The following is a 56,692-nucleotide window of genomic DNA, read 5'->3' as shown; positions in this document are numbered from 1 at the left end:
CTGACTTAAAAAAATCGGATCCCTATCACTAGTAATTGTATTAGGCATGCCATGCAATTTAAACACATTGTCTAAGAAAACTTGAGCCACATCCGCAGCGGTATAAGGATGAGCAAGTGACATAAAGTGAGCATATTTGCTTAGGCGATCCACCACCACAAAAATAACTTGCTTACCAGCGGACATTGGTAAGCCTTCAATAAAATCCATACTGATATCTACCCAAATGAGAGAGGGAATGGGTAATGGTTGCAATGACCCTGGTGATGTAGCTTGATCATACTTGCAGGTTTGACAAATGGAACAATTTCTGATAAAATTTTGAATGTCTTTCATCATCCCCTTCCAAAAAAATAGAGATTTAATTCGAGCACCAGTTGAATCCCTGCCAGAGTGTCCACCTGCTGCCGAACTGTGCAACCACCCAAGAATGGTATTCTTTAGAGATACATCAGCACCAATCACTAGTTTGCCCTTCCGTCTGAGTTCATTTCGGATCCAGGTGAATTTTGGGTGAGAGGAAGTATTGGATTTCAAGTCAGTCACAATCCTAGCTAATGTTGGATCCTTAGACCAAGAGTCCCTAATTTTTGTCATTAAATCAGGTGAGGCAGCATCAATTGCCAATAGTAATAACTCAGCTCCTTCCTTTCGAGAGAGTGCATCAGCAGCCAAGTTTGTTGTCCCCTCTTTGTATTGAATCTCAAATTCAAATCCCATGAGTTTGGATACCCAAGCTTGTTGGAATGGTGTGTTCAATTTCTGCTCAAGTATGTGTTTGATGCTCTTTTGGTCCGTTTTGATAATAAAAGGAGCATGTGACAGGTAAGCTCCCCATTTCTGCACAGCATATATTATTGCAAGCAACTCCCTCTCATATACCGACATGGCTTGCTGCCTTGGTCCTAAAGACTTGCTTATAAATGCAATGGGGTGTTTGTTTTGCATCAAAACAGCCCCAATACCCTTTCCAGATGCATCAGTTTCCACAATGAATTTTTTTGTAAAATCTGGAAGTTGCAAGACAGGGGCAGTAATGAGTGATTGTTTCAAGTTGCTGAATGCATGTTTTGCCAAATCATTCCAATGGAAATTATCTTTTTTCAACATATCTGTCAAGGGTTGAGAGATTTTTCCAAAGTCCTTCACGAAACGTCGGTAGTAACCTGCAAGTCCAAGAAATCCTCTTAATTGCTTCAAATTCTTGGGCAGTGGCCAATCTTTAACAGCAGAAATTTTGGCAGGGTCAGTGGAAACGCCTTGCGCCGACAAAAAATGTCCTAAGTATTCAACCTTTGTGGCAGCAAATTGACACTTGGTTTTGTTTAAGTACAACATGTGTTCTCTAATAGTAAGAAAGACTTGAGCCAAATGAGAAACATGTTGATCCATAGAGCTGCTATATATCAAAATGTCATCAAAAAAGACGATAACAAACTTCCTAAGAAACGGCTTGAAAATATGATTCATGAGAGCTTGAAATGAAGCAGGGGCATTCGTTAATCCGAACGGCATTACCAAGTACTCAAAATGGCCGTTATGAGTTTTAAAGGCCGTTTTGTGTTCGTCCCCTTTTGCCATCCTCAATTGGTGATAACCGGATCTCATATCTAACTTGGAAAAAATAGAAGCACCCCCAAGTTCATCCATAAGATCTTCAATCAAGGGGATAGGGAACCTATCTTTGATTGTGCAGCTGTTGAGACGACGAAAATCCACACATAGACGCCAAGAACCATCTTTTTTCCTTACTAACACAGTAGGAGAAGCATAAGGACTGTTACTGTGTTGAATGATTCCTTGAGTGAACATGTCCTCAACCAATTTGTCAATGATATTCTTTTGGACTGTAGAATATCTATAAGGCCTAAGGTTGAATGCATCAGTACCCTCTTTGATGGGAATTTTATGATCAAACCCATGTCTAAGAGGTGGTAAAGTGGTAGGCTCCGCAAAGATGTCATCAAACTGTTGGAGTAAGTGCTCCAAACGAGAAGCAAGAGGCGTTGCAGGATCAGAAGTTTCAAACAAATTACAAGTAGGCATAAATAAGTGAGCCGCATTTTCAGCCAAAGACAAGAAACACATTTCAACACCAGTTTTCACTACTTGAGAGAAAGACTTGTTGTTAACCTCTTTCAAAGATGATGTTTTAGCCCCACGTAGCACAAATTTTCTACCCTGTTGAGAAAATTCCATTTGTAATTTCTCGAAATCTCACACAATAGGACCAAGTGTTTTCAACCATTGAATACCTAAGATAAGGTCACAACAGACCAAAGGTAACACAATTACATCCGCTTGGAATTTTGTTTGCTGCATAACCCAACTGAAGGACTTACAAATGAACGGTGCCTCCAATGTGTGGCCACCACCGTCGGTGATCTGAAGTGGTGGAATAGGTTCAAGCTTACAACCGAGTTTCTTTGCCATTTCAAGGTCAAGGAAATTATGGGTACTTCCACTGTCAATGAGGATTTGTAAGATGTTTTTATTGTGAAGGGCAGAAATTCTCATGGTTTGATAATTTGTCATGCCAGATAAAGCTTGTAAGGACATTTGGGGCTTGTCAATGGTGTGGGACACAATGGTGCTAGAATCCGGAATGTCTTGTGTGACGACATGTGTAAGCTCGTCTAGCACAGGTTCGTCATCCTCCAACTCCATGACTAAGAGCTGGGATCGACGGTGTTTGAGTTGATGGCCAGGGGTGAAGGGTTCATCACAAAACATGCATAAGCCCTTAGCACGACGGTCTGCCATTTCCTCAGCCGAATAAGAGCGTGTGTTACGCATGGTCTGGAAACGGTTTGTGGTGTTAGGCTTATGTGGAGAGGATGGTGTTTGTGTGTTTGAAGGGGGAGTATTTTGAGGAGTGATGGGTTTAGGTAAGATTGGTGGTGTTTTAGGGTAGGTATATGAGTATTTAGAGGAGGGTTTGGCCATAGTTTCATTACCGGATTCATGTAATTTGGCTAGGTTAGCAGCATGAGCAATAGAAGTTGGATTAAACATTCTAACATGCATTTGGGTGTTATGATTCAAGCCAGCTAAAAACATGCTCAAGGAATGCTCGGGTATTAAGTTTACCTGTGTTAAAGCCAACTCAAACTGGTCGATGTAATCCTTCACTTTACCGGTGTGTTGGATTTGTAGCAGTGTTGCCAAGGGATCCTCAAAAGCATCTCCGAATCGCATTGTAACATCGGTGACATATTGAGTCCAAGAAGGGTAAATATCAAACTTTTGTCGCATATAGTTCAGATGCCATTGTAGGGCTAACCCATCAAGATGAATGGAAGCCAATCTGACCATGGAAGTAGCTGGGGTTTCATCAAGAAGAAAAAACTGGTCACATTTATAGAGCCAGTCCCGAACATTCTTGCCGTCGAACCGAGGAAATTCAACCTTAGATATACGAGTAGCGTAGGTATTTGAAGTTCCATTGCGAGCAGCGGCGCCATGACGGCCGTTGGAATTTTGAGCGATCTGTTCAACTTGAGCGCGCAGCAGGGAACGAATTTCATCCATGTCAGTAGTGCGTTGGAGGTTGATTTGTTGAAGCTGCTCATTCAACCTTTTTTCCAGATACTCTAGGGTTTGCGATGGACTAGACATGGCCCAGGTCAAGGATGATACCAATTGTAACAGGGAATTTGGATATTAGGGAAAAACTGTTAATATCAATTCTAAACCCAGGAATTCCAATTGTTGAATGGAACTCGGTGGAGTAAAGGATTCAAATAAAATAGTGTGAAAGTATAGATAAGAAGAAGATAATGTTGTTGAAAGTTATATTATTCATTAGCCATAAAGGCTTGTATAGGCAAGGTGATCACAAAGATTAATCACTCAATACCGTTAGATTGAAACAAGGAATCATATGGTTGTCAACAAACAAAAAAGGATCCAAAGATGATAAGGTGACAGCTCATGGTATCTAGAAGCATCCACTACAATTAGATAATTACTAGCAAAATAGTAAAACAGTAAAAATAATTTATTTTACTAGGTTGGATATGCTGTCACAACTTCTTGCTCAAGAAAAGAAAAAAATACCTCGACTAACACCGTGTTTGGTTAACAAAAGAGTACAAGGGAAGAGAGTATTGAAAATAATAAGATGATTATTTTTATTTTTTTTATGAATGTTTATATTTTTTTTTATGAATATAAGATGTTTATTAGGTATAGAGAAATTAAGATGATTATTGAGAAAAAAATTGATCATGCATTCTGTTGGGGTAAATTTGAGAGGAATCCGCGATAACAATGCTTACGAAAGAATTAAGTAATCAATCAAAGTATGTGGATGCCAATATTATTTTGAAGTTGTTTAGTGACTAAATTTTTTTCTTGTTGAATAATCAATCGTTAGTTGGTTCGGTGGTGATTGACACTGAACATGGTAGGGAGGAATGTGATTCGATCCCCAGCAACTGCGATCGGAAGGGGGCTGGAAGTCTGAAACCACTTGATGCCATAACTGACCCCCGAATCAGTATGAATGAACAGATTCGGAGAATTCGCGAGGACGGTTGCGCCTTCCTCGATCCCCTCTCAAAGTATCCGTGGGAGAATTTTTGCCTCCACCCCCGTCCCCACGAGAAAAAATCCTTGTTTTCAGAGCTCCAAACGGGTACAAATTGACATCCCTACTCATACTTATACGTGATTCTAATATGACTACAAAATCAATTTAGCACCAATGGCTTGTCTAGGAGCTACTCAAGTTTCCTTTTTTTTTTATTTTGGATTAATTTAATCAAAGCCACGTAGACTAATTAATTACATGTTCATTTTTTATAAGAAAAATAAATTGAAAATAAAAAACATATTGAAAACCTAGAAAATCAAAGTTCAACTTCATCCGTATCTTCATCATTCAAAACCTAGAAAGATAAAATCTTCATCTTCCAAAATTCAAACCAAGAACAAATTAAAAACGGGGCAATCCTCATGGATATCCGCTCTGACGGATGCAAATTGACATCCCTACTCATACTTATATGTGATTCTAATATGACTACGAAATCAATTTAGCACCAATGACTTGTATAGGAGCGACTCAAGCTTCTTTTTTTCATCAAAAATAAAATAAATAATATTAAAAAAGAAACAAAACAATAACTATATTAAAAAAAAGAAACAAAACAATATTTTTCATCAAAAATAAAATAAATAATATTACTACCAAGTGTACTACTAACTATTAATAATAATAAAATATTGGGTCATGCTAACCAGTGCCCCGGGGCACTAGTTAAGGATACCAAAAGGAGTAATTTTTTCATTGAAAAAAAAACATTTTTTATACTTATAAAAAGTAGATTACACAATATCCAATACATTCATACCTTATTTAGCTACTTAACTAGTGCCCCTGGGGCACTAGTTAGCATTTCCCATAAATATTTTACAAAAAAATATATACGGGACCATCAAATATATACGAGACCTAATAAAAATTCTAATTTTCGATTAAAAAATATATACGGACCAATATTTGTCATTGAAACATAAACAATTGGATAAATAAGTTTTACAAAAAATAACACAATAATTTCACTTATATTTAACAATATTTTATTCTAAATAAATTTTTTACGTTAAGATAATGATAAACTTAAATATCGAAGTAAACTCAATAGACCCGTGCATTCGCACGGGTCTTTGAACTAGTTAGGAAAGGAAATAAATAAAAGTAGTGTCATTATATATATATATATAGGGGTTTTCTAACTTAGACCCTAGTTAGGTCTAAGTTAGCAAGGTGCACCTTTTCAATTGGACCAAAATACCCATTCTTTTTAATTAATTAACCAAATTACCATCAATGGACGCGGATCCAGTGTCGCGCGCGTACCGCAGTACCATGGTTACAGGCCGTTAATTTCCATCAGACAGCCAAGATCTGATCTCATCAAGACTGTCTGATCAATCAGACAGCCCAGATCATCCGAATCCATCAGATTCCAGCGCGTGCACCACACTGGATTACAGCCTGGAGAGAAGAATCTACTTTTTAAAAGCAGGACACGTGTCGCTGTCTGATTGGCTGGGCGTGATTTTTTTCCATTTAATACTTTGAACTCAATTATTTCGTTGTAAATTAATTTTTTTTTTTTTTTTATACCAAAATTCATAATTTTTTTTTCTCTACAAATAGAGACTTGGTTCGTTTGATTTGGACACAGAAAAAAAAACCCAATTTTTCACTACCTTAATCTCATTTTTCACTACCTTACATCAACTCACTGAAACCATCCTACCAGCAAAATGGTTTCAGATTACAACTCTCTGAAACCATTGTACCAGATAAATGGTTTCAGAAGCAAACACAATTAATAAGTTACTCACTGAAACCATTCTACCAGTAAAATGGTTTCAGAATACAACTATGTGCAACCATTCTACAAGCTAAATGGTTTCAGAAGCAAATAACTAATAATCAACTTACTGAAACCATTCTACCAGCAAAATGGTTTCAGATTACAACTCTCTGAAACCATTGTACCAGATAAATGGTTTCAGAAGCAAACACAATTAATAAATTACTCATTGAAACCATTCTACCAGTAAAATGGTTTCAGAATACAACTATGTGCAACCATTCTACCAGTAAAATGGTTTCAGAAGCAAACATTAGTTTTTAATTACCGTTTTATCTCATTTAATTAACTAAAAATAGTTTCAGGTCTCCAAAAATTTCATAAAATATACCAAAAGTTCCAGAATATTATCTACTATTTTCCTGGTATAATGGTTTCAGTGAGTTGGTTGAGTGGTGCGTGTTAAATTGTACACACAAGTAACGTATTTAGTAGACAAAAAATGAGATTAAGGTAATGAAAAATTGCATTTTTTTTTCGGTGTCCAAATCAAACGAACCAAGTCTCTATTTGTAGACAAAAAAAAATTATGAATTTTGGTATAAAAATAAAAAAATAAAAAATTAATTTACAACGAAATAATTGAGTTCAAAGTATTAAATGAACAAAAATCACGCCCAGCCAACCATTGTGTGACACGTGTCCTACTTTTAAAAAGCAAATTTTTCTCTCTCCAGGTTGTAATCCAGTGTGGCGCAGGCGCTGGAATCTGATGGATCAGGATGATCTGGGCTGTCTGATTGATCAGACAGTCTTGATGAGATCAGATCTTGGCTGTCTGATGGAAATCAACGGTCTGTAACCATGGTCCTTCGGTACGCGCGCGACACTGGATCTGCGTCTACTAATGGGTATTTTGGTTAATTAATTAAAAAGAATGGGTATTTTGGTCCAATTGAAAAGGTGCACCTTGCTAACTTAGACCTAACTAGGGTCTAAGTTAGAAAACCCCTATATATATATATATATATATATATATATATATATATATATATATATATATATATATATATATATATATATATATATATATATATATATATATATAGTGCATAGATTTTATTAGGATAAATTCCTATTGTTCTTTTTTTTTTATATCAAATATTAAAAATGTATTATATTTGTTGTTTCTATTATTCTCCAGAGGCGGCTCGCATGCATGTGCGAAGGGCCTCAAAATTTTGAGGGCCTCAACTCAAAATTTTGAGGTCCTATAATATTACTTATATATTATTTATACCTATAAAATATCAGATGTATATTAATAGATTAATTTTTAGGCCCTAAAATAATAGTTATATATTGTTAATGTTCATAAATATCATGAGTATCAATATATTAGTTATCTATACTCGTAAATATAGTTCTAGTCCATTTTAATCTTTGCATAAAATTAAATCTTAGATTATGATGTTCCTTTTTGACGTTATATTCAAAGATAATTATTTTGTATTTCTTGTTCCATTTAATTTAATGTAAGATTTAATATTGATAATTTATATGTTTACAAGAATTTTTTTTTATATTATATGCAATTTAAATCGATAATTTTTTTATTTTTATTTTTATTAAGGGGCCACTTTTATATTTTGCACAGAGCCTCATAAAACTCGGAGACGCCCCTGTTCTCCACTAAACGAATTATAAAGTTGATGAAAAAAAATTTATGCATTGGATATATGAAAAAGACTTTGAGGTTTCATAAAAAAGTTTTGAGGTGGATATGAATTACCAAAAAAAAAAATGTTTGTAATATATGAGTATAAATATATACAATAATATAAATAACAAAAAAAAAATCTCGTATTAATAGCAAAAATATAGGTTCCCGTTAAAATTTAAAAAATAATCTCCCTATTAATATATGATTAAAAATATAGATTCCGTGAAAATTGTAAAATAAATAGCTCTTCGTATTAATATACGAGTAAAAATATAGATCTAAATAAAAATTATAAAAAAAGTCACCCCGTATTAATGCATAAGTAGAAATATATGTTCCCGTGCGAATGCACGAGTCTTTAAACTAATAAGAAAAGACGCATGCTCCGCATAAAGCGCGCCATATTATGTGGCGATTATGTAGGGGATGTATTCCAACGAGGTGTCAGTTATTAGAACGTTATGTTGATTGTGATGCTCATTGTCCATTATGTGAAGATGAGGTAGAAGATGATGTACACGCTTTTTTCACCTGCGTTTCTGCTCAATCCAGTTGGCAAGCAGCTGGACTGTCATCTGTCTTGGGTTCTGCAGCTTGTCAGCAAGGGAGTGCGGCAGAAAGAGTGTTCGCCTTGTGTCGGAATAAGGATTACGCTACTATAGGTAGAGTGGCTACGCTGTTATGGAGTATATGGCATAACCGGAATGATAAAATTTGGAATGATAATGTTAGAAGTCCAAACCAAATTGGCCGGGCTGCGTTTGATCATTGGAACGAGTGGGTTGCGGTCCATAAGTTGCGAAGTAATGATGATCCTGATGTTCCGCTTGTCAGCACCAATCGATGGGAAAAGCCTCGTATAGGATGGTTAAAGTGCAATGTAGATGCAGCATTTTTTGTCAATGCAGGTAGGACCGCGATGGGTGCTTGTTTTCGTAATAATTCTGGTGAGTTTATGGCTGGAATTACGTAGTGGAAGCAACTGACTTTATCAACAGAGGAGGGTGAAACATGGGCATTATTGCAAGCTATGAATGAAGCTAAGAGTAGAGGTTTTGAAAGCGTCCAATTTGAAAGTGACTCTCAAGTGTTGGTTGATGCTATTCGTACCAAACGGCGAGGGAACTCAGAATTTATTTCAATCGTTAATGAAATTATTCTTGTTATGTTATCATGTGTGAAATGTAACACCCAAACCCATTATTTATATATTTCTACCTTAGTAAAATCTTTTTCAAAATACGCAACGGAAAATCACATTTTATTTATTGAATATCGGTTCGAGTATTACACTCCTCTACCAAAATAATACTAATGTAATTAATTAGTAAAAATAGTGTTTATACAAAATAATCTTCTTTATCGAAAGATACAGTTTTACAAATAAATATCAAAAGTTATAAAGACTCTATAGTCTAAATACAACCCTTTTTCCCCGTGTCACAATCAGAGCAGAGCTTCACCAACGACTCGACATCGAATACCACAAAACCTGTAAATCTGGACCCCCAACGGTCCAGCACATAACACATAAAAGAGAGTTAGACAACATACTCAAAATATACAAGTGTAAGTAAATGGTACTTAAACACTTCTTCATAAAAACATGCATAATTCATACATTATACATATACATCACCATCATTCATGCATATTCATATATCATGCATATTCTTCATTTATCACATCTAATTAGGAGTTACAACCTAATTGTTCTCACACTTCATTTATAAGCATACATCATTAATCTCATTCAAATATAAGCTACGAAAGGTTATAACCAAATATCAATCATAATTCACAATATATTGAAGCCAATTACAATTAAAATCATCGGACAATCAACACATACCACAAGTCTAACATGTAACACCCTTAATTTTTACCCTTTAATTTTATTTGTAAAATGTCTCTTTAATAAAAATGCAGCGGAAACAAACTCATAAACAAAACTAATTTGTCCGAAAGATTCAAATTACTAAGGTAAACACCACGGTTCAATTTAAAAATTCGTAAAGCAATAAATCAACTAAAATAAAATTTAGAGTTCTCCCATAGGACTTCCTAGCAGAGCGACTCAATTATTGAAAACGCAAAAGGAAGACAGCTCCTAATGCCATCTCCGGACTCTCAGCTAAGCATCATTGTTTACCTGAAAACCTACGATTGCACATCGTAGGGGCGAACCAGAAAAGGGGTGAGTAACAACGTCACACAATTAACTGAATTCTATAGTAATATAAGACGTAGCCAAACACATAGTAACAACAAGCAACATATTATCCTTTTGGACGACTGAATACTCACACAACACAACTCTTAGATACCACAACTCAACAAGCTAATACACACGCGCTACCAACGATTCATCAACTTCATTGCTACATCATTACCACACCATTGCAAATATATAATTCGATATCATTATGACATCTTCCTTTTCTTTTCCTTTTTATAAAAACTACATCACCATTATTGGACCCATTGACATATGAATGAATACGAATTAAACATCAACAAGACAGAATGCAACAACCTTTTGTCACATAGTAGCATTCAGAATCAAATAAACAAAATATTAACTACTATCGCATTAGGACCGAACAGCGAGGTAAAACAAATAAAGGCCATATTCATTCATACTACTATAAAAATTCAGAAGTCCTAAGTGAGTTGGACAAACCCCTTACCTGTCTAGTAGTGATCTCCGTGGTTTTTCTCCTCTTTCTTTCTCTCATGAATCCTCTCTTTTCTTCTCTATTTTATTTTTCTGTTTCGGTAAAATAGTGGGCAATCCTAATTTGTCACTACTTTAGCCTATTTATAAAAAAAAACTAGGTTATTTTATGTCTCCAAGTTATGAGGATTTTGTTTTATTATTTAATATTTATTATTATTTTATTACCTCCCAATTCATGCTACAAGGCCCAATTTCTCTAACTACTTCTAAATCATTTATTTTCCTACTTCATCTTATGTACTTCAAATTTCCGTCAACTAATTATTTAACATGCTAAAATAATTAGATAATCAGGCAAACACATCTAAACCATTAATTCCTAACAAAATAGACAAGGATTAACTAAATTCTAAATAAACGAATAATTCTAAAAGTCGGGGCGTTACAACTCTCCCCCACTTATAGAATTTTCGTCCTCGAAAATTAGTTACCTCATGCATCTGGCTCCGAGCCCCACAAGGCGAACACCTTCCCTTTCGCCGGAGTAGCATCTCGTGTCCTCCATGGTTTGTCACACTTGGTACTAATATGGCCTGGCTCTGAACAATTAAAACAAATCACGGGATTTTTACACTCATTTGCAAAATGTCCCGGCTTTCCACATTTATAACATTTCAGATTCTTCGCCTTGCACTCTGCGATCTTGTGTCCTGTCTCGCCACACCTATAGCAACGGCCTCCCCCACTTGTGTCATGCCCATCAGTAGTCTTCTGCTTACCTTCCTGATCTACTTTCGGCTTGTCATATGGTTTGCTGCGGTTCTGGCCCACATTCTTCTTGTCGCTCAAGGCCTTGTAGTGGTTGCTCTTAGCTTTGTTATCTTCTTCATAGATCCGACTCTTATTGACCAAGGTAGCAAACTGACGGAGCTCTTGATATTCAATACCTGCCTTGATCTCTGGTCGCAAGCCATTCTCGAATTTGACGCACTTCGACCTCTCGTTCTCAACATTGTTGTAGTGGGGACAATATCTTATCAGGTCTTCAAATTTGGCAGCATATTCGGCCACCGACATAGTACCTTGGCTCAGCCCCAAGAATTCCATCTCTTTCTTGCTCTGAACATCAGCAGGGAAGTACTTTTCCAAGAAGGCCCCTTTGAACCCGGCCCAAGTGATTAGGATGCCTGCCGCTTGCATTCTTTGTCGCGCGTTGCCCCACCAGCGGTCAGCCTCCCCCTTCAACATATGGGTTGCCAATGTCACCCTCTGTGAGTCTGTCGACGCCATAGCCCTGAATATTCTTTCAATCTCCTGAAGCCAATCCTGTGCACCCTCAGGATCATACATCCTTTTGAACGTGGGAGGGTTATTCTTCAAAAATCTATCCAGCCTCTCTTCCTCCGCATTACCCTGAATATTCCCAAAGGCCTGGGCAATATTGTTCAACGCATTTGCAATAGCAAGGTCATTACGTCCGGCCATTTCTCCACACAAAACCCTGAAAAACAAAAGTTAGAAATGATACGACTTGGTCCGATTGGACCGACCTGCTCTGATACCAATTTGTAACACCCTTAATTTTTACCCTTTAATTTTATTTGTAAAATGTCTCTTTAATAAAAATGCAGCGGAAACAAACTCATAAACAAAACTAATTTGTCCGAAAGATTCAAATTACTAAGGTAAACACCACGGTTCGATTTAAAAATTCGTAAAGCAATAAATCAACTAAAATAAAATTTAGAGTTCCCCCATAGGACTTCCTAGCAGAGCGACTCAATTATTGAAAACGCAAAAGGAAGACAGCTCCTAATGCCATCTCCGGACTCTCAGCTAAGCATCATTGTTTACCTGAAAACCTACGATTGCACATCGTAGGGGCGAACCAGAAAAGGGGTGAGTAACAACGTCACACAATTAACTGAATTCTATAGTAATATAAGACGTAGCCAAACACATAGTAACAACAAGCAACATATTATCCTTTTGGACGACTGAATACTCACACAACACAACTCTTAGATACCACAACTCAACAAGCTAATACACACGCGCTACCAACGATTCATCAACTTCATTGCTACATCATTACCACACCATTGTAAATATATAATTCGATATCATTATGACATCTTTGCTACCTCATGACTACCTCATAATAATAATAATAATAATAATAATATATACGTCATCATTTTAATATCTTTACTACCTCATGGCTACCTCATAATAATAATAATAATAATATATACGACATCATTACGACATCTTTACTACCTCATGACTACCTCATAATAATAATAGTAATAATAATAATAATAATAATAATAATAATAATAATAATAATAATAATAATAATAATAATAATAATACTTCAACAACATTATAATCATTATAATATTATAATTCAACATCGTTATTAATAATATAGCTCAACACTTATTAATAACCAACTACAACAACATGACTTAAACGACACTACTACTAATAACGAACCACGATTTAAGACAACACCAACGATAGTCCAATCTTAGTCCAACTAATTAGTTTACTCTTTTTAACAGCGACCGACCAATACCCGAAACAGCCCCGACTCAAGTAATTTAATTAAAAACTGATTTGCAATTTTAGTTAGAAAATTAACTCAATTTAATAGACAACAATTATGAAATAATTTCAAATCTAGGAACCAGAGAGAGTGAATCACACCAAAGGGTTCTAAATATTCAAAATATTGTACATAATTTTTTTGGGAAATTTTCACGAAATTATAATATTTTTAATCACATTTTTACTCTAAATAATTAATTAAAAATATCTACGAGTGTCCAAAAATTATCAAAGTGGTACCAAACTTCTCGTAAAATTATTTACTATTTTACTGTAAAAAGAAATAAAACAATTGGAGTCTCCTGGAGGTCTCACGCGCCGCCACTCTCCGGGGCTGCGACTGGGCGAAGGGAAGTGACACTGTTCACCTCCTTCTTCACCCGGTTTGCTGTAAAACGGGTCGTGCGACCCAGAATCCGACCCGGTTATTTCTCTCTCGTTTCGCAACGATATTCAACGTTCTATATATCGTTTTGATCATCGTTCGATTTTAAAGAGATACCTATAATTATTTTTAAAATTCGGCAATTGAATCGCATGTAAAAAGGAGGTCCAAGCTCTATTTAAAATTGAACAACAACCTCTTATATGGACATTCAAAGACCAACCCAACAATATCCTAGTTCTGTAAACTGATTTAGACACCCAAATCATCTTAGAAACAGGGACTTGTATGTTAATAACACAAAATCTTAGTTTACTCAACTTGTAATCGTTTAAAGTTTTCTTCCTTTTCTTTTCCTTTTTATAAAAACTACATCACCATTATTGGACCCATTGACATATGAATGAATACGAATTAAACATCAACAAGACAGAATGCAACAACCTTTAGTCACATAGTAGCATTCAGAATCAAATAAACAAAATATTAACTACTATCGCATTAGGACCGAACAGCGAGGTAAAACAAATAAAGGCCATATTCATTCATACTACTATAAAAATTCAGAAGTCCTAAGTGAGTTGGACAAACCCCTTACCTGTCTAGTAGTGATCTCCGTGGTTTTTCTCCTCTTTCTTTCTCTCATGAATCCTCTCTTTTCTTCTCTATTTTATTTTTCTGTTTCGGTAAAATAGTGGGCAATCCTAATTTGTCACTACTTTAGCCTATTTATAAAAAAAAACTAGGTTATTTTATGTCTCCAAGTTATGAGGATTTTGTTTTATTATTTAATATTTATTATTATTTTATTACCTCCCAATTCATGCTACAAGGCCCAATTTCTCTAACTACTTCTAAATCATTTATTTTCCTACTTCATCTTATGTACTTCAAATTTCCGTCAACTAATTATTTAACATGCTAAAATAATTAGATAATCAGGCAAACACATCTAAACCATTAATTCCTAACAAAATAGACAAGGATTAACTAAATTCTAAATAAACGAATAATTCTAAAAGTCGGGGCGTTACATAACACACACAGACAATTATCACAAATTCCAAACATATGTGTCACATATCAAATATCAAATAATGTACACATATCCTAATGCAATCTAATGCCACAATCTTCATGCTATGTCCCCTAGACATATCTAATGCATGTGGTACCATCTTCTTTATTAGAGTATCTCACCTCTAATATCCTTCTTTATCGGATAAATATAATCCGATATCCTTCTTTATTGGAATATCCAATATCACATATATTCATGAATGCATGTATTTCATGAATTCACTCACAATCAATAGCATTAAGCTCTTCATTTACTAATGTGGAACACTATCCAACATTACTTCTTTATTAAGATAACACTATACCTTAATATCCTTCTTTATTAGAATAACAAAATCCTAATATCCTTCTTTATTAAGTTGATTAACACCTTAATATACTTCTTCGACATTTAAACAAACATCATCAACACAATCAACAACAATTATATTCCACAAATATAATCAACAATTATCATCATAATACAATTAATCATGGTTATAAACACCTAATTGTATGTTCGAATACCCTAATCACATGTTACAAGTGTCTAATTACACTTACATCATCAACAAAAATTGTTGTCACAGAGGCCTTCGCTGAGCGAAGGCTTAGCGAGCCTCAGCGAACAACGCCAGGAAGTCACTGACTCACGGCGAGCATCGGCGAGCATCGGCGAGCATCAGCGAACTATTCGCTGAGCGAAGGCTCAGCGAGCCAAAGTGAACCACACCAGTGGATCACCTGCTCATGGCGAGCTGCAGCGAGCTGTTTGCCACACGTTCGCTGAGCGAAGGCCTAGCGAGCGCCTTCTGTCAGGACAGTTCAAAACCTGCGTTTTCTACACCAATTCACCCAAAAATCCCATTTTTCATGTTATAAATCCCAAAAGAGTTTGTATTCAAGCATAACAAACATGGATAAACACAAAAGGACAGTTCATTTCTCAGATCTACATCATAAACATCAAAAAAGTAAAGATTGAACACTTTTTCATCAAAACTCTCAAGAACACAAAGTTCTTGAGTTTAATATTTCATAAACTCGTTTTTTAACCATTAAATCCGTTCATTAATCATGTTAAAAGCATGTTAAGCATATTAAGAACCTTAGGAACGATTTCATCAAGAAAATCCATTCTAAGCTAAAACGAAAATGAGGTGGAGGAAGTTCGGGTGAGGAGAAATCAACATTCTCCCCTTCCTCGAGTCACCCACGAATATGAAATCTACTCTCTTACCTGGATTCGAAGAAAAACTCGAAGATTAATCTTGAATCTCTCCCTTTCTCTTGCCCTAGCTCCTCAAGCTCTCTTCCTTCTCTCTATCTTCAAGAACCAAAAGAGAAATAATGAATTTCTCTCCCCCTCATGGCCATATGGGCGCCCCACACTCCCACACAAGGCCCATTAGGCCTCAAGCCCAATAACTTGACCCAACTCGCGTTAACTCTCACTAACTCGCGCGTTAACTAAAACTCTCGATAAATAACTTAAAGTTACTATCTTACTTAAAAATCACGTCACCAAATGATTAAACACTTACATAGTGAATAATAAATTTGGGTCGTTACATGAACTTTGAAGTTAGGTTTATTAGGAGACAAGTGAATTCGGTTGCTCACACTTTAGCTAGGGCGGCCAATTCTTGGACTAGTTTCCATAGATTTGAGATTATTCCTTCATGTATTGAACTTTTGATAATTAATGAAATGCAGTAAGTTTGTTTGGTTCAAAAAAAAAATCTAATTAGAAAAGGAAATAAATAAAAGAAAAATATTTGCCTACGGTATAAAAATAAATAAAATGAAAACATAAAATAAAAAATAGACAAGAATGTTTCTAATTAAAGGTGAAATTTCTAGTCACTATACTACATAAAAAATAAGTGATAAACTCATGTTTTAATAAAGGGTTGATGCAAAATTGGAGTTATTTATTTATGAAATCTCATGTCTATGTATATGCATGGGGCGGGATTCGACTTCCGGTCATCCCACTTATCCGTCTTTAAGATGAAAATTATCCTTCATAAGAGATATTTACACTCTTTTTAGAATTTCTGTTAACAAATCTTTTTCACCTTTTAAAATAACAAATCTTCCTTAAATAAAAAATAATAACAAATCATGTTTTTTTCTTGGACTTTTAGACCTGATGGCGATCCCAAAATGCTATCAAGACAATTATGAATAGAGCTAATGTGAATATATGTTTATGGGTTATAATTCTGACGCTGACATTCGATACGGCGCCATCGATATCGGACTAGTGTACTAGGTCGATAGAAAACTCTACCTCTCGCTTTGGAGGCACGTCAGATATGTCATCCGGAAACACATCTGGGAATTCACAAACGATCGGTAACTCTTCTATCTTAACTCCTCCTTCGAGTTTCAATGATGCAAACATCATGAACATCTCGGCATGTTCTTTCAACGCTTCCGATACTTCCTTTCCACTCATCAAGTGCAAGTTCTCCTCCGGCTTCGGAAAAACAACGGCCTTCTCACGACAGTTGATATGAATCCGGTTGAAGATTAACCAATTCATACCAAAAATTACATCCATACCACTAAGTGAATACATACTAAATCCATACCAAAGTGCTTATCAAAAATGGTTACGGGGCAGTTACGACATACTTGTCGGGTAATCACTGAACCATTAGCAGGAGTTTCTATTTCCATCCTACCCATCATATCCGTTAAGGGAATACTAAGACGCTTCGCACAATCCAAAGAAATAAAAGAATGCGTCGCTCCCGTATCTATAATCGCAATTAAAGGAGTGTCATAGATGAAACACGTACCTCTAATGAGATTGTCCTCAAGGCTAGCATCCTCTCCACTCAAAGCAAACACCTTTCCCATCACCTTCTTGGGCTTCTTGCAGATTATACTCTTGTGGCCCTCCTCACCACAGTTGAAACAAAACACTCTTGTCCTACACACTTCAGTTTTGTGGCCTAACTTCCCACAATTCAAACACTTGTCCAATTTCTTCGGGCAATCATACGACATATGACCCCGTTCTCCACATTTGTAACAACTTCCATTCACCGGCTTCTTACCACCACTTGTATTACCCCTACCGCGGTTATCATAAGGTTTTCCGCGCTCTTGCCCTTTCCCTTTTCGGTCGTTCACAGCTTTGTAGTAGTTCACCTTAGCTCTACCATCTTCATCACAGATCCTACTCTTGTTCACAAGGGTCGCAAAATCCCTTATCTGTGAAAATCCAATCATATGCTTAATGTCTGGACGTAGACCACTTTCAAACTTCACACACTTGTCGTTCTCCGCTTCCAAAGTGTTGTAATGCGGGCTAAACGCACACAAAGTCTCAAACTTGACGGCATAGTCAGCTACCGTCATATTTCCCTGTTTCAACTCTATGAATTCCACTTCTTTCTTGTTCTTCACATCCACAGGAAAATACTTAACCAAAAATTCTCTTTTAAACATTGCCCATGGTATAGCCATACCACCGGGTCCTAGCCTCAACTTGGCATTCTTCCACCACACATTCGCTTCCTCACGCAACACATATGTCCCAAGGGTTGTCTTCCCTTCCTCGGAACAATCCATTGCTTCGAAAATTATCTCAAGCTCCTCTAGCCACTTATGAGCTCCATCCGGGTTGTAACCTCCGGTAAATGTTGGCGGTTTCTGCTTCATGAACCGTTCCAACCTCATCTCTACCTCTCTTCCAGGTTGATGATCTCTAACCACTATGTTGGTGAGTGCGGCCAAAGCCTCCGCAATCTGAGCATTCGTTCTTGCAGCAGCCATGATTCCTGAACGAATCACAACTAGACGTTAGAAAGTACTAACAGTGTTCCCTACACATGCTCATACGGGGAAAAGAAAGTCCTAATTGGTTCACACGAACCGACCTGCTCTGATACCACTATTGTAACACCCTAACCCATACTACCCTTAAAAACGTAATTTTAAAAACTTTTTAACAAGTGTAAGGGCAGAGTGCCACGCGGTAATTAAAACACAAGCATACACACAGAGCGTCATGAAGTTTAACATGAAAAGCAACAGCGGATTCAAACATACCAAGCATGCATATATATACATATATATATACATAAGCCATATTCATCCCTAAGGATGTCACTTATACAAGAACTAGCATATCAAAAGGTAACACCGATATACGATGAAATCCAAGCGTAATCCCCGACTCGATGTTACATTACCAGAGCATTTACTATTTACAAACTCTAATCAAAAGCTAGTACTAAGAGGAGTAATCTATTCTAAGTCTCCTCACCAAAAGGTACTTCAACACCACGCTAAAACCGCAGTCTAAACGTCGGCACCGTCCTCAGCCTGAATATCTGAACCCCCAAAGGTCCAGCAAATAACACAAAGCAGAGAGTTAGAAAACATAACCGCATATCATACGAGTATAAGAAAGGTCTTACACTTTCGAACTACATCATACATATTCTAACTCACGTCAAAACATCGCACCAAACAGTTATCAATTAATAAAGTTTAGCACAGTTCAACCAGATAATGTCACATACCATTTATCAAATATATGCGCATTTACCCTAATGTATCTAATGTCAATCATTCTATGTCATGCCATCCCTAGACACGACTAATGCATGTGGTACCAATTGCCTTTTACCCCTCATGGATAAGTTAAACAGTTTTACATCTTGCCGGATTGTTCGGAACTTACCAAACCTTCATATCCCTCATGGATAAGTTAAACAGTTTTATATCCTGCTGGATAGCAGCTCTAGATCTTATGGATTCATCTAATCCGATCCTCGGCTTCCTTATGGACTCAAAAATCCATTTAAATCTATTGGAACCCTAGTTTCCAATTCAACATATATATATACATGAATGCATGTATGTTTACACATATCATCAATATGATATTTCTAGCTTGAAGCTACTCATTATGAATGCGGGAACACAATCCTAACACATTCACTTAACATTACAAATTAATGTCAAAACATCACATTGCTCACTTTAAGCTACAACTTATTGCATACACGTTTATCATTCATTTAACGATTAACAATAAGCATTAACAGCATTAACATGTATCAACAAACATGTAAGGATACTCTTAAACCATGTTACAAGTGCCTAATCACACTTACAAACAATAACAGAAGTTGCAGGTTCAGTACTGTTCGCTAAGCGAATCCATAGCGAACAGGTAGCGAACTTATTCGCTAAGCGAATCTCAGTTCGCTGTAGCGAACTACATCAGAGGATTACAGGTACATGGCGAACAGGTAGCGAGCTGGTGGCGAACAGGTTCGCTGTAGCGAACTCCTGGTCGCTAAGCGAACTACACCAGAAAGAAAATCTGTTCTTGAGTTATCTAAGGCGGTTTAACCTCAAATCAACTCAAAAATTCATCCAAACATGTTATAAATTCTTATAAACAGCCATTCCAAACATATATGGTATCAAGGAACATTAATCATCCCTTCCAAACATCCAAATACCTCAAATAATCAAAATCATGCCAATTTCTTGGGTTTTAAGTAACTTTCATAAACTTTTCAAATATGATTCAAACACATACATATTTTTCATGAAATCAATCTAGTGATTAACACATATAAAGTGATGATGAAGAACATCACACACACATACAAAAGCTTAATCAAAAGTCTAAAAGAAATTGAGTGGGAGAGTTCGGGAATGGAGACATAGACAATCTCCCCTCTCCTTGCCACTCAAGAATCATGAATTCTAATCTCTTACCTTAAGCAAAGATGATGATCCAAGCCTTCTCTTGCTCAAGCTTTCTCTCTTGATCAAACCCTAGCCCTTGTTCTATGGTTTTGCTCTTGCTCTTACTCACTCAAAGTTCAAAGAAAATGAATTGTGAAACTATTCATGTGTTTGACTTGTTACTTATACTACTTTCCATGGTTATGAACCAAGCCCAATTGGCTTAGGCCCATTGCCTCTCACGCCCATAAGCCCAACACAAGTGTTCTCGCGTCTAATAACTTACGTTCGGCTAAATAATTATTCGTCGCTCACTAAAATAATAAAAGCCAATTAATAAATAAAATACATTTATTAAAATATACGAATACGAAAAATGGGTCGTTACATAAAACACTACCCAGCCCCGTACGGGCTGCGGTCTTGACGGACCGCCCATATTAAAAAAAAATTGACATTTTTTTAAAGAATAATGTAAAATAGCTTACCAAAATAAAATTTAAAATTGGTTTACAAGACTATGAAGGAAGAAACACATGAGGTGGGTGATTAAAATAAATTGTGAAAAATGCAAATGGATATGAAACTTTAGAATAAGATTTTGAATGTGAAATAAGATATTTTGAAGTTTGACGAAGAAATATAAAATAGATATAATTTAGTGTAGGGATTTAGGTGTTAACCAATGAAACTATTATATTAAGCTAAAATCAAATTAAACTAAAAATCTAATTCAACTTTCATTTAAACAAATTCTAAAAATTAAACTACACCTTTCAATTGGAAAAAAAATTATTCTACTTACCTTTCATAAACAAAAAATCTACGCTAAAAAAAAATACTAATATTCTACACATATTTGATATATTAATCCATCAATATCTATATTTTTTAGAAGGAAAATGTTTAAACTTACTAAAGTTACCATTAACGAAAGGCTAGAATACGCGCGCTCCCTTTCCTGATCAATGAAACAAGGTAGTAGTCATACTTATTACACAACATTTGATTAGATTTTTTATTTATTTTTTGGTAGGCTTGATTAGATTTTTATTTTTAGGTTAAAATGTTGGCAAAATTACCATTCAAAAATACACATTTTAGACTAAAATTATGTGCATAGATTATTTTGTAGATACCTGAATATATCACTTTTTCTATAGGGACTAAAAAATTTGATAATTTTATAGAGACCCAAACATAAATATTACTCCCTCCGATCACTATTATAAGCAAATAAAAAAAATAAAAAATTTAGGTTCATTGAAAAACTGATGTATCTGACCTATATTATAGACCAAATACATCAACATTTAATGAACTAAAAAATGATTTTTTTTGCTTATAATAATAACTAGATGAAGTATTTTTTTTCTTATGACATTAAATTATATGCAGGGGACCGGAGTTCGAATCCCGGTTATCCCACTTATTCACCTTAAAGGTGAAATTTATATTACTATACTAATTAAAAAATAAGTGATAAACTCATGTTTTGATAGAGGGTTGATGCAAAAGTGGAGTTATTTATAAAATCTCATGTCTATATATATATATATATATATATATATATATATGTAGGGGGCGTGGTTCGAATCTCGGTCATCCCACTTATCCGTCTTAAAGATGAAATTATCCTTCGTAAGAGATGTTTACACTCTTTTTAGAATTTCCATTAACAAATTTTTTTCTCTTTTTAAAAATAACAAATCTTCCTTAAAAAAAAAACAACAAATCCTTTATTCAAAAAAAAAAAAAACTACACATATAAATAACAACTCTTCCTTAAAAAAAATAAACAAATCTTTTTAAATAAAAATAAAATCTTTGGATATAATTAGGAAAAAATTTAATTGATATGTACCGACGGTGTAAAATAATTTTACACCGTCAACCAATACCAACTATATTTTCCGTCACATCACCCCACTTTCAAAATAATAGTTATTTATTGGACGATTGTGCAAAACTATTTTATACCGTCAGTACATATCAATTAAACTCTTAAAACCTCGCCAGGTACATTCAAGCAACAACAATATAATAAGTAAGTAGCCCTAACTCCTATTATTTTTTCTCATTCACTTTGATAGCTCTTTTTTTTTTCTTTTGGTACATTAAAACAATCACTAGATTCGTGAGATTTCACTTCTCAAGTCCATTGGGAACAAAAAGATCTTTTCCGGATATAAATAGCAGCAAACAGAGGGTTATTATACCTAGCACAAAGTGGGAACAAATGAAGGTGACAAACCATCAGCTATATGTCATGGTTTCTTCTTTTTTGTCTTATTCAGGCTATTTCATTAATACCAATGTCATGTTTTGCAGCTTAATCAATTTAATTTGGGGAAGAGCTAAGCTATGTCTCAGTGCTAATACTTTTGAAATTTAACATTTTGGGCTAAACTATTTTATACTCCCTCCGGTCATATATATATATATAAGGAACACTTTGGAAATAACACCTAACATTTATAAGTTTTAATAAAAAAAATAAGCCTCCTTGATATGTGTGTTTTTTTCAATGTGTTCCTTATATATAGGGTCGGAGGGAGTATAATGTTATTGAACATTTGCAATTCCTTGATTTGATCTTTTTTTTTTGTTTGAATGGCAATTTCTGTGCCATATGATACACTTGTAAATGCAACTAATCTAATCTTGATATCTCCTATTATTTCATATTATAATGCAACTGATAAACATTATACTTGCTCTCTCTGTACTCATGCAATAAAATTCAAGGATTGAACCTAACCGGGATATCATGGAACCTCGCATTATAATCTACAAATTTGAAGATAATGTAAGTCCTTTTATGTTTGAAGTTCTAGCAGTATGGTGTGTTCACTGTATTGTCATGAAATGATTTACTTTCTTTCAGTGATTTCAGTTCCAACTGCATAATGAGTGAAATAATGACGGTTTACCTCCCAATGCAACCTGAAATTCTGGTACACAGTAGACAAGTGTTGTCCACGATGTTCAGACACTTGTCGTAACACTTGTCTTAACAGAGAGAACAATAAATCAGAGCATTAAAAACAGATACTGAAAAGCATAAATAACACACATAATTGTTAACCCATTCAGCCTAACAGCCTAATCTGGGGGATACCAATCCAGGAGGAAATTCACTATCAGCAGTATTAATTCAGAGTTAAACTCCCCCGTTTACAACTCCTCACTTAATCCCTACCCAATGACACTTCTACCTAGGAACTCCTAGATATGAGACCCCGTCTCACTCCCCTCAACCTTACAACCAGTAAGGATTTCAATAACAACATAATGGAGACACTCTCCTTGACAAAGATGAAGACACACTTCAATGACATTAACACCTAGCCAACGACTAAGTTCACAATTTGGAGTTGCTTAAAAGCTTCCTCCAAGTACAATTCTCAACTCATTACCTACAGGTTTCTGAGTGAGGACATAGTGACCATCTCACAACCCGAGTGGTTCACTTTATGATACACCGGAAAATGTACTATATATTTAGTTAATTTAGCTTATGTTTTTACTATTTATTTCTACATTTTCATCGTATTACTTTGGTATTTTTATGTTTTTCAGTTACTTACACTGGAACATGCTAAAAAGGACACATTGATAAAAACAAAGAGAAATATAGCAAAAATGGATTAAAAAAGGACAAAAAGGACCACACAAGTGCAGCCCATATGGACCACACCTGCGTGACCCATCACAAACACCATTCATGCTGCTCGCCACAACTACAACATGTGAACCAATTTAAGTTAATGCAATAACAAGCTTCAGCACAACAATATACATGAAATTTCAACTAGCACAACAACACAAGTGTGCTGACCGCCAAACACATCCATGTGGCACCCGCCACAAGCTTCTTCAGCATGCATGAATTTCAATTGCCACAAGTCCCACATCGCCTATTTCAATTTTGTCTTGGTCTCCTAGCTACTAGTATAAATATGTGTCTTTTTTTACATTTTTACACACACCAACTTGTAACAGTTGAGGAAGAGAATTGAGACTAAATTTAATTCCTGGTTTCTTCTCTTAGTTTAATATTTTTATTTCCTGCTGTTGCGCTGTCGGTGTCAGTACTCAAGATTTCTTTTATTAATTCAGGTTCTTTATTTTATTTTATTTTCTTTATTTTTATGCTTATTTTATTTATTTTATTTTTCTGTTTTTATTTAATGTCTTTATTTTTATTTATTTATTTATTTTATGTCTTTAGTTTTAGTTATGTCTAGCTAAATTTAGCGTTGCTAGGATGTGTAGTAAGTAGCTAATAGGGGTTCGGTAGTTAATTCGTGCTTAATAGTTTTCAACCACCAGTTTTAAATAAATACGTTTTCAAATAATTCGTCACGAGAGTGAGGATTGTTTTAAAGGCAATAAACCAACATTGACGAGAGTTGAGGTTTAGGGCCAGATAGTTAAAACTGACCGTTAGTTCAAAAGTCCGCGAGAGCTATTTAGGATTAATGAGTTTTATATTGATTTTCAAAAGTACTTATATAGGTAAGTGAGCGCGTGAGAGCTGAGCATTTATTTTATCTAAGTATAACGCTAGTCAAGATTTGCGAGAGCTGAGATTAGTGTTTTTAAATCAAATATAATTCTTGAAACTGGCGACTGTTTTATTTTCTTAAGCAGTTTTTAATTAAACGTTGACTATAATTCGTCACGAGAGTGAGAATTAATTAAAGTAAAAATCAATAGAGCGAGAGCGTGAGATTTCTACTAGATAGTAAAAACTGAACATTAACTCTAATTCGCAACGAGAGTTGGGATTAGAGTTAATTAAATTATATTGCTTTTCAAAGAGTATTTTATTAGCGGGTGTGAGGACGAGAGTTAAGCACCACCTTTATAATTTATAATACTAGTCAAGATTTGCGAGAGCTGAGATTGGTATTTTTAAATCAATATAGTTTCGAAAATTTAACAAGTTTGTCTAGCACAAATTAATCATTGAACCCTCTGAAGCAACAATAGCACGTCCTAGCAATATTTTATTTACATATTAAAAATCTAAAAAATATTTATTTCTCTTATTTTAATTATTCAATTAATCATAACCCTTTAAATCATTAGCCTTAGATTTACAAAGCAACACTAGATAACGGTAGGTCGATTATTGGTCCTTTGGGTTCGATATCTTTTAAAACTACGCGACACAACTGTATACTTGCAGTCACGTTGTCACACGATCAAGTTTTTGGCGCCGTTGCCGGGGACCAATTTAGTCGATATCGTAAACTCCAGTGTTACACCGTAGAGACTAAGGCAATTTTATTTTATTTTTATTTTATCCCGATTAGTTCGTTTGTTGCATGCCAAGCACTCGCTCTAGAGGCGAAAGATTGGTGCAACTAGTTAGCGAACCCGAACGTCTTTTAAGACGTAGAAATTTAGAAAATCAATTAGAGATTCCTCTTCCCGATTTAGTTATGGCTGAAGCCCCACAAGAACGACCACTAAGGTCCTACGCTATTCCTTCGCAAGAAGAACCACACAATAGCATCGCTGCCCCCGCTATTGAAGCAAATAACTTTGAGCTTAAACCTTCATTGTTGTCAGCCGTACAACAAAACCAATTCTCCGGAAACCCCACGGACGACCCCAATTTACATTTGTCCATATTCTTGCAATACGCAGATACCGTGAAGGCAAATGGTGTCAGTCCCGAAGCTATAAGACTTTGTTTATTCCCTTTCTCGTTAAGAGATAGAGCTAGAGCTTGGCTCCAGTCCCTACCATCTAACTCAGTCACCTCATGGGATGAGTTAAAGAAAGTCTTTTTAGCCAGATATTTCCCACCCAGCAAAACCGCTATGTTAAGAGCGCAAATTAATGGATTTAAACAAAAAGACAACGAGTCTCTTTTCGAAGCATGGGAAAGATACAAAGACATGATTAGGCTATGCCCATATCATGGACTCGAAAATTGGCTAATTATCCACACCTTTTACAATGGTCTCTTGTATAATACAAGAATGACAATAGACGCCGCAGCTGGTGGCACACTTATGGATAAACCATACAACCAAGCCTATCAGCTTATCGAGAGCATGGCTCAGAACCATTATCAGTGGGGAAATGAGAGAACATCCGTAGAGAAACCTCAAATGAAAGGCGGTATGTACGAAGTAAACGAGCTTGACCTTGTTAAAGCCAAACTTGAAGCTCTAACTCAAAAGATGGAGAGTATGACCACAACACCTGCAGCCACCGTGGCTGCAACAATTTCAAACTGCGAACTGTGTGGAATTCAAGGGCACACTATCGCTGAATGTCAACTCTTGACGGAAGTCCCCCCAGACCAAGTGAACTATACTCAAGGAAACCCTTACAACCAAGGTCCGAGAAACCATCCATACCTTTCGTACAAAAGTAACAACGCTCTATATGCTCCCGCCCAAGCACCTGCTCAAGCACCACCAGGTTTCCAAAATACTACATACCCTGCTCCTAGGAAGTCCAACCTTGAACTATTAATGGAAAACTTCATAACTACCCAAGCTCAAACCAACCTTCAAACTAGTGAGCAAATTAAGCAAATAACAAGCAAGTTAGATGTCTTAACCACTCACAATAAGATGTTAGAGACACAAATCGCACTAGTGGCACAACAACAAGCATCTACCTCTGCTCCTGCATGCATATTTCCTGGCCAGCCTCAGCCAAACCCTAGGGGACATGTGAATGCTGTTATATTACGAAGTGGGACACAATATGATGGACCAGCTGATCCTAGAACTAAAAATCCTGCGATGCAACCCAATTCCGATAAGACAACCGAGAAGGAGAGTGAACCAAAAGAAAAGGAGGATAATGGAGAGGAAACCAAAGAGAAAGAGAAACCTTACGTTCCTCCCCCACCATATAAACCACCCATCCCATATCCTCAAAGATTAGTACAATCCAAAAATGTAGGGCAATTTAAGAAATTTGTAGAGCTTCTACAAAAACTAAACATCACAATACCTTTTATGGAAGCTATCACACAAATGCCCTCATATGCTAAGTTCCTTAAAGATATCTTGACTAATAAGAAAAAGATCAAGGATGATGAGACCGTCATGCTCACTGCCGAGTGTAGCGCCATATTACAAAACGAAATGCCCCCTAAGTTAAAAGACCTAGGAAGTTTCTCCATACCCTGTGTCATTGGAAAGTACGTAATAGATAGAGCCCTATGTGATCTAGGAGCCAGTATCAGTTTAATGCCCGTAGCCTTATGTGAAAAACTTAAGTTAGGAGAATTGAGACCAGCTAAAATGTCAATACAATTCGCTGACCGTTCTGTCAAATACCCCTTAGGTATACTAGAAAACGTGCCAGTACATATAGGTCAATTCTTTATCCCAACTGATTTTATAGTCATGGACATTAGGGAAGATTCCAATGCACCCATAATCTTAGGAAGGCCATTCTTAGCAACCGCCGGTGCCATAATAGATGTGAAAAAAGGAAAGCTCGCCTTTGAAGTAGGTGAAGAAAAAGTTGAATTTATCTTAACACAATTCATGAACACATCGGCCATTGAAGATAGTTGCTATATGTTAGACGTCGTCAAAGAATGTAGAAAAGAGATGGAGAAAGATAAAACCAAAAATTCTGAAATTCTAAAAACTCCCATCCCTCCGACTCATAAAAATGGTAATGACGACCTAGCTAAATGTTTAAAGAAAAGCTCTTGCTATAGACTCGACATAGCTGAAACAAATGTCGATAACACATGTAACACCCTAACCCATACTACCCTTAAAAACGTAATTTTAAAAACTTTTCAACAAGTGTAAAGGCAGAGTGCCACGCGGTAATTAAAACACAAGCATACACACAGAGCGTCATGAAGTTTAACATGAAAAGCAACAGCGGATTCAATCAAACCAAGCATGCATATATATACATATATATATACATAAGTCATATTCATCCCTAAGGATGTCACTTATACAAGAACTAGCATATCAAAAAGGTAACACCGATATACGATGGAAGCCAAGCGTAATCCCCGACTCGATGTTACATTACCAGAGCATTTACTATTTATAAACTCTAACCAAAATCTAGTACTAAAAGGAGGAATCTATGCTAAGTCTCTTCACCAAAAGATACTTCAACACCAAGCTAAAACAGCAGTCTAATCGTCGGCACAGTCCTCAGCCTGAATATCTGAACCCCCAAAGGTCCAGCAATTAACACAAAGCAGAGAGTTAGAAAAACATAATCGCATATCATACGAGTATAAGAAAGGCCTTACACTTTCGAACTATCATACATATTCTAACTCACGCCATACAATTACCGTATTAAATACATAGAAATTTACCTAGTATGCTACTTACAGCAAACACGTCAAAACCAGTCAAGTAATGTCACATAACAATTACCAAGTAAATGTGCATATACCCTGATGCAATCTAATGCCAATTAATTCACTGTCATGCCATCCCTAGACATGACTAAATGCATGTGGTACCAAGGCGTCTCACCAACGGTGGACCAAGAACAGTTTTATATCTTGCTGGATATGTCGGAACTTACCGAACCATCTTATCTCCCTTGGATAAGCCAACACAGTTTTATATCCTGTTGGATAGCAGCTCTGGACTCATGGATTCATCTAATCCGATCCTCGGCTTCATTATGGACACATAATCCATTTTCGTTATTGGAACCCAAGTTTCCAATGTTCACATACAATCATGAATGCATGTATGTATGCACATATCAACCATATGATATTCTTTAGCTCGAAGCTACTCTTTTATGAATGCGGGAACACAATCCTAACACATTCACTTAACATTACAAATTAATGCCAAAACATCACATTGCTCACTTTAAGCTACAACTTATTGCATACACGTTTATCAATCATATAACGATTAACAATAAGCATTAACAGTATCAACATGTATCAACAATCATGTAAGGATACCCTTAAACCATGTTACAAGTGCCTAATTACACTTACAACCATTAACAAAAGTTGCAGGTTCAGTACTGTTCGCTAAGCGAAGCAGTAGCGAACAGGTAGCGAACTATTCGCTAAGCGAAGCTCAGTTCGCTGTAGCGAACTACGTCAGAGGATTACAGGTGCATGGCGAACAGGTAGCGAGCTTGTGGCGAGCAGGTTCGCGTAGCGAATCTCCTGGTCGCTTAGCGAACTACACCCGAAAGAAAATATCTGTTCTTGAGTTTTCTAAGGCGGTTTAACATTGAATCAGCTCAAAAATTCATTCAAACATGTTATAAATTCTTATAAACAGCAATTTCAAACATATATGGTATCAAGGAACATTAATCATCCCTTACAAACCTCCAAATACCTCACAAAATCATGATCATGCCCTTTTCTTGGATTTTAAGCAACTTTCATAAACTTTTCAAACATGATTCAAACACATACATATTTTTCATGAAATCAAGCTAGTGATTAACACATACAAAGTGATGATGAAGAACATCACACTCACATACAAAAGCTTAATCAAAAGTCTAAAAAGAAATTGAGTGGGAGAGTTCGGGAATGGAGACATAGACAATCTCCCCTCTCCTTGCCACTCAAGAATCATGAATTCTAATCTCTTACCTTAGCAAAGATGATGATCCAAGCCTTTCCTCTTCTCTCTTGCTCGTGATCTCCTAGCCAAAACCCTAGCTTAGCTTGTTCTTGCTCTTGCTCACTCAAAGAAATTAAGTTATGATACTATTCATGGTTTTGACTTGCTACTTATACTACTTTCTATTGTCATGAACCAAGCCCAATTGGCTTAGGCCCAAATGGCCTCTCACGCCCATTAAGCCCAAAACAAAGGTTCTCGCGTCTAATAACTTATGTTCGCGCTATCTAATTATTCGTCGCTCACTAAAATAATAAAAGCCAATTAATAAATAAAATAACATTTAATAAAATATACGAATATGAAAAATGGGTCGTTACAATCCTACCCCCCCTTAAAAGAATTTCGCCCTCGAAATTACCTATAAACAGATCGGGATAAGAATCTCTCATCTTACTTTCCAGCTCCCACGTTGCATGTAACACCCAAACCCATTATTTATATATTTCTACCTTTAGTAAAATCTTTTTCAAAATACGCAACGGAAAATCACATTTAATTTATTGAATATCGGTTCGAGTATTACACTCCTCTATCAAAATAATACTAATGTAATTAATTAGTAAAAACAGTGTTTATACAATTCTTTGAATCAAATAATGTATTTATTGATTATACAAAACAACCTAGATAAGGAGACTCTATATACATATAAAACCCCTTTTCCCGTGTCACAATCAGAGCGGAGCTTCGTCGACGACTCGACATCGAATACCACAAAACCTGTAAATCTGGACCCCCAACGGTCCAGCACATAACACATAAAAGAGAGTTAGGAAACATACTCAAAATATAAGTGTAAGTAAATGGTACTTAAACACTTCTTCATAAAAACATGCATAATCATACATTATACATATACCTCACCATCATTCATGCATATTCATATATCATGCATATACTTCATTTATCACATAATCAATCACCCACAAAATACACCAAATATATAGTTTCACGTCGTCTCGGACAATACCAAAACATCAACAAATACACATAACTCAATTACAAATAGGAATACACATAAAGTTCCTAATGTAATCTAACACCACAAATACACGGTTCAGATTATGGTCATGACGGACCCTGCGTTGTTCATTTTATAGTCATGACGGACTTTACTCCTCACATACGGATTAACAATCAACATTTACCAAGTACGTGTCAAACATTATTTATCATAAAATGCACACATAATCCCTAATGCAATCTAATGCTTCACATTCATGCTATGTCCTCTAGACACCTCTAATGCATGTGGTACCATCTTCTTTATCAGAGTATCTCACCTCTAATATCCTTCTTTATCGGATAAATATAATCCGATATCCTTCTTTATTGGAATATCCAATATCACATATATTCATGAATGCATGTATATGTTTTTCATGAATTCACTCACAATCATTTTAATTAGCATTAAGCTCTTCATTTACTAATGTGGAACACTATCCAACATTACTTCTTTATTAAGATAACACTATACCTTAATATCCTTCTTTATCGAATAACATAATTCGATATACTTCTTTATTAGAATAACATACTCTAATATCCTTCTTTATTAAGTTGATTAACACCTTAATATACTTCTTTGATATTTAAACAAACATCATCAACAATCAACAACAATTATAATTCACAAATATAATCAACAATTCATCAACACATCATTCTTCATCAACAAGCATCAACAAGCATCAACAAGCATCAACAATCATCAACAATCATGTAAGAATAAGCCACTGATTGAAAATACATGCAAAGGAAGACAGCAGATGAAAAATTGGTGAAAACTGCAGTATTTCCGCCTGGGGCGGAAATTTTTACGTTTGAGGCGGAAGTTTACGCCTGAGGCGGAAATTTTTACGCCTGAGGCGGAAAAATATCTGAAAGGCTGGCTGCTCACTATTTTTCCGTTTCAGGCGGAAATTATTGTGCCTGAGGCGGAAAAACATGCGTTTTCTACACAAAAACGCCCAAAAATCCCATTTTTCATGTTATAAATCCCAAAAGAGTTTGTATTCAAGTGCTACAAACATATCTAAACACAAAAGGACGGTTCATTTCACCGATCTACCATTTTTACTACGAAAAAGTAGAGATTTAACACTTTTACTCAAAACTCTCAAGAACACAAAGTTCTTGAGTTTAATCTTTCATAAACTCGTTTTTTAATCATTAAATCCGTTCATTAATCATGTTAAAAGCATGTTAAACATATTAAGAACCTTAGGAACGATTTCCATCAAGAAAATCCGTTCTAAGCTAAAACGAAAATGGGGTGGAGGAAGTTCGGGTGAGGAGAAATCGACATTCTCCCCTTCCTCGAGTCACCCACGAATATGAAATCTACTCTCTTACCTGGATTCGAAGAAAACACGACGAAGATCTCGAATCTCTAGCTCTCCCCTTGCTCTAGCTCCCAAGCTCTCCTCTTCTCCTCTCTCAAGAACATAAGAACATGAGAAAAATGAATTTCTCTTCTCCCTCTCATGGCCATATGGCGCCACACACACACACAAGGCCCATTGGGCCTCAAGCCCAATTGGCTTGGCCCAATAACACGATAACTCTCACTATTCGCTTAATAACTAAAGTACTCGATAAATAACTCTAGTTATTAACTTAATTAAAATGCCACGTTAAATAAAATATTTTAACACATTAAAATTAATAATTTGAAAATTGGGTCGTTACATTGCATTCTCACCAGCCGGTCCTCCCCACACGACTTTCACGGATGCAATCTCTTTGTTTCTCAACCTCTTCACTTCTCTTCCTTCTATCCTCAAGGGTACAGTCTCAATGGTCAAGTCATCCCTCACTTGAACATCGTCCGATTCAATCACGTGTGTCGGATCAGACACATACTTGCGCAACTGTGATACATGGAAAACATCGTGCAAATTCGCCAATGATGGCGGTAATGCAATCCTATACGCCACTTTCCCAACTCGCTTCAAAATCTCAAACGGCCCAATAAACCTCGATGTTAACTTTCGCGACTTCAACGCACGTCCTACTCCAGTAGTCGATGTAACTCGTAGGAATACATGATCCCCCTCTTGGAATTCAATGTCCTTCCTCCTCTTATCATGATAACTCTTCTGTCGACTCTGAGACGCTTTCATCTTCTCACGAATCATCCGAATCTTCTCGGTTGTTTCTTGTACAATCTCTGGTCCAAGAATTGCACCTTCTCCAGTTTCATACCAACACAGAGGTGTCCTACACCTTCTCCCATACAAAGCCTCAAACGGTGCCATTCCGATACTAGAATGGTAACTGTTGTTGTATGTAAACTCTACCAACGGCAAACAAGAATCCCAATTCACGTTTTGCTCCAAAACACAAGCCCTCAACAAATCCTCTAAGGATTGTATCGTCCTCTCCGACTGACCATCTGTCTGAGGATGATAAGCTGAACTCAACCTCAACTTCGTTCCTAAAGCTTCTTGCAAGCTTTCCCAAAATCTGGAAGTAAATCTCGGATCTCTATCCGAAATAATACTTGTTGGAATACCATGTAGCTTCACAATCTGCTCCACATAAATCTCGGCCAACTTAGGCACCAAAGTACCTTTCCTGATAGCAATGAAGTGAGCACACTTCGTCAGACGATCTACCACTACCCAAATCACCTCGTTACCTTTCTTGGTCTTCGGTAAACCTCCCACAAAATCCATTGCAATGCTATCCCATTTCCATTCTGGTATAAACATTGGTTGCAACAAACCAAACGGCTTCTGATGCTCAATCTTCGATTTCTGACAAGTTAAGCAGGAATAAACAAATTCAGAAATTTGCCTCTTCATTCCCGGCCACCAAAATAACTTCCTCAAATCCTGATACATCTTGGTTACTCCAGGGTGAATACTCAAACCACTTCTGTGACCTTCTTCCATGATCATTCTTTTCAATTCGGGTACATCCGGTACACAAACTCTTCCGTGAAATCTCATGACTCCACTTTCGTCAATCTTGATATTGGTCTCCTTGCCTTCATTGATGAGTACCCTCTTCTCCATCAATTTCTTATCCGATTTCTGACGTTCTTTGATGTCCTCGAGAAAAGGATTCGTCAATCTTAACATTCCAAGCTTCACACTTGAAGAAGTAACCTCACACACAAGACTCAAGTCTCGGAATTCTTCAATCAACTCTAACTCTTTCACCATCAACGATGACATATGCAAAGTTTTCCTACTTAATGCATCGGCCACCACATTGGCTTTTCCGGGGTGATAACTCAATCCAAAATCGTAGTCCTTTAAGAATTCGAGCCATCTTCGTTGCCTCATATTCAACTCCTTCTGGTCGAATAAGTATCTCAGACTTTTGTGATCACTAAACACTTCAAACCTTGATCCATACAAGTAGTGTCTCCACACTTTCAAAGCAAACACCACTGCGGCTAACTCCAAGTCATGCGTTGGATAGTTTCTCTCATGAACCTTCAGTTGCCTTGAAGCATATGCTACCACATTACCCCCTTGCATAAGCACTCCGCCAAGTCCTAACTTCGAAGCATCGCAATACAGGACGAACGACTCTTTGGCATCGGGTAAAATCAACACGGGTGCAGTAGTCAATCTTCTCTTGAGCTCTTGGAAGCTCTTCTCACAATTACCATCCCAAACAAACGCTTGATCTTTCCTCGTCAACTTGGTTAACGGTAAAGCCAACTTCGAAAAACCTTCGATGAATCTTCTATAATAACCGGCTAAACCAAGGAAACTTCTAATCTCAGAAACAGATTCCGGCGTTCCCCACTGTGACACAGCGTCAACCTTCGCAGGATCTACCGCGATTCCTCCACTTGAAATTATATGCCCTAGGAAACTCACCTCTTTCATCCAAAATTCACACTTCGACAACTTGGCATACAACTTCTTCTCCTTCAAGACTTGCAAAACAATCCTCAAGTGCTCTTCCTCGGATTTCGAGTAAATCAAAATGTCGTCGATGAACACCACCACGAATCTATCCAAAAATGAATGGAAAATTCGGTTCATATATTCCATGAAAACTCCGGGTGCATTGGTCACACCAAACGGCATAACTGAATACTCGTAGTGCCCATACCTCGTCCTAAATGCAGTCTTAGGTATGTCTTCCGTCTTCACTCTAATCTGATGGTATCCGGATCTCAAATCGATCTTACTAAACACGCAAGCTCCAACTAGTTGATCCATCAAATCATCTATCCTCGGAAGTGGATATTTATTCTTGATCGTCACTTTGTTCAACTGACGATAGTCTATACATAATCTCATGCTCCCGTCTTTCTTCTTTACAAGCAATACCGGCGCTCCCCATGGCGAAACACTCGGCCGAACAAACCTCTTCTCAAGCAGCTCTTCAAGTTGCTTCTTCAACTCATTCAACTCAGACGCTGACATTTGATACGGCGCCATCGATATCAGACTAGTTCCAGGTACTAGGTCGATAGAAAACTCTACCTCTCGCTTTGGAGGCACGTCAGATATATCATCCGGAAACACATCTGGGAATTCACAAACGATCGGTAACTCTTCTACCTTAACTCCCCCTTCGAGTTTCAATGATGCAAACATCATGAACATCTCGGCATGTTCTTTCAACGATTCCGATACTTCCTTCCCGCTCATCAATTGCAAGTTCTCCTCCGGCTTCGGAAAAACAACGGCCTTCTCACGACAGTTGATATGAATTCGGTTGAAGATTAACCAATTCATACCAAAAATTACATCCATACCACTAAGTGGAATACACACTGTAACACCCAAACCCCTTAACGCGTATTTATTGAATATAAATAATAAGAATAATGCTTATTCCCACGAACGTGTTTTCCACGAGAACAACGAAACGCCTAACCCAACGCATAACCTCGTCTCTCTCTCTTGCTTATCCTTATTTTTGAATGTAGAAATTGGCACTCCACTCATATCCTCCTTTGTTTCCTTCCTACTCTTCTCTTCTTCATTAGACCAGTTTCATTTCTTGTATCAATATCATCAGTGTCATGAGAATATCATTTTTCTTACCAATTTAAGAGTTATTTTTTGTTGAAATTTTAAATTTAGGTTATGAGGATGTAATTTATTTGTTGACAGGAATTAGATATCAATTTTTGTTTGTTTATTCAAACTTTATCAAAATCAGATTGCAATGGTCAAGAAATAGAGTACACTAATCGATGGAATATTAAGAAGAATGGTTGGGGGCTTTAAGCAAATAGTTGTCGCTAATTTGCGATGGAATATGATTATGTTTGAAGGATATTAATTTATCAGCTATGATGTTCCTATTTAATTCATGATTCTATTAAAAGTGGTGATGTTTGAAAATCAAAAACTTTTAGCAGAGACGGTGGGTGAGGTGATATACATAAATAAATAAATAAATCACACCCGCAAAGAGAAAAGAGCCAATAGCCAATAGCCTCATGACATGTTTTCATTCGTGATTCTCGTTGAGATGTAATTCGTGATAAATAGCACTGCTGAAATAATAAAACACTTAAGAAAATTCAGGCGTCACATGTTATAATACAAAACCACGGCATAATTAAATCAATCATGCTAGCACAACGGAAATTAAAAATGATATTTATCATAATGTATATCATACAATGATCATAATTGTTCACACAATATCCCTAGGCTCTAGGCCATATCAACAAAGGATATTATGTTTACAACCCAAAAGATAGGATTAGCAAAGTTAAATATGCCATCACGGGCTTAGATACAAATCAAGCGAATAACCCATCACGGTATTACACCTAATCAGAGCAATTCTATACAACCCGTCAAAAGAGATATACAAATATATCTAAAGGAGTAGTCTAAGCTAAACTCCTCACCAAAAAGCGCACTACACGAGCACGAGCAACCTCTAACTTTGATCGGGATCCTCAACCTGAGAATCTGAACCCCCAACGGTCCAGCACATAACACAAAACATGAGAGTTAGATCACATAATCAAAATATAAGTGTAAGCAAAAGGTACTTAAACACTCCTTCAACAACAACAAGCATATTCATAATTTATAAACATGCATCACCATTAACTACTCAATTACAAGTTCTAAACATGTATAATCAAGTACCAAATAATCAATCTACAATTCATTACACTTAGCCAAATTATATGTCACATATCACTTATCAAGTAATGCACACACATATAACCTAATGCAACTCTAATGCTTCAACTTCATGAATGTCAATCCTAGACATTACTAATGCATGTGGTACCATCTTCTTTATTAGAGTATCTCACCTCTAATATCCTTCTTTATCGGATAAATATAATCCGATATACTTCTTTATTGGAATATCCAATATCCTATTTAATTCATGAATGCATGTATATGTGTTCATGAATTCACTCACAAATAATTAGCATAAGCTCTTCATTTATTATGTGGAACACTATCCAACATACTTCATCATTAAGATTTAACAAAACCTTAATATTCTTCATTTATACTTCATACATGATTAACAATCATTATAAGCATCAACAAGCATCAACAAGCATCAACAATTATCAACAATCATCAACAATCATGTAAGAATAAGACACTGATTCGAAACTACATGCAAAGGAAGATCGCAGATGAAAAACTGGTGTAATCTGCAGTATTTCCGCCTGGGGCGGAAATTTTTACGTTTGAGGCGGAAGTTTACGCCTGAGGCGCAAAAGTTTACGATTGAGGCGCAGAAAAATCTGAAAGGTTGGCTGCTCACTGCTCTTCCGTTTCAGGCGGAAATTATTGCGCCTGAGGCGGAAAAACATGCGTTTTCTACACAAAAACGCCCAAAAATCCAATTTTTCATGTTATAAATCCCAAAAGAGTTTGTATTCAAGCAAAACAAACATATCTAAACACAAAAGGACGGTTCATTTCTCAGATCTACGCCATAAACATCGAAAAAGTAAAGATTGACACTTTTTCATCAAAACTCTCAAGAACACCAAGTTCTTGAGTTTAATCCATTAGAAAGCTCGTTTTAACCATTATTTCCGTTCATTAATCATGTTACAAGCATGTTAAACATATTAAGAACCTTAGGAACGATTTCCATCAAGAAAATCCATTCCAATCTAAAACGAAAATGGGGTGGAGGAAGTTCGGGTAAGGAGAAATCGACATTCTCCCCTTCCTCGAATCACCCACGACTATGGAACCTACTCTCATACCTGGATTCGAAGAAAACTCGAAGATTTGATCTTGATTCTCCTCACTTCCTTGCCCTAGCTCTTGAGCTCTCTTCTCTCTCCAACTTGTCAAGAACAAGAACAAATGAAATGTTCTCTCTTGACTTGGCCATATGGCCGCCCCACTCATGTTCACAAGGCCCATTGGGCCTCAAGCCCAATTGGCTTGGCCCAATAACACGATACTCTCACTATCGCTTAATAACTAAAGTACTCGATAAATAACTCTAGTTATTAACTTAATTAAAATTTCTACGTTAATAAAATACTTTAACACATAAAAATTATTAATTTGAAAATTGGGTCGTTACAACTCTACCCTCCTTAAAGAATTTTCGCCCTCGAAAATTACCTGGAAATAACTCTGGATACGAACTCATCATCTTGCTCTCCAATTCCCAAGTCGCATTCTCACCAGCGGGTCCTCCCCATACCACCTTCACCGAGGCGATATCCTTGTTTCTCAACCTCTTCACTTCTCTACCTTCGATCCTCAAAGGCACAACCTCGACCGTTAAGTCATCCCTCACTTGAACATCATCCGATTCAATCACATGTGACGGGTCTCTAACATATTTCCTCAATTGTGACACGTGAAACACATCGTGCAAATTCGCCAATGATGGCGGCAAAGCAATCCTATACGCCACTTTCCCCACTCTTTTCAAAATCTGATAAGGACCAATAAACTTCGACGTCAACTTCCTCGACTTCAAAGCACGTCCAATTCCGGTAGTCGATGTAACTCTTAAGAAAACATGATCACCTTCTTGAAATTCAATGTCTTTCCTCCTCTTGTCATGATAACTCTTTTGACGACTCTGAGACGCTTTCATCTTCCCTCTAATCATTCTAATCTTTTCCGTAGTCTCTTGCACAATCTCCGGACCAAGAATCATACTCTCTCCGGATTCAAACCAACAAAGCGGTGTTCTACACCTCCTTCCATACAAAGCCTCAAAAGGTGCCATTCCAATACTCGAATGAAAACTATTGTTGTACGTGAACTCGATCAACGGCAAACACGAATCCCAACTTACTCCTTGCTCCAAAACACAAGCTCTCAACAAATCTTCCAAAGATTGTATCGTCCTTTCCGATTGGCCATCCGTTTGAGGATGATAAGCCGAACTCAACCTCAACTTAGTCCCTAAAGCCTCTTGCAAACTTTCCCAAAATCTCGAAGTAAACCTCGGATCTCGATCCGAAACAATACTCGACGGAATACCATGTAACTTCACAATTTGCTCCATATAAATCTCGGCCAACTTAGGCACCAAGGTACCTTTCTTAATAGCAATAAAATGCGCACACTTCGTCAAACGATCTACCACTACCCAAATCACTTCATAACCTTTCGTAGTCTTGGGTAAACCTCCCACAAAATCCATCGCAATACTATCCCACTTCCATTCCGGGATAAACAAAGGTTGCAACAAACCAGACGGTTTTTGATGCTCAATCTTCGACTTCTGACACACTAGACAAGCATAAACAAACTCAGAAATTTGCCTCTTCATTCCTGGCCACCAAAATAACTTCTTCAAATCTTGATACATCTTGGTTACTCCCGGGTGAATACTCATTCCACTCCTATGACCTTCTTCCAAAATCATCTTCTTCATCTCGGGCACATCGGGCACGCACACTCTTCCATGAAATTTCACAACTCCATTCTCGTCAACTTTGAAATTAGCTTCTTTTCCTTCCTCAACTACTATTGCCAACTTCTCCATTAACTTCTTATCCGTCTTTTGACATTCTTTGATATTCTCCAGAAAAGGATTCGTCAACTTCAACATTCCCAATTTAACACTCTTAGGAGTCACTTCACATACTAGACTCAAGTCTCGAAATTCTTCAATCAACTCTAACTCTTTCACCATTAGTGATGACATGTGCAACGATTTCCTACTCAACGCATCGGCCACCACATTAGCTTTTCCGGGGTGATAACTCAAATCAAAGTCATAGTCCTTCAAAAATTCGAGCCATCTTCTTTGTCTCATATTCAACTCCTTCTGATCGAATAGATATTTCAAACTCTTGTGATCACTAAAGACTTCAAACTTCGATCCATACAAGTAATGCCTCCATACCTTCAATGAAAACACAACTGCGGCTAACTCAAGATCGTGTGTCGGATAGTTCCTCTCGTGAACCTTCAGTTGTCTCGACGCATACGCTACCACTTGACCTTTTTGCATAAGCACACCTCCTAATCCCATCTTCGAAGCATCACAATACACGACGAAAGATTCCTTAGCATCCGGTAAAATCAACACAGGCGCGGTAGTCAACCTCTTCTTAAGCTCTTGAAAACTTTCTTCACACTTCACATCCCAAACAAACGCTTGATCCTTCCGAGTCAACTGCGTCAAAGGCAAAGCAAACTTCGAAAATCCTTCAATGAACCTTCTATAATAACCGGCCAATCCAAGAAAACTTCTTATCTCAGAAACAGACTCCGGCGTTCCCCATTGCAATACGGCATCAACTTTCGCTGGGTCAACCGCTATTCCTCCACTTGAAATCACATGACCAAGAAAACTTACTTCTTTCAACCAAAATTCACACTTCGACAATTTGGCATACAACTTCTTCTCTTTCAAAATTTGCAAAACAATCCGCAAATGCTCCTTATGTTCCTCTTCGGACTTTGAGTAAACTAAAATATCATCGATGAATACCACTACAAACTTACCCAAGAATGAATGAAAAATCCTATTCATGTACTCCATAAAAACACCAGGTGCATTGGTCACACCAAAAGGCATCACCGAATATTCATAATGACCATACCTCGTCCTAAAAGCAGTCTTTGGTATATCCTCCGTTTTCACTCTAATCTGATGGTATCCGGATCTCAAATCAATCTTACTAAAAACGCAAGCTCCAACCAATTGATCCATTAAATCATCTATCCTCGGAAGTGGATACTTGTTCTTGATCGTCACTTTGTTCAACTGTCGGTAGTCAATACACAACCTCATACTCCCTTCTTTCTTCTTAACCAACAACACAGGTGCACCCCACGGCGATACACTAGGTCGAATAAACTTCTTCTCAAGTAGTTCTTCTAGTTGCTTCTTCAACTCATTCAACTCTGACGCTGACATTCTATACGGTGCCATAGATATCGGACTAGTACCAGGTACCAAATCGATCGTAAACTCTACTTCTCTCTTCGGCGGTACATCTGACACGTCTTCCGGAAATACATCGGGAAATTCACAAACAACCGGTAACTCTTCCACCTTAACTTCACCTTCCATCTTCAAGGATGCAAACAACGCATACACCTCTACAGGTTCCTTCAACGACTCTACTACTTCCTTCTTACTCATCAAATGCAAACTCTCCTCCGGTTTAGGAAATACAACGGTCTTCTCGCAGCAATTGATATGGACTCGATTAAATATCAACCAGTTCATACCAAAGATAACATCTATTCCACTAAGTTGGATACACACTAGGTCCATTCCAAAGTGTCTACCAAACACGGTTACGGGACAGTCACGACATACGAGACGGGTAGTTACAGAACCATTAGCAGGAGTTTCTATTTCCATACGACCAGACATTTCACACACAGGTATACTAAGACGCTTCATGCAATCAACGGATATAAAAGAATGTGTTGCTCCCGTATCAATAATCGCAATTAAAGGAGTGTTATAGATGAAACACGTACCTCTAATGAGATTATCTCCCTGATCCGCATCATCTCCACTCAAGGCAAACACCTTTCCCATAGTCTTCTTCGGCTTCTTGCACATAGGACTCTTGTGACCCTCTTCGCCACAATTGAAACAAGTCACTTTCACTTGACAAACATCCGACTTATGTCCTAGCCTCCCACAGTTGAAACACTTGTCCACCTTCTTTGGGCACTCATAAGACTTATGACCCAACTCACCACACTTGTAGCATTGTCCACCACCTCTCTTCTTTCCACCACTAGACTCAACAACCTTCTTCCCCTTGTCACCATAAGGCTTCCCACGGTCTTGACCTTTTCCTCTCTTGTCACTCATGGCCTTGTAGTAATTAGTCTTGGCCTTTCCATCATCATCACAAATACGGCACTTATCCACCAAAGTTGCAAAGTCTCGGATTTGAGAAAATCCGATAAGATGCTTGATGTCCGGGCGCAACCCACTTTCAAACTTGACACACTTAGCCTCCTCAGCGTCCACGGTGTTGTAGTGTGGACTAAACGCACAAAGTTCTTCAAACTTCACGGAATACTCCGCCACAGACATGTTCCCTTGCTTGAGCTCCATGAACTCCACCACTTTCTTGTTCCTAATATCAGCCGGAAAGTACTTCCTTAAGAACTCTCCCTTGAACATCTCCCAAGTGATTACCACACCACCAATTCCCATCCTCAGCTTAGCATTCTTCCACCACTTGTTAGCTTCCTCACGAAGTACATAAGTACCCAAGGTCAACTTACTCTCCTCGGTACACCTCATAGCCTCAAAGACAATCTCAACTTCCTCTACCCACTTGACAGCAGCATCTGGAGCATAGCCTCCAGTGAAAAGTGTCGGATTATGCCTCATGAATCTCTCTAACCTCATCTCATCTTCCCTCCCGGGTTGATGATCTCTAGCCACGATGTTGGTCAAAGTAGCTATCGCATCTGCCATCTGATTGTTAGCCCTTCCAGCCATGATCCTGAACAACCAACCAATCCAAGAACAGACTTAGAAAGGTAATATCAACAGTGTTATCTCTACACAAGTTGAATATATGGGCAACTAATCCTAATTGGTTCCACATGAACCGACCTTGCTCTGATACCACTATTGTAACACCCAAACCCCTTAACGCGTATTTATTGAATATAAATAAATAAAACACTTAAGAAAATTCAGGCGTCACATGTTATAATACAAAACCACGGCATAATTAAATCAATCATGCTAGCACAGCGGAAATTAAAAACGATATTTATCATAATGTATATCATACAATGATCATAATTGTTCACACAATATCCCTAGGCTCTAGGCCATATCAACAAAGGATATTATGTTTACAACCCAAAAGATAGGATTAGCAAAGTTAAATATGCCATCACGGGCTTAGATACAAATCAAGCGAATAACCCATCACGGTATTACACCTAATCAGAGCAATTCTATACAACCCGTCAAAAGAGATATACAAATATATCTAAAGGAGTAGTCTAAGCTAAACTCCTCACCAAAAAGCGCACTACACGAGCACGAGCAACCTCTAACTTTGATCGGGATCCTCAACCTGAGAATCTGAACCCCCAACGGTCCAGCACATAACACAAAACATGAGAGTTAGATCACATAATCAAAATATAAGTGTAAGCAAAAGGTACTTAAACACTCCTTCAACAACAACAAGCATATTCATAATTTATAAACATGCATCACCATTAACTACTCAATTACAAGTTCTAAACATGTATAATCAAGTACCAAATAATCAATCTACAATTCATTACACTTAGCCAAATTATATGTCACATATCACTTATCAAGTAATGCACACACATATAACCTAATGCAACTCTAATGCTTCAACTTCATGAATGTCAATCCTAGACATTACTAATGCATGTGGTACCATCTTCTTTATTAGAGTATCTCACCTCTAATATCCTTCTTTATCGGATAAATATAATCCGATATACTTCTTTATTGGAATATCCAATATCCTATTTAATTCATGAATGCATGTATATGTGTTCATGAATTCACTCACAAATAATTAGCATAAGCTCTTCATTTATTATGTGGAACACTATCCAACATACTTCATCATTAAGATTTAACAAAACCTTAATATTCTTCATTTATACTTCATACATGATTAACAATCATTATAAGCATCAACAAGCATCAACAATCATCAACAATCATGTAAGAATAAGACACTGATTCGAAACTACATGCAAAGGAAGATCGCAGATGAAAAACTGGTGCAATCTGCAGTATTTCCGCCTGGGGCGGAAATTTTTACGTTTGAGGCGGAAGTTTACGCCTGAGGCGCAAAAGTTTACGTTTGAGGCGCAGAAAAATCTGAAAGGTTGGCTGCTCACTGCTCTTCCGTTTCAGGCGGAAATTATTGCGCCTGAGGCGGAAAAACATGCGTTTTCTACACAAAAACGCCCAAAAATCCCATTTTTCATGTTATAAATCCCAAAAGAGTTTTTATTCAAGCAAAACAAACATATCTAAACACAAAAGGACGGTTCATTTCTCAGATCTACGCCATAAACATCGAAAAAGTAAAGATTGACACTTTTTCATCAAAACTCTCAAGAACACCAAGTTCTTGAGTTTAATCCAATAGAAAGCTCGTTTTAACCATTATTTCCGTTCATTAATCATGTTACAAGCATGTTAAACATATTAAGAACCTTAGGAACGATTTCCATCAAGAAAATCCATTCCAATCTAAAACGAAAATGGGGTGGAGGAAGTTCGGGTAAGGAGAAATCGACATTCTCCCCTTCCTCGAATCACCCACGACTATGGAACCTACTCTCATACCTGGATTCGAAGAAAACTCGAAGATTTGATCTTGATTCTCCTCACTTCCTTGCCCTAGCTCTTGAGCTCTCTTCTCTCTCCAACTTGTCAAGAACAAGAACAAATGAAATGTTCTCTCTTGACTTGGCCATATGGCCGCCCCACTCATGTTCACAAGGCCCATTGGGCCTCAAGCCCAATTGGCTTGGCCCAATAACACGATACTCTCACTATCGCTTAATAACTAAAGTACTCGATAAATAACTCTAGTTATTAACTTAATTAAAATTTCTACGTTAATAAAATACTTTAACACATAAAAATTATTAATTTGAAAATTGGGTCGTTACACACACTAAGTCCATTCCAAAGTGCCTATCAAAAATGGTTACGGGGCAATTACGACATACTTGTCGGGTAATCACTGAACCATTAGCAGGAGTTTCTATTTCCATCCTACCCGTCATATCCGTTAAAGGAATACTCAAATGCTTCACACAATCTAAAGAAATAAAAGAATGTGTCGCTCCCGTATCTATAATCGCAATTAAGGGAGTGTCATAGATGAAACACGTACCTCTAATGAGATTGTCCTCTTGGCTAGCATCCTCTCCACTCAAAGCAAACACGTTGCCCATCACCTTCTTGGGCTTCTTACAAGTCGGACTCTTGTGGCCTTCCTCACCACAGTTGAAACACACCACTTTTCCTCTACAAGCTTCGGTCTTGTGGCCCAGCCTTCCACAATTCTTACACCTATCCCCTCTCTTTGGGCAATCATAAGACATATGACCCCGTCCTCCACAGTTATAACAACTTCCATTCGCCGGCTTCTTACCACCACTTGTAGTACTTCCACCGCGGTTATCATAAGGTTTCCTGCGTTCTTGTCCTTTGCCTTTTCGGTCGTTCACGGCCTTGTAGTAGTTCGCCTTTGCCCTACCATCTTCATCACAGATCCTACTCTTGTTCACAAGGGTCGCAAAATCCCTTATCTGTGAAAATCCGATCATATGCTTGATGTCTGGACGTAGACCACTTTCAAACTTCACGCACTTGTCGTCCTCCGCTTCAAAAGTGTTGTAATGCGGACTAAATGCACACAACGTCTCAAACTTGACGGCATAATCAGCTACCGTCATATTCCCCTGTTTCAGTTCCATGAATTCCACCACTTTCTTGTTCTTCACATCAACAGGAAAATACTTAACCAAAAATTCTCTTTTAAACATTGTGTAACACCCTAACCCATACTACCCTTAAAAACGTAATTTTAAAAACTTTTCAACAAGTGTAAAGGCAGAGTGCCACGCGGTAATTAAAACACAAGCATACACACAGAGCGTCATGAAGTTTAACATGAAAAGCAACAGCGGATTCAATCACACCAAGCATGCATATATATACATATATATATACATAAGCCATATTCATCCCTAAGGATGTCACTTATACAAGAACTAGCATATCAAAAAGGTAACACCGATATACGATGAAATCCAAGCGTAACCCCCGACTCGATGTTACATTACCAGAGCATTTACTATTTACAAACTCTAGCCAAAAGCTAGCACTAAAAGGAGAAATCTATGCTAAGTCTCCTCACCAAAAGGTACTTCAACACCAAGCTAAAACAGCAGTCTAAACGTCGGCACAGTCCTCAGCCTGAATATCTGAACCCCCAAAGGTCCAGCAAATAACACAAAGCAGAGAGTTAGAAAACATAACCGCATATCATACGAGTATAAGAAAGGTCTTACACTTTCGAACTACATCATACATATTCTAACTCACGCCAAAACATCGCACTAAACAATTATCAATTAATAAAGTTCAACACAATTCAACCAAATAATGTCACATACCATTTATCAAATATATGCGCATTTACCCTAAGGTATCTAATGCCAATTAATTCACTGTCATGCCATCCCTAGACATAACTAAATGCATGTGGTACCAAGGTGTCTCACCAACGGTGGACCAAGAACAGTTTTATATCTTGCTGGATATGTCGGAACTTACCGAACCATCTTATCTCCCTTGGATAAGCCAACACAGTTTTATATCCTGTTGGATAGCAACTCCGGACTCATGGATTCATCTAATCCGATCCTCGGCTTCATTATGGACACATAATCCATTTTCGTTATTGGAACCCAAGTTTCCAATGTTCACATACAATCATGAATGCATGTATGCATACACATATCAACCATATGATATTCTCTAGCTCGAAGCTACTCTTTTATGAATGCGGGAACACAATCCTAACACATTCACTTAACATTACAAATTAATGCCAAAACATCACATTGCTCACTTTAAGCTACAACTTATTGCATACACGTTTATCAATTGTAACGACCCGATTTTTAGTAAATCGATATTTTATATATTTGCATATATTTTGGGTTAGTGTTAAATATTTATTTACGCGACGTATAATTATTTATCGCGAACATAAGTTTGTGAGCGAAACCTTTGCCATGTTAGTGGGCTTGGGGCGTGTGATAGAAGCTTAATGGGCCTAAGCCATTGGGCTTGGTTCATGACCAATAGAGAGTAGTATAAGTAACCAAGTCAAACCAATGAATAGTATCACAATTCATTTTTCATGAGAAGTTTGAAGTTTGTGAGCTTAGAAGCAAGAGCAAAGCTAAGCTAGGGTTTTGGCTAGGAGAGCAAGTAGAAGAACACGAGCAAGGAGAAGAGATTTAGAGGCCAAGAATCATCGTTCAATCTAAGGTGAGAGTGGTTAAGCATAAGCTTGGGTGATCCAAGAGAGGGGAGGTGTCTAGCCTCCATTCCTAAACTCTCTCACCCAATTTCTTTGGGGTTTGGGTGAAATTTCTTTATCATAAACATGTCCTTTTCATCTTAGTATGCTTAATGAACATCTAGGAGGGAATATGTATATGTTTGATGATTGTTTTGCATGTTTATGCAACTTTGCTTATTTTGCAAGAAATTGACATGATTTTGATTGTTTGATGTATTTGGATGTTTGGAAGGGATGATTAATGTTCCTTGATACCATATATGCTTGAATTAGTTGTTTAAGAGAATTTATAACATGTCTAGATGAATTTTTGGTTGGATTCAATGTTAAACCGCCTTATTGAAACTCAAGAACAGATATTTTTCTGGTGTAGTTCGCTAAGCGACCAGGAGTTCGCTGTAGCGAACATGTTCGCTGAAGCTCGCCAATGCTCGCCATGAGCAGGTGACTCCCTGGTGAGGTTCGCCATGTCTCGCTAAGCCCTCGCTTAGCGAAGGCCTCTGCGACAGCAATTTTTGTTGATGTTTGTAAGTGTAATTAGGCACTTGTATCATGGTTTAAGGGTATCCTTACATGATTGTTGATACACGTTGATGCTGTTAATGCTTATGGTTAATCGTTATATGATTTGTACGTGTATGCAATAAGTTGCAGTTTAAAGTATGTTTAATAATTGTGTTGTGTGATGGCATTTATATAAAATGTCAAAGAAGTATATGTATTTTTGTATATCGGGTTGTCCGATAAAGAAGAATATCAGTTTGTCTGATAAAGAAGTTTAATGGATTATGTTATCCATGTAGTGAGCAGTTGATACGAATCAGGGTGTGGTAACGGAAGCAAACAACCAATAACGAAGGTACTAGGTACCACCCTTATTAGTCGAATTCTATTAAGTGTTTTAGGTGTTTGTTTGTTGGGTTTTAGCGAAAACAGCAAGGAAATAAGCAATGTTAAACTACACCAATAGCCTAACACGAGATTAGCACTCAACACCAATTGAGCTAATCGGACTATTTTCAAGGCGACGCTTGCAAATAATCAGGCGAAAATTGTAGACACAATTTCTAATTGGACTGAAATGTTCTTGTTTATTGAATAATCGCAAATGATCAAATGACATGCATATATGGCCGAAAAAACAGTAAGGCCTAATTAAACACAATAAAACTAGTAATAAAAATGCAATTAACTAGAAATAAAATGACTTAATGCAATCAGCTCATGATACTCCTTTTCCATGATTAGTCACACGCCTATTTAAGGCCTTGAGTGTCCCATTTATGCTTCTTTTGTAACCATCTTGGAAAGGCTTTAAATGGCTGAATTTTATTTGTCTTAATTGATGAAAATGCTTAAAATAACCAAGTAATTAAACTCAGCCCTTGATGAGGATTCCAAACAGTCCCCACGCCATTAACTTCCCTTTGAATGTCACTTGTGTTGATTTTCAACTCCTCTTGGTCAATTTTCGTACCATCCCCTCCCCCTTTGAAAGGAATTGACCTCAATTCTTGAATACCATTATCATCTAAATACGGTGAGAGATCTCCAACATTGAAAGTAGCATGTACTCCATATTCTCCGGGCAAATCAATCTTGTATGCATTGTCATTGATCTTTGATATAACTTTGAAAGGACCATCAGCTCTAGGCATGAGCTTATTCTTTCTCTTGCTTGGGAATCTTTCTTTCCTCAAATGGACCCACACAAGATCACCTTCATTGAATAACTTAGGCTTCTTATTCTTGGACCTTTGCTTGTAAACTTCATTCACGGCCTTGATTCTTTCTTGCACTTGCTTATGTAGCTTGATCATTGCTTTGAGTTTGGCCTCGGCATCTGGATGAACTAACTCCTCTTTTGGCATAACTATCAAATCCAATGGCAAGTAAGGATTCACACCATAAACAACTTCAAAAGGAGAATGATTAGTAGCATATGTAGGGGACCGGTTGTAGGCAAATTCAGCATGAGCTAGCTTCAAGTCCCAATCCTTTTGAGTTTTACTAACCAGACCACGCAGCAAAGTACCAAGAGTTCTATTAGTCACTTCGGTTTGTCCATCGGTTTGAGGGTGATGGGAAGTACTAAACAGCAACTTAGTACCTAATTTCCTCCATAATGTGTTCCAAAAATAACTCAAAAACTTTGAATCACGATCGGAAACAATAGTTTTAGGAACTCCATGTAAACGCACAATCTCACGAAAGTACAAATCAGCAACATTACTAGCATCATCTGTTTTGTGACAAGCTACAAAATGTGCCATCTTTGAAAACCTATCAACAACAACCATAATAGCATCTTTACCTCGCTGTGTACGGGGAAAAGCCACAATGAAATCCATGCTCACATCCATCCAAGGACCACTAGGCGTTGGCAAGGGAGTATACGCCCCTGGTTTGAAAGAACTCTTTGCCATATGACAAGTAACACACTTGCTAATGACTTTTTGCACATCTCCTAACATCTTTGGCCAATGAAAGTGTTCTTTTAAAATCTCCAAGGTCTTTGTAATGCCAAAATGACCAGCCAAACCTCCACCATGAGCTTCACGAACTAGTAACTCACGAATTGAATGCCTTGGGATGCAAAGCCGATTCTCCTTGAATAAAAATCCATCCTGCACTATGTACTTTCCAAATGCTCCATTCTCACAATTAGAGTATATTTCACCAAAATCCACATCTTCTTTATAATAATCTTTCAAAGTCTCAAAACCAAGTAAGCGAGTTTCAAGAATTGAAATTAAAGCATACCTCCTTGAAAGTGCATCAGCCACCACATTACTCTTACCATCTTTGTATTTTGAAGAGAAATTAAAAGATTGAAGAAATTCAACCCATTTAGCATGCCTTGGACTCAACTTTTGTTGCCCATTGATATACTTCAAAGACTCATGATCTGAATGTAATATAAAGTGATTAGAACGCAAATAATGATTCCAATGATCAAGAGCTCTCACAATGGCATAGAACTCTTTGTCATAGGTGCAATAGTTCAATCTGGCTCCTCCCAATTTCTCCAAGAAATAAGCTATAGGCCTTTTGTTTTGTATCAAAACAGCCCCAATGCCAACTCCACTAGCATCACATTCAACTTCAAATGGTTGAGTGAAATCGGGTAAAGCTAAAACAGGAGCTTCACAAAGCTTTAACTTGATCAATTCAAAAGCCTTTTGTGCTTGTTCATTCCACCCAAACGCACCCTTCTTCAAACATTCGGTCATAGGACTTGCTATAGTGCTAAAATTCTGGATAAAGCGCCGATAAAATGATGCAAGACCAAGGAAAGATCTCACCTCCGAAACTGTTGTAGGGCTCGGCCAAGTCTTGATAGCATCCACTTTTGTTTGATCAACGGATACTCCATCTTTAGACACCACATATCCAAGAAACACCACACTTTCAACCAAGAAATCACACTTTTCCTTCTTCCCATATAGTTTTTGTGCTCTTAGGGTCTCAAAGATTTGTTTCAAATGAGTGAAATGCTCCTCAATAGATTTGCTATACACCAATATGTCATCAAGATAAACAACAACAAACTTACCCAAAAAAGGCTTGAGTACTTCGTTCATGAGCCTCATAAAGGTGCTAGGTGCATTTGTGAGCCCAAATGGCATAACTAGCCATTCATATAGACCATGCTTAGTCTTGAATGCCGTCTTCCATTCATCACCTTCACGCATTCTGATTTGGTGATATCCACTCCTTAGATCAATTTTTGAGAAGATAACCGATCCATGTAACTCATCAAGCATATCATCTAGTCTTGGAATGGGAAAACGATATTTGATGGTTATGTTGTTCACCGCCCTACTATCAATACACATTCTCCATGATCCATCCTTCTTAGGAACCAACAATGTCGGAACAGCACATGGGCTCATTGATTCACGCACATAACCCATGCTTATCAATTCTTCAATTTGCCGTTGCAACTCCTTTGTCTCCTCTGGATTACACCTATATGCAGCCTTGTTTGGTAATGGAACTCCCGGAATTAGATCAATTTGATGCTCAATCCCACGGATAGGTGGCAAACCATTTGGTAGTTCACTTGGAAACACATCTTCATACTCACCCAAAACAGCCTCCAATTGTTGTTTAAGAGGAGTCTCTACATCGTCTTGCTTAGCATTCTTTGCAACCAACATGTAGACTAATTCACCATTATCAATAGCATCCTTCACTTTATTTTCAGTAGCAAACATAGTGAGGCTAGGCCTTTTACCTCCTTTTGTAATCATGGAACGGACTTCATTTGACGCCATTGGTTTCAACACAATCCTCTTGCCATTGAAGTTCAATTCATGCTCATTGGACCTTCCTCTATGCGTGACATCCCTATCGAATTGCCAAGGGCGTCCCAAAAGTATGTGACTTGCATCCATAGGTACCACATCACACAAGATTTCATCAACATAAGATCCCATGGTTAGTCCCACACGCGTCTGCCTTGTAACATTTATGCTACTTCCATTGTCCAACCAATGTAGCGCATAAGGCTTAGGATGTTTTGTTGTGAGCAATCCTAATTTAGACACCATTTCAGTTGAAGCCGCATTGGTACAACTACCTCCATCCACAATGATACTACACCACTTATCTTTCACTTGACCCTTAGTGTAGAAGATTTGATTTCTTTGATCTCCTTCCACGGGTACAGCCTTGACTTGCAAAGTTCTTAGCATCAAGGTATCATATATGGGAGGTCCATATACTTCTACCTCATCATCATCATCTTCAACAATTTCAACTCCATCACTTTCAATATTGCCACCAGATTCTTCTTCTTCCTTCATCAACTCATCACGCATGCTAATTGCTTCTCGGAGGGTCACAACTCGTTGATTAGGACAAGCCCTAGCAAAGTGTCCAAAGCCTTGACACTTGAAACACCTAACCTTTGACAGATTAGTCTCCTTGGCCGTGGCAATGGGTTGTTTAGGAGCGGCCTCACTTTGTTTCGGTTGATTCACCATTGGTTTAGTGTTAGGGGCTGGATTTGCACTACCCGACACACCTCCCTTGGACCAACCACTAGAACTCCCAGCATTATATCTACTCTTGTTTTGATTTTCAATCTTCAAACACAAGGTGCACAAAGTGGTGAAATCTGTGTAATTACATAGCTCAACAGCAAAAGCTATGTTCTTATTCAGCCCACGAAGGAAACGGCTCATTCTTTGCTCTTCATTTTCCTCCACTTCACCCATTAGGCATAGGTTCTCAAACTCATCAATGTATTCAGTGACACTCATTTTGCCTTGCACCAAATCTGCAATCTTTTTATACAAATTCAGTCGGTGGTTTGATGGTACATATCTTTTGCGCAACTTCCTCTTCAAGGACTCCCAAGAGTGGATTTTCTCCTTCCCATCTCGTGTCCTTCTAGCCTTCAAACCCTCATACCACAACGATGCACTTTTGCTAAGTTTCAGAATCGCATATTTGCAACGTTTCTCATCATCAAGATCCTTGAAATCAAACATTCTATCAATCTTGCGCTCCCATTCTAAATAAACCTCCGGGTCTGCACTACCATTAAATTCAGGTAGTTCGGTGATTTTGAACTCATCCACGTTTGGACGTGGTTCACCCCTTCTAGGCCTCCATCGTTCATCTCTCATGTCAACGTTCCTTAAGGCTTCACGCAATTTGTCCATGAAATCATCACTGTTGAAATCCATTGTTGTCACGTAACACGGAATCAGAACCGTGCTCTGATGCCACTAATGATACGAATCAGGGTGAGGTAACGGAAGCAAACAACCAATAACGAAGGTACTAGGTACCACCCTTATTAGTCGAATTCTATTAAGTGTTTTAGGTGTTTGTTTGTTGGGTTTTAGCGAAAACAGCAAGGAAATAAGCAATGTTAAACTACACCAATAGCCTAACACGAGATTAGCACTCAACACCAATTGAGCTAATCGGACTATTTTCAAGGCGACGCTTGCAAATAATCAGGCGAAAATTGTAGACACAATTTCTAATTGGACTGAAATGTTCTTGTTTATTGAATAATCGCAAATGATCAAATTACATGCATATATGGCCGAAAAAACAGTAAGGCCTAATTAAACACAATAAAACTAGTAATAAAAATGCAATTAACTAGAAATAAAATGACTTAATGCAATCAGCTCATGATACTCCTTTTCCATGATTAGTCACACGCCTATTTAAGGCCTTGAGTGTCCCATTTATGCTTCTTTTGTAACCATCTTGGAAAGGCTTTAAATGGCTGAATTTTATTTGTCTTAATTGATGAAAATGCTTAAAATAACCAAGTAATTAAACTCAGCCCTTGATGAGGATTCCAAACAGTCCCCACGCCATTAACTTCCCTTTGAATGTCACTTGTGTTGATTTTCAACTCCTCTTGGTCAATTTTCGTACCAGCAGTAGCTTCGTGCTACGTGATTATCATATGTTTGGTAAATGCATGACATTCATAAATTCATGCATTATTTAGGGATATCAGACTTGTCTGATAAAGAAGGATATTGGACTTGTCCAATAAAGAAGAATATCAATGGTAAGTTTCTTGATAAAGAAGATGGTACCTCATGCATTAGTCGTGTCTAGGTTGGCATGACATTGAATGTTTGGCATTAGTCGCATTTGAGTAAATGTGCAATTATGTGTTATGTGTTATGTGAGTTCTTTGTGTTGTCCGAAACGACGTGAAACTATCTGGTTGAGTATTTGTGAGTATGTGTTATCTGGTGTATTACTTATTGAGGTATGTGTGTGAGTTAGTAATACGTGATAGGTTGAATATAGGTGCGTTTCTATATTCGTATGTATGTGATTATGTTTACTAACTCTCTACCTAATTGTTATGTGCTGGACCTTTGGGGGTTCAGGTATTCAGGTCGAGGTCTCGACGAGTTTTAGCTCCAGATCGTTTTGGTGTGGAGCACTTTTGGTGAGGAGCTAGTGTAGGCTACCTTTGTATAGTTTTGTTAAGTTTAGTTGGGATGTGATGTATATTAGTGCTCTGGTATTTTGTAACATCGAGTCGGGGATCGTTTGTATTCCGTCGTATATCGATGCGAACATCTTAACTTATGTTTTATGTAGATGAATTATCTTTTGAACTATTTTGTTCATTGCTTTGAAAATCCTTTATTTAAATGTTTTCCGCTGCGACGTTTCGTGTCATGTGCACGATCATTTTATAAAATGTTTTCCCGTAGCGCTCCGGCTACTTATCTTTAAAAAGTTTTTAAGATCACGTTTTTAAGGGTAGTTAGTTCGGGGTGTTACAATAGTGGTATCAGAGCAGGTCGGTTCATGTGAGCCATTAGGATTTTCTTTCTCTTGTATGAAGCATGTGTTGGGTACACTGTTAATACATTCTAACGTCGAGTTGTGATTCGTTCAGGAATCATGGCTGCTGCTAGGACCAACGCTCAGATTGCACAAGCTTTGACTGCTTTGACTACATTGGTGGTAAGGGATAATGACCCGGGAAGGGATAGTGAGAAAAGATTGGAAAGGTTTATGTCGCATAAACCGACTCTGTTTACCGGGAGCTATAACCCGGAGGGGGCTATCAAGTGGTTAGATGAGGTTGAGATCATCTTTGAAGCAATGGGTTGTTCTGAGGAGAACAAGACTACTTTGGGAACTTATGCCCTTAGAGAGGAGACAATCGTTTGGTGGAGGAATGTGAGACTCAGGATAGGAGTGGACGGTGTTGCTATCGTTTGGGAAACTTTCAAAAGGGAATTTTTAAGGAAGTACTTTCCGGCTGATGTGAAGAATAAGAAAGTGATCGAGTTCATGGAGCTCAAGCAAGGAAATTTATCGGTCGCCGAGTATACGGCTAAGTTTGAAGCTTTGTGTGTGTTTAGTCCACACTACAACACGGTGGAAGCCGAAGAGGATAAGTGTGTCAAGTTCGAGAGTGGACTTCGTCCGGATATCAAGCTTTTGATTGGATTTTCTGAAATCAGGGATTTTCCGACCCTTATGACCAAGGCAAGGATTTGTGATGAAGAAAACAAAGCCAAGACCAACTACTATAAGGTTCTGAATGATAGGAAAGGAAAAGGTTTGGATCGTGGTAAGCCGTATGAGAACAAGGGTAATGGAAGTGGAAAGAAGAAGCAAGGAAGTGGAAGTTGTTACAAATGTGGAGAGCGGGGTCATATGTCATATGATTGCCCGAGGAAAAGCGACAAGTGTTTCAATTGTGGACAGTTTGGGCACAAGGCCGATGCTTGTCGGGTGAAAGTGTTTTGTTTCAATTGTGGCGAGGAAGGTCACAAGAGTCCGGCATGCAAGAAACCGAAGATGCCGCGTTGAGGGTTCGTTCTCTGTTTTATCTCTTAGGTAATTTCGAGGGCGAAATTCTTTTAAGGGGGGTAGAGTTGTAACGACCCGATTTTTAGTAAATCGATATTTTATATATTTGCATATATTTTGGGTTAGTGTTAAATATTTATTTACGCGACGTATAATTATTTATCGCGAACATAAGTTTGTGAGCGAAACCTTTGCCATGTTAGTGGGCTTGGGGCGTGTGATAGAAGCTTAATGGGCCTAAGCCATTGGGCTTGGTTCATGACCAATAGAGAGTAGTATAAGTAACCAAGTCAAACCAATGAATAGTATCACAATTCATTTTTCATGAGATGTTTGAAGTTTGTGAGCTTAGAAGCAAGAGCAAAGCTAAGCTAGGGTTTTGGCTAGGAGAGCAAGTAGAAGAACACGAGCAAGGAGAAGACATTTAGAAACCAAGAATCATCGTTCAATCTAAGGTGAGAGTGGTTAAGCATAAGCTTGGGTGATCCAAGAGAGGGGAGGTGTCTAGCCTCCATTCCTAAACTCTCTCACCCAATTTCTTTGGGGTTTGGGTGAAATTTCTTTATCATAAACATGTCCTTTTCATCTTAGTATGCTTAATGAACATCTAGGAGGGAATATGTATATGTTTGATGATTGTTTTGCATGTTTATGCAACTTTGCTTATTTTGCAAGAAATTGACATGATTTTGATT

The 56,692-nt window shown here is 37.4% G+C and overlaps 3 protein-coding genes, 1 long non-coding RNA gene and 1 other non-coding gene across 5 annotated transcripts; 1 reads left to right on the top strand and 4 right to left on the bottom strand.

Moving 5' to 3' along the window:
• Positions 1-9,934: 9,934 nt before the first annotated feature.
• On the bottom strand, positions 9,935-10,944 carry LOC123920383. Its single transcript, XR_006813645.1, has 2 exons — positions 10,746-10,944; positions 9,935-10,215 (listed from the first exon to the last, which is right to left on the bottom strand). It is a non-coding gene; the product is annotated as an uncharacterized LOC123920383 (long non-coding RNA).
• A 283-nt stretch (positions 10,945-11,227) lies between these two features.
• Positions 11,228-12,220, bottom strand: LOC123923001 (zinc finger CCHC domain-containing protein 9-like). The gene has a single exon (XM_045975649.1). The coding sequence runs from the start codon at positions 12,218-12,220 to the stop codon at positions 11,228-11,230; it is 993 nt and encodes a 330-aa protein (XP_045831605.1).
• A 13,635-nt stretch (positions 12,221-25,855) lies between these two features.
• On the top strand, positions 25,856-36,372 carry LOC123923000. The gene is made up of 2 exons (XM_045975646.1): positions 25,856-28,265; positions 36,305-36,372. Exons 1-2 carry the CDS (start codon positions 25,856-25,858, stop codon positions 36,370-36,372), a joined length of 2,478 nt encoding a protein of 825 aa, XP_045831602.1.
• Positions 26,357-26,463, bottom strand: LOC123882514. The gene has a single exon (XR_006799843.1). It is a non-coding gene; the product is annotated as a small nucleolar RNA R71 (small nucleolar RNA).
• Positions 36,373-41,407: 5,035 nt separating the features above from the next.
• Positions 41,408-42,937, bottom strand: LOC123922999 (the record flags this gene model as incomplete). Its single annotated transcript, XM_045975645.1, has 2 exons — positions 42,860-42,937; positions 41,408-42,607 (listed from the first exon to the last, which is right to left on the bottom strand). Coding segments are annotated over exons 1-2 (1,278 nt in total), but the record flags the coding sequence as incomplete, so codon positions are not given.
• Between the last annotated feature and the right edge of the window lie 13,755 nt (positions 42,938-56,692).

Source organism: Trifolium pratense, linkage group LG4 (assembly GCF_020283565.1).
Source record: "Trifolium pratense cultivar HEN17-A07 linkage group LG4, ARS_RC_1.1, whole genome shotgun sequence".
In the NCBI taxonomy this organism is placed as follows: Eukaryota; Viridiplantae; Streptophyta; class Magnoliopsida; order Fabales; family Fabaceae; genus Trifolium; species Trifolium pratense.
Note: the sequence above shows the minus strand (reverse complement) of the source record. Positions and strands in the feature narration are given on the sequence as shown.

Coding starts and splice junctions, on each gene's coding strand:
- LOC123923001 (XM_045975649.1), bottom strand. CDS start 12,220: ATGGCCGGACGTAATGACCTTGCTATTGCAAATGCGTTGAACAATATT.
- LOC123923000 (XM_045975646.1), top strand. CDS start 25,856: ATGCCAAGCACTCGCTCTAGAGGCGAAAGATTGGTGCAACTAGTTAGC. Junction 28,266..36,304: donor AACAAATGTCGATAACACAT/GTAACACCCTAA, acceptor TATCAAAATCAG/ATTGCAATGGTCAAGAAATA.